Source organism: Thamnophis elegans, chromosome 2 (genome assembly GCF_009769535.1).
Source record: "Thamnophis elegans isolate rThaEle1 chromosome 2, rThaEle1.pri, whole genome shotgun sequence".
In the NCBI taxonomy this organism is placed as follows: domain Eukaryota; kingdom Metazoa; phylum Chordata; class Lepidosauria; order Squamata; family Colubridae; genus Thamnophis; species Thamnophis elegans.
Window position 1 is genome coordinate 165882681 of NC_045542.1, and position 72089 is coordinate 165954769.

At 42.8% G+C, this 72089-nt stretch overlaps 1 protein-coding gene across 1 annotated transcript; it reads right to left on the reverse strand.

Annotated features, from left to right (window-relative positions):
• Positions 1-22733: 22733 nt before the first annotated feature.
• On the reverse strand, positions 22734-39354 carry LOC116502531 (vomeronasal type-2 receptor 26-like). The gene is made up of 3 exons (XM_032208412.1): positions 38962-39354; positions 26770-26896; positions 22734-23638 (listed from the first exon to the last, which is right to left on the reverse strand). The coding sequence occupies exons 1-3, from the start codon at positions 39352-39354 to the stop codon at positions 22734-22736; spliced, it is 1425 nt and encodes a 474-aa protein (XP_032064303.1).
• Positions 39355-72089: the final 32735 nt, after the last annotated feature.

Below are 72089 nucleotides of genomic sequence, written 5' to 3' on the forward strand. Positions count from 1 at the left end.
CGGGACGCATACTTTACTGCGTCCAGAGTGGCGTATGCTGAGAACTGCGTTGCCACTAGCATCTTGGATATGTCCTGCAGCAGGCGAACCTCTGAGGCCGGAGTCCTGTCCCTCAGCTGCTCCAACCATAGGACCGTGGACCTGTTAAAGAAGGAAGTGGAGACGGCCGCCCTGATGGCCCAGGTGATAGCCTGGAACGTCTTGCGCAGGACGATGTCTGCCTTCTTGTCCTCAGGCTTGAGGCAGTTGGCAGTGTCACCTGCAACAACCGTTGAAGCTGAAGCCAGGGTGGCCACCGGATTGTCCACTTCAGGAACCTGGAGAGCTTGGGCAAAGGCCTGATTAAGATTGTAAAATTTTCTCTCATTTCCCCCTGGGGTGGGGAAAGACCCTGGCTTTACCCACTGTGACTTGAGCACTTCCATGAACATATCTGGCGTGGGGATCTCCTCCTTAGTCACCGGGGGCCTATGAAAAGGACCCATTTTCTTCTTACTCTTACCCTTGCCAGAAGACTCAGCTACCGGCTTAGGATCCAGAGGGGGATCCAGATCCACTGTGGCAGCTGCCTTGCGAAGCAAGGAACTGAATAAGGATGGGGGAAAGAGGACCGCTATGGTGGAATCATCCTCTACCTGGGGATCCTCATCCTCTGAGAACCCCACATCCTTCAATTCTCCCTCCTCCAAGTCGGAAGCCTCGCTAGCCGTGGATGGGGAGGGAGACCTAGCTTCCCTGGCTGCTGAAGTGATGGGGCGTTCCTGAGGCCCCCTGGGAGGCTCCTGCAGGGCCCTGCTCCTGGAGCTCTGAGGCTGCTGGCCTAAGCTAGAGGCCATAACCTGGGCTAGAGCCCTGGCTAGCATGTCCTGGAAGCTGTTGGAGAGATCAGGCAGGGCAGGCTGGAGCTCAGGAGGCTGGGGGTATTCCCTGGGATCAGGGGATAGGGGAGCCAAGCGGGGCCTGGCTGGACTGTTGGCCCTGTGCCCAAAGGGGTCCACTCTTGACTCCGCTGGGGGAGCAGGCGAAAGGGGGGGGGCGATAGGGAGCTGTGCCCTCTGTGGGAGCCTCTTGGTGAAGCTGGAGATGCTGCCCGGGCCTCAACCCGGGCTGGAGGCCTGCGGGGAGATCGTGATCTGGAGGGGGAAGGGCTGATGGTCACCCTGAACTCCCTGGTCGAGGCCCTGGTCACCCTGACCTCCTTCCTGGGGGCCGCCTTCTTGGGGGCCCTGGCCTTGTCCCTCCTCACTGGGGATCTCCCCCTGGGAACCGATGAAGCGCCCCTGGAGGTCCCCTCGTCCAGGTCCACACCCCCTGGGGCTCTGGGCCTGGCATCTCTGCTTCTAGTCACCTCCGCCATTACTTACAGTTAGGTGCTCACAAAACCTCCTCCTCCTTGCAGCCGGCTGTGAGGGCGGATTCTTTCCCCCGAGGCTCGAGTCCACTCTTCTGTTCCTCTGCCGCTGGACTGTGGCCTCAGTTGCCGGCAGGCACAGACTGGGAATACCGCCCGGATCACCGGTGGGGTAGAGCCTAAACGAAGCCTCTTCCGGCTTCACTGGTGCCCTTTTGAGCGCTTTTGGCGTCCGTAGGGAACGCTGATCATGCACTCAGTTCACGTGCTCCAAAATGGCGATTGGACCTAAGATGGCAACCGCCGACCTGCGGTCCGATCTCCTGTTGCTGGGGATCGTAGGGCTGATCTCCTGTTTTGGGGGATCGTAGGGCCGATCTCCAGGGATTCCCGGGCCTCGCAGGTCCTTCTTCTGCTTTCCAGAGGCCTCGCAGCCGCTCCGATCATCCCTGCTGAGCGGAGGCTTCCTCCCCCTCTTACGCAACCAGCCAGTCGCACGGGGCGTGGGCGCACACACTGGGCAGCGACAAGGCTTTCCCCAGCGGCGCGGAGCACAGTAGAGGAGAGGTGAGAATCTTCTAAGGTGTGAATTAATTCCTTTGATGCTAAGGTAATCGCTGCTAAGGATCCTGTAAGAAAAAAACTCCTAAGTCTTCGAAGAGAAGGGAGAGTCAGAGTAACACTCCTTTCAGGCCGCAGACTGAGGTTAATCTGGGGAAGTCAGAGGAGGACTGTAGGTGTGGCTTCAAAAGATTACCTCAGTCTCCTATAGGAAAGAGGGCTGGGTTAATACCCATCTGTTACTCCTCCCACACCTTCTCTTCGGAAACTGTGTTAGCATTAACCATCCTGACATGCTGTCGTACTCTTGAAATAAAAGTGACTGCTGAGTTTCTAGAACTATAATGATATGAGGTAGAGGTGAAGTCATGAGGACATGTCCCTCAGAAAGGGTAAGTCAGGAATCTTTTGCTTCAGAACCTGTGAGTTGTGTGAGGGAATTTCTGAGGTCCAGCTAGGTATCCAAGACAATGTTTTTTCTGCTGAAGAACTACAATTAGGTAACAGCAACTGACTTGGAAGAACAAACCCATATTTGTTACTAGTTAAATTTGGAGCTCATTTTCTTCCCAGAATGACAGAAATAGCTAACAATCAAGATAAATAATTGCATTCAGGGGGGTTTTAAATGAAGTGCCTTCTTACAAGCCATAGTCCAAATCTAAGCAACATTTCCTTTCAATTTGTCCCTCATTTTTTCAAATATCAGGAAAGGCTTTTCTTTGAATCAAAATCATATTTCAGTGTTTCAGTTTTCTGGATTAGGATGTTATCACACAGCAATTGAGTCATTTTGACTCCATGTTAAAAAGAAAACAATCTTGGATCTCCTTCATAAGAGCAGAAGGCCAATATCATTATCGCAGTGGGATGAAAGATTGGAATAGATAACTCTAGCCAGGACTGAGTTTCTTAGAAACTTCTTCCCCTACCCATCTATGGGACACTTGGCCCAACCAGGACAAGGTGAATCCAAGTTCCAAAGCTTATTTCCAAAGAGAACAAAAGGACATCTCTCCAGTCTTGTTTCATCAAATTCAGTCTAAACCTGAATTCAGGCACTGGTCAATCAATTTGCCTTCTTGTTTGCTATTTGAAGACAAGGAAGAAGTGGATCACAATCCCTAGAACTTGAGGGATTGGCCCTCTCTTACCATTTTCATGCAGCTTCTATATTTCAGCACTGAGCCAGGGTGCTCAGTCTGATGAAATGGGTCAGAACCTTTTGGAAAATAGAGAAAAGACACCAATATTTCTCCTACCCCATGGTGCAATTTTAGCCATGACAGACGATCTTCATTGATAATAAGTCTCTGCTTTTCAACAGTCAACAGTTTTTTCCCACGGCCGTGCTCACGAGACACCCAGGTTGAGATTCTCAGATCAGCCTTTAAATCTCCGTTTTGGTCAAAGTACACTTTGAATTCAGAAAGATTGCAAAACTCATTCTTCTCCAGAAAAGGATGGAACTACAATGGGAACATCCAGGCATTTGAAAAGTATTGAACCTGGTAAATTAGCCCTTTGTTCTCATTTATCTCTTTCTTTTACAGAAACAGGATAACTTGCAAATATCCTTACTTGGTAGAACAGGTTTAACCATTATCCTCAAAAATGAAAAAGAATGGTTCAATAAAATTTGTCAATCATATATTGACAAAATGTGTTTTCAGAACAATATGATTGATAAAATGTGTTAATTATAACAAACCTTCTAAAGCGGGTCATAAATAAATCGCAGAATGAAAAGAAATATTTATAAATTCCTTGAAAACAATAAGTGCTTCTCACAAAGCATGGATTTATCAAGAAAGTGAACAGGCAGACCACCTTATAAATATATCCGGATGAGTTAATTATACTTTATAACTACATTAAGAGAATATTGCCTGTGTGTCTGTCTCTCTGCCATCATCATCATCATCATCATCATCATCATCATCAAATTTATATGCTGCTCATCTTGTGGTGCAAGGCCACCATGCATGTCTGGAGGTACAAATGTCCCACCTACTCTTTCTACAATCTGAGAATTTTGGCTGGATCCTACCTGAGTTGCTCTCTTTATGTAGTTATGGGCTCCCCCTGCTTTTCTGATTACACAATTTTAACAGACTGCGAAACTGCTGATGATATACTATAACTTGACTTCAGCAAAGCATGAATGAACTAATTCCTGATGTGATGATTAGGAACCTAGTTAAATGAAGTCTGAATGGTATAATAATGAAGTGGATAAAACTGACTTTAAAGTTGTATTCTTTTTAAAAGGACAACACCCAGAAAAACATTTATTACTTCCCTATAGAAAAAAGGGTATAATAAAATCCGGTAGAAAATAAAAAATACTAATATTTCATCAATAAGAGCTAAAAAACACAAGATGGAATTTAAGAGGAAAAGCAAGTACAAAGTCTTCCACATTGAAGAAGAAAAATGAAACGCAGAGCAAGGATGATGGACGCTATCAACCTTGATAAAAATATTTCTGATAATCATATCAAAATAGCAGTTGATTAAAAACCAAATCAGAGGTGGGATGTTCAGAGAAAGAAAGCAAATGCATCCATCTTTTGCCCTAAATCTTTCCAGCAATAAACTCTTCTCAATTGAGTCCTTCCTTATCATTAAGTGGCCAAAGTATTTGAGTTTCATCTTCAGGACCTGGCTTTCTAAAGTGCGATCAGGGTTGATCTCCTCTAGGACTGATGGGTTTGATTGCCTTGCAGTCCAAGGGACTCGCCGGAATCTTCTCCAGCACCATAGTTCAAAGGCCTCCATTCTTTGGCGCTCGGACTTTCTTATGGCCCAACTTTCACAGCCATACATTGCAACTGGGAAAACCATAGCCTTGACTACACACACACTTTTTTGCTGCTTTTTAGTAACCTGTTTAGATTTACCATAGCTTTTCTCCCCAGGAGCAAGTGTCTTTTAATTTCTTCGCTGCAGTTCCCATCTGTGCTGATCTTGGAGCCCAGGAAAATAAAATCTATCACTACCTCCATTTCTTCTCCATCTATTTACCAGGAATTGAGAGGGCCAGATGCCAGGATCTTACTTTTCTTAATGTTTCAAATTTTGCACTCTGCTTCACCCGCATCAAGAGGCTCGTTAGTTTCTCTTGACTTTCTGCCATTAGAATGGTATCATCTGCATATCTAAGGTTGTTGATATTTCTCCTGACAATCTTAATTCCAATTTTTGATTCATCTAGCCCCATCCTTCTCATGATGTGCTCTGCATATAAGTTAAATAGGCACAGTGACAGCATACAGCCTAGCCGGACACTTTTCCCAATTTTGAATTAATCAGTGGTTCCGTGTTCAGGTCTCACTGTTGTTCTTGACCCATAGAAAGGTTTCTCAAGAGACAAATAAGATGGTCTGGTTTCAGTGAACCAGATTTGGTGGGGGTCATGTGACTAAGTGTGCATGAGTGACATCAAGCTGGCCATGCCCACTCAGTCACATGCCCCACATTCTAGCCACACCCACCAAAACAATTGTAAAAAAAATTGAAACCCACCCCTGGCATAAGCAATTACATTTCCCAAACGTTTTGTAGTCTTGTTAAACACAAGTAGGTTGATACGGTTCCCTTCCTTCTCCTTTTTATTTCTTCTCAAAATGAACTAAGATTAATGGATCCTTGTCAGGACTCCATACCTGCCATGGCTGCAGCTTTGGTGCCCCCAAACTCCCCTTGGTCTCCTTCCTTCTCCTCCTGGATATGGAGGAATATGCAGCATTCAAGGCATGGGCCAGAGTCTTAATGACACTGTAGCAATGGTGGAAATTCAACACTGTTTCTTTTCTCTGTTGGATCTCCAGTGGTGATTTCTCAGTGCATCTTTTCCGGCCTTTGACAGAGAATACATCCTTTGAAAAAGAGCAGAGAAATGACTGATGTCCTAAGGGTGGTTCCACAAAGAAAGTGCTTTTATAGGAATCCTTCATTGGCTCCTTTTTTCTCTCAAAATCAACAAGCCAGATACTATTCACATATCTGAGAGCTCTGTGCTCCCACAATGGGAATACTGATTTGAGTGTTGTGATCCAGATTTTCTTTTCAATGGGTCCGGGCAAACCTGTAAGTATAATATGAAAAGGAAAAATTCTGTCCAAAACAGCACCAAATTCTATGAAATGAATATAGACATTTACTTGTCTCCACTTAGCGAGAGCATCTCCATGGGGTGCTGTAAGATGAGTTGTTGAGAATTGTTGTGATATAACAACACAAATGCCATTCTTGTCAAGCAAAGGAGCAAAAGTCCTCATGAAATTATCTCCATTGTCTGTGTCTGGAGCAAAGAGACCAACAAGGGTCCATCTGAAATGGAGGAGCACTTGGACAATTCCTGAGTAAAGGACCTCTTTTGGCGGGTAAAAACTGTGATAAAAGGGCAATTGAATTTTATCATGCAGCAAATCTGAAAGATATTCAAAATTGATCTGAAAACACAATGAACAATGCTGTGTTACTTTTGGAGTCAGATCACTTCCCAAATGACTTCAAAGAAATACAATTTCATGAACTTATTAGAATAGTTTATTGTTGATTAGCCATTAACACATATAAAAATAAAGAATGAAAATATGTAACATTAACAAGACTGCATATAATCAGAATATAAAAGAAAAAAGTGAAAAGAATAAGAAATGATTTCTCTATCACCCATACATCTCCGATCCACATATCCATTTGTGCACTGAAATATTTGGTTCTATCACTGCTTTGATCTTTACCTCCTAATCACTGTGCTTCCTGATGCATATAATGACCATGATGAAAGGCAGTTCTTCAGTTCCAAAGAGATCTATTACATACCCACCCACCACTCCATTCAGTTTACCTATAGGAAAGTAGACATACAAACCTGAGGGAGTTTGTAGGTGTCTCCCAATGTTGACATCTGCGTGGAGATGTCATAAGTAGCTTCATCCACAAGAGTCAAAATGTTGTCCTTCCTTCCACAGCTGTAGTTGGGAACATTGGCTTCTCCAGTAGACAGCATGTCCATCAAGGCATCTGAAGTCAAAAGTGTGTTCAAATAGTTGTCATGGATGTTGTAGCCAAGGGTGAGATTGTGCAGAAGCCGAGGAGTCTTGTTGACCTCTTGAATATTAAAAATGTTGCGTAGTAGTCTATACTTATCAAAAGGTAAACTAAGATAAAATGTTCATGTTATTGCCATCATTAAGAGAAAAAGCAAATTATGTTTTTCAATTTACTGTTCTTTGCCTGCACAAACCTTATCAGTCTTAAGCCAATGACGATCCAAAAATTACCCATCAGCATTTCTTTTTATGAGTGTTGGGGAGAGGAGATGGAGATAGCTTTCCACTAAAGTTCAGAACCACAAATCAAATTATTTGTAGCTGAACTCATTTTCAACTGACAAGTAACCAGGATTCAAAATCATTCAATCATTAGAATAGAAACTATCATAATGGAAAGAGGCTTTTTCATAAGTGACCCAGAAGAGCAATTCTAAAATATAGTCATTCTTTGTTCCTAGAAGGATGAAGCATTGAATATGAATAATGGGTTGTAAAAATATAAATATGAGCTATTCAAGGGCAAGTGCAATCCATTCAATAACTACTTTAAACCAAAGAGCGTATTGAAATATAGCTAAGGAATAGAGCAGGAAAGCTATGGAATATGGATTGTTTTCGGGGAGTTTATTTTTCTGTCCCATCTTGGATTCCAGATCTTTTTCTACAAAATGAGAGAAAAGAGGGATGTAATGGAAATCAAAACAATTCAAGAGATAAGATAGGTGCTACAATACAAGCATCAGTGAAAAAAGAAGGAAAGAATGAGAACTGCAAATAGAGGGAATGAAACTCCACCACAGTGAATGACTTACAACTCAAACTGACAACGAGGTTCCATGTTGAAAAGCAACATTGTTGTATGCAATATTTTTGTTCCAGTGTTGATGATACTAATGATATGATCCCCTGGACTGTAATAGCTCCATGCCTTTTTTTCATCCTGGTGCTTGAAATTCAGTGGGCACTTCATTCTAAGCTTTCCTGAGATTGGCTGGGACATGAGAAGCAACAGAAGCACAAACAGAAGATCCATAATTGATGGATCTAAAGAACAATATACGTTAGGTAAATTGGAAGGACCTTTATAATGTAGAAATTCTAGACTTTCTGGATTCAGACAGAGATAAACCAAGCTTCACCTGGAAAGGAGAAAAAGAACAAGTCCATACCTGTACCAAAACCAGTGCTGCCCTGTGTGTGAGGCTAAGGCATTTATCCTTTTCTAATGCAATATCCTTTCCATGTTGTTTCAGTCTGATGTTTACCTCAAAGTCAGTCCCTGGAGAAGTAGCAGAAGAGGTCCCAGTGACCAGAATTTTGAAAATTACAGTGAGAAGTAACTTCTCCTCTGTGAACCCTAGATTTCTTCTGGACTCCATTTTCAAAGGAGTAGCTGGAGAAGAGCACCTTAGAGAAAAATCCTACCCTTGGGGGCAGATCTACATTGTTGTGTAGTAGTTGTGGTCCTTTCCTGTCAGATCTTGTCCAGAAACTGATGTTGGATGACTATAGTTCAACATCCAGGGAATTGACTTCTGCTGTCCTTCAATGTAATGACTTCTCTAGTGGAAGATCATGCAGAGTGATGTAATTTGTTGACATTCTGTGTTGGTGGCACTAAACTCAACTGCTGCCTGTCTTCCAAAAGCAAGGAAGTAATCCATGTATCCTTAAACCCTTTCTAATGGCAAAAGTTGGGCCTGTTTGTGATTTTCTTTTCTATTGGGTCTATTAGGTCTATTAGGTGCTGAAGTCCTGGTTCTGCCAGTTGGTCTGGGGAACCCAGAGTGGGATGGAGCCCATTAAATGGCTCATGTGATCTGCTATTGCCTGATTTTATTCTATTTTACTATATTAATTTATTTGATATTTAATTAGTTTAATGTTTTATTGTTTTAAATGACATTTTATGTTCTGCAAGCCACCTTGAGTCGCCATGGGAGAGAGGATGGGAATATACATTTAATAAATAAATACATGACCTGTATTTGTAAGGATTTACTTGGAAAGAGATTTCTTTTTTCATCAAAGTTTTATTCTATTTTAACAAATCTAATAGAATTAACATTTATTATAATATTCCAATTAGTCCAGAATGCAGCCGCGTGAGCGATTGTGGGTGCACCAAGGTACACCCACATTACACCTATCCTCCGCGAGCTGCACTGGCTACCTATTAGTCTCCGAATCCGCTTCAAGGTGTGGTTGCTACCTATAAAGCCCTACATGGCATCGGACCTGGGTACCTGAGAGACCGCCTCCTGCCGATTACCTCTCTCAGACCAATTAGATCACACAGGTTAGGTCTCCTCTGGTTTCCATCTGCCAGCCAATGTTGGCTGGCGACTCCCCATGGGAGAGCCTTCTCTGTTGCAGCTCCGGCCCTCTGGAACGAGCTCCCTGTTGAGATCCGGACCCTTACCACCCTCCCGGCCTTCCACAAAGCCACCAAGTCCTGGCTGTTCCAGCAGGCTGGGGGGAGCTGAAAAGCATCTACCTCCACAGAAATTGTGAAAGTTGGTTTTGTTTTTAATATGTTGTCTTTGTCTCGTTCCCCCCTTTCCCTTGTCTTTTGTGAGCCACCCGGAGTCCTCTGGGAGTGGGCGGCATACAAGATAAATAAATAAATAAATAAATAAATAAATAAATAAATAAATAAATAAATAATTTTTTTCTAACAATTAATATAATAAATCCATTGTATTTTAAAATCATGGATATTTGAAGAACAGAAGAATGCATATTAATATAGACATGAGGAGGAGCCCACCAGTTGTCCTTTAATTCTTAAATCTTCTCTCAAACCCATCCTTCCACACTTTATTAAGTAGAAAGGTCCTTTATTGCCATGAGATATGCCAGAAGCAAAACAAAAAGGATAAATGACTGAATGAATCTGTTCATAATTGTAGTTTATGAAACCATTTTGAACTAGTTGGAGAGTTCTGATTTCTTCAAGTGAAGCCCAGAGATTACTTAGCTGAACTTCATATTTACTTCCATTTTCCGTGGATGCTTAGTCCAGACACATTTTCGTTGCCATTCCTTGTTTTTCTGCTTAGCCTTTGCCTCAGTGTGGAAAATTGTCATCCTGAATATGTCAAGCACAAGTGAGAAGAAGAGCCAGTTTGCTGCTATAATTGTGTTCCTTGTCCAGAGGGAACCATTTCCATTCAGGAAGGTAGTGACACCAAAAAAAATAGACCTTGAAGGAGGAGTTGGATAGAGATAGGAGTGTAGGGCAATTTGTGCAAGATTTACTACTGTGAGAGGAAATATCTCTCCAACTTTTTATTTGGGATCTCTCTTTCCACTTTTATCTTTCTATGAATGTTTGAGTTCTTTGAAACTTGAAGAATTGTCTCATGTTCTGGGAAGTCGGGGGGGGGAGGAGGAGGGGGGTTGGGGGGGAGGGAGGGAGGGGCACACACACACACAAAAATTGTACTTCAATGTCTTAATGATTGACAAATGACGAAATATTTGTGTTTTTTTTTAAAGAAATAAAATAAATATTTGTTTAAAAAAAAAGAATTGTCTCAGGTCCACCTCATGGAAGAATTATTGAAATGAGCTTTACATGGGCCTCCCCTTGTGGATTACTTGAAGTTATTACTGGTCCACCATGTGGTGCTGTATACAGTTATGAGTGCATCTTATTGCAACCATATTACCATGGGTCATGGTAGCCATTCCAGGTTACTTACGATACTAGTTTTTGGTACCAGTCATCTAGATTTTGCAAGATTAGCAGCCCCTGAATCCAATATATGAATCTGAAACTTCGATAGGCACACAATAACAGACTTGGCACTGGGTCCAGAGCACCCAACCTTCTAAAAGATTACAAATCACAAGCTCTCTACAAGTAATATAATTTCTTCCATTCCCTACTATTCTTTCAGAGCTGAAGAAGCTTCTTGGATGAAAATCGAAACATCTTCAAAAGAAAAAACAAGAAAGTCTAGTATCCTCCTGAAAAAAAAGCACCTTTGGGATTATCAGTACTGCAGGCTTAATCAGTTGGTTGAGAAGGAGCAAAGAGAAATGTTAGGCAAACCTTACCGGGAAAGTTCAGGCTATAAAAGGGTCTCCTACAGATCACTCCTCACTGGAACTCAAAAAGACTGTTGAGCATCTCCTTCCAAAAAACTGGAACTAGAAGATGAGAGAGAGGAAGCTATGATGAGGATGGAACTTGATCTGGAGTTCAACTAATTGCTGAGAAAGGGCACGTCCCAAGAAAGAGAAGGAGCACAAACGCCAGTTAGGGTACTACCCAAACCTCAGTGGTATGAAAAGACCAATTTAAAAAGAAGTGTGAAAGAGATGTTGTTGAGATATTCCTAACTAACTATGAAGATATCTGAAAAGTTGAGAGTACTCCAAAGCCCATGATATGGCTCCTTTTTGCCATCACTTGATATATTACTTAACCCAAATATTAGTTAATCTGAGTGTTTTGAGGAAAAGGAGGACAAACACAAATATTAATTATTAATTCATTTATTTCATGTTTGAGATTATTTTGGATTTTCATTTGATTAATCTTACACTTCATATTTTTATTTCATTTGGTTTTAAATAAGCCCAATAGCGAGGGAACACATGCAAAGGAAGCATACAAACCAATAATAATTGTAGGAGAAGTCCCGTTTGTTGGCTTTGACAATGGGTGTTTCTCGGTATTTAATGAATGCGATTAAAACAAGGCCTGAGGTTAGGAACAAGACTAGGGCGAAAGAGACCAATATAATGACCAGTTGTTCTTCATAGGCCAGGAAGGTTATTTGTTTGGAAATACATCGGAGTCGGTTCTCAGTTGAATATTGATCATCTGGGCAGTTGGTACATTTTTCAGTATCTGGGATAAAAGAAATTAATGTTTATTTTTTCCCTCTCAAATTTTAAGAAAACCTTGAACTCCTCTTCATTCTCTGTATTCACCTTCATCAGTGAGGGAAACCTTCTGGTTTCTTCTACTGAGGGACTAGTTACTTCGATATAGAACATAGGAAAATAAATAAAATTCCATCTCCCTGAAGTGGGTTGATGAATCAGGCCAAGTCACAAATGGACCTCACACAGAAATCTGTTTGGCAACCTCCATGCCCTTTGAAAGCAATGATTCAGTAAGGGAAATTTAGCAAATACAGATCTGACCATAGAAGGCATGACTGAAATATAGAAAGAAGAACCTGAATTGTCAGAAAGTTCAGGGTGAGTGTGGAGGCTTGGGGATGGTGAAAAATGGGCTTACCATAAATTCTGGAAAGCCAGAAATGGGCCCATTTCACCCCTCCAGAGGGCCTCTGGAGACTGGGGAGGCCATTTTGCCCCCCCAGAGGCTCAAAGAAATCCTCCAGAGCCTGAGGAAGACAAAAACACCTTCTCCTCCTGTGGTACAGAAGACCATTTAGGTCACACCCACCATAGCCACACCCACCCAGCAACCAGTCAGAAAACCCCTTGCTAAAATTTTTGAAGGCCACCACTGGAGAGGGGTACAGTAGACGGAGGTTCTGCAATGTTTGGCAACCTCTCTTGCTGAACCTTCGCATCTCTAAAACTGTCAAAAAGAGTCATAATATAAAAGGTTGTTCTTGGCTGCCAAATGGCCAGCCTCAGAGCCTCCCTACTTCGAAACAAATAAATCGAACTAAGGAAGTAAGGAAAAGGCATCACCAAATATAGGAAGGAAGAGACACCACCAAATCTGAATGTTTTCATTCTAGCAGTGGGCGCAAATAAACAAATCATCAGGTGAGAGTCATAAAAGACAGAATGACTCCTAACTGATTATTTGTTTATTTTGACAAATAGACAACATTTAAGACCCTGCCCACAGTCCAGAGGGAACAATAAAATGTGTAGCTGTCGAGAGACAAACTTGTTTCAATCTTTTCCTATTCACTTTCATGAAAATTGCCCTGGATGAATCCACTTCCTCAAGGCCTTTTCTTTTCTTTGGTAACACCCACCTTCCTGAATACAGATGGTCCCCTCCGGACAAGGAACACAGTCATAGCAGCAAAATGGCTCTCCTTCTTGCTTCTGCTTGACAAATCCAGGGTGTCATTTTTCCACACATTGGGACTGAGGCAAAGGCTAAGCAGAAAAACAAGGAATGCCAAAGAAAATATGTTAGTCAGGAATCTTTTGCGGCAGAACATTTGAGCTGTTTGAGGGAATTTCGAAGGCCCAGCTTGGTATCCAAGACAAGGTCCTTTCTGTTGACGAACTACAATTAGTTAACAGCAACTGGCTTGGAAGAACAAACTCATATTTGTTTTTACTTAAATTTGGAGCTCATCTTCTTCCCAGAATGACAGAAATAGCTAACAATCAAGATAAATAATTGCATTGAAGGGGTTTTTTTATGAAGTGCCTTCTTACAAGCCATAGTCCAAATCTAAGCAACGTTTCCTTTTAACTTGTGCCTTGTTTATTCAGATATCAGGAAAGGCTTTTCTCTGAATCAAAATCATATTTCAGTGCCTCAGTTTTCGGGTCAAGATGTTATCACTCAGCAATCAAGTGATTTTGACTCCATGTCAAAAAAATAATAATCTTGGACTTCCTTCATAAGAGCAAAAAGGTTCAATCTTCTTCCACGCTGGTATCCACACCCAGCTCCTTCCGGTCAGGTGTAAAAGTGTGGAGACAAAAGATGACCTTGGCCTTCTAGAAAAGAATGACAACAATACATTCCACAATCCTACTCCTTTCTATTCCCCCCTCCCAACTACTACACTAATGAAAAAGCCTAATGAATTAAGAGAAAGTGTGGCAGGCCAAAGATCTTAACAGGAATATAATTGCAGGCCTGACAGCCAGCTTTACTTGGGAACGTGCCGACATGGAACTCCTAATAAATGGCTGGATTTCTTTTGAAGCTTGGCTCGAAGCTCATGATTTAAATAGGGCATCCATTGGAACCATGACACTTAGACTTATATACAACTTCATAGTGCTTTTTAAAGTCCTCTCTAAGCAGTTTACAGAGTCAGCATATTGCCCCCCCAACAATCGGAGTCCTCATTTCACTGATGAGAGGTAAAAGAAGCTGGTCTTAGCCTAGAGGAAAGACAACCAGAAGAAGAACCATCTTCGTCTGTAGAAGCTGAAAACCAGAAAGAGTCTGAGAACATCTTTTCTAATGAATAAAATATTTTCATTGGAGATGGGGAGATGCAACACTCTTCCAATAACTGAAAAAGGTGCATAGAAATTTAAGATGTTTTCTCTTAAATGTATTCCAGAATGAATGAGTCTGAAATGGGGAAATGAGATGTGTCACAAGAGAGATCCTGACTGAAGGAGAAGAAAAAGAGGAGCAGTTCAGTGATTGCCGCAATGCTAAGAACAAGCACCATCAATCAACAATTTAACCACAATTCCTGAAAAGAGAAAAAGTTGGGCTAGATGACCTCAGGATCTCCTTCAAATTTATGATGTAAAATTCTATTATACTAATCACAAACTGATGCATAACGGAATCTATTTAAATGCATTTTTAATACTGGAAATGATTCTATATAATATGTGTCATCAGTGCCCACTCTTTGGAACCTTATCCCATGATTGATTAGATTGGCCAAACCTATTGGCCATTTGTAACACAAGGAGGTTGAAAAGGTTCCCCTCCTCCTTTGCACTTCTTCTCTAAAGGAACTAAGTTTGATGTTAGGACTCCGTACCTCTCATGGCTGCAATCTTAGAGCCCTCAAACTCTTTTCACTCCTTCCTTCTCCTCCTGGAAGTGGAGGAATATGCAGCATTCAAAGCAAAGCATAGAACACTGTGAATATAGTGGTGATTTTTAATCTGGGTCCTGTTCCTTTTATTCTCGCTCTTTCTGACTATTGATTCTTAGGGAAACAGTGATCCAAAACCAGATGAATGAAGCTCCATAATTCATAAGGCTGAATCAATTTTAAGAACAAAGCTCAGGAAGAGATTCTAGTGGGTAAATCTTGTAGTTAATGCACCTGGCTAGAAGGTGGGAGACTGTGGCTTTAAGTCCTGCCTTAATCATGAAAGTCTTCTGGGTGTTTTTGGGGCCAGTCACTTTCTCTCAGCCCAAAATATATATCACAGGATTATTGTTGTGACAAAAACAGGAGGAGGAATGTGTGTTAGATATGTTTATTGCCTTGAGTTATTTGTTAAAATAATAAAACAGGATAAATGTGTGTATGAATGAATGAATGAATGAATGAATGAATGAATGAATGAAGGAAGGAAGGAAGGAAGGAAGGAAGGAAGGAAGGAAGGAAGGAAGGAAAAAAGAAAGATAGATATAGGAGTATGTGAAATGTTAGAATGTTAGAATGTAACAGACACCTCACCGCACGTCACTGCCTGTTGTCTCCAGGCCTGCTTGGGAAGGTCACCCAGAGCTATGGAGTTCAGAACTACTCTTGGCTGATGTCACTTAACTTTAGTGCTGTCTGTCTTCTAACACCAATGAAGCATCCAGAACTCTTGAAACCAGCATAATGTTCAGATTAGGGCCTCTTTGTGATTTTCTTTTCTGTTAGAGCTCCAAATATGAGTTCAAAATGAGAGCCGGTTTTAAAAATGCTTCTGCCTCAAGTGACATTTCATTCCCCCCTCTGTTCTAGCCACAAACAATCTTCTCTGGAGCAGCCCCTCAAGTATTGAATGTCCTTGACAGACTTGAACACTGGGCCCTATCTAACAAAATGAAATTCAATGTAGAAAAAAGTAAAGTCTTACATTTAGGCAAGAAAAACAAAAGGACACATATAGACTGTGTGAAACCGGGCTTCATAGCAGTGACTATAAGAGGGATCTTGGAGTCTTAGTGGTCAATGAGCTAAATATGAACCAGCATTGTGCAGCGACAGCCAAAAAAGCCAATGCAATCCTTAGGTGCATTAACCGAGTGATAAAATCAAGATCAAGTGAGGTAGTAATACCACTCTATAAAGCCTTAATAAGACCACACCTAGAATACTGCATCCAGTTTTGGTCATCACAATGTAAAAAAATATGTTGAGAGTCTAGAAAAAGTGCGGAGAAGAGCAACCAAGATGATTAGAGGACTGGAGACTAAAACATATAAAGAACGGTTACAGGAATTGGCCATGGCTAGTCTAGTGAAGAGAAGAGAAGTACCAGGGTTACTTGCAGAGTTCCAATATTTGAGGGGCTGCCCCAGAAAGGAAGGGGCAAAACTGTTTTCCATGACACCTGAAGGCCAGATAAGGAATAATGGATTGAAACTGACCAAGGAGAGATTCAACTGAGAAATAAAGGGAAATTTTATGACAGTGACAACAATCAACCAATGGAACAGCTTGCCTTCAAGATTGTTGACACCTTCATCACTGGAGGCTTTCAAGAAGAGATTGGACTTCCATCTGTCAGAAATGGTGTAGGGTCTCCTGCTTCAGAAGTTGTGGGTGCTTCATCACTAGAAGTTTTTAAGAAGAGACTGCATAGCCACTTGTCTGCTTGAGCAGGGGGATGGACTAGAGGTTTTCCAAGGTCCCAGTTATCCTATCCTATCCTATCTTACGCTATCCTATTCTAAAGGAGCTTTTTCAAGAGGCAATTGTACTTTCTGGTTCATTTGGATTTTTTTCTTTGAAAATGTTTTGCTTCTCATCCAACAAGCTTCTTCAGCTCTGACTGGATGGTGCGGAATGGAAGGATTTATACTTCTTGTAGACAGCTGGTCATTTGCATTCTTTTAGCGAGTCATTAAGGCCCCCTGAAGGTTTAGCTGTGTTGTCAGAGTCATCTGAACAGTGGGCAGCCTTCTTGGAATTGTTGAAAGGACTGAGATGCTGACATGAGATAGATGAGGTCATATCCTCCATGACCTGGATGCCTGAGAATCTCCAGAGACACTATTACAGTGATAGATAACCTTTTTGTTGCCAAGTGCCCAAAGTGTGTGAATGCGCACACAATGTGCATGTGCCAAAGCACATGTGTGCACGCACAACCTCAAAATGCACATCCCCTGATGATGTAATGAATTGTTATAATATAAACGAATCCAATATCTAGAATATTTCGTTTAAAATGAAGGTATAATACTGATACTTAAATAAATGTGGTACAATGATAATAAGGCGTACAAATATATTTGACTTGATAATATGTGATTTCAGATAAATTGTAAGATGACTATGGAAAGGATGCACAAAAACTTTGTAACCAATCGACACACTGTAATTGAAGATCATTTTATGTTTTATGTTTTGTTTGTCTATGTCTGTCTAAAACTAAAAACTTTTTTTAAAAATTCACACCTCCTGTGCATGCACTCTGCCCCCATTTTTGGCTTCCAGGTAGGTATAGGAGGACTCCCAGGCCCAATAAGGGGCACAAGGGGCACAAACATGCATGTGCCCCCCCAAATGCAATGTGAGCACCCAGTGTGTATGCGCAGCAGAGACCCATAAACCAGCTGGCTGGTGAGAGTCACACACATATGAGTGATGGAGATGGTCTGGGGAGATGGCTGGCATCCCTGCAGGCAGGGCTCTGCATTCCACTTCTGGCAAACATGCCATAGGTTCATCATCATGGCACTATTCTATTCTAATTTACCTTCTGACATCCTTCATTGTATTTGTATTTGTATTTTATTTGTATTTTATTAAGATTTATAGGCCGCCCTTTTCCCTGGGGGGACTCAGGGTGGCTCACAATCATTAGGGAGGGGGTGCAACACAAGATAAACAATATGTAAACAAAATAAAGTAATAAAAACACAACTTGCATTCAACATTCAACACTCAGGTGGGGCAAATTAAAGACTTATCCCCAGGCCTGTTGGGAGAGCCAGGTCTTAAGGGCTGCGCGGAAGGCCTGGACGGTGGTGAGGGTGCGTATCTCAATGGGGAGATCGTTCCACAGGGTCGGAGCTGCAACAGAAAAGGCTCTCCTCCGTGTAGTCGCCAGTCGACATTGACTGGCGGATGGGATTCGGAAGAGGCCCAGTCTGTGCGATCTTATCGGTCGGAGGGAGGTAATCGGCAGAAGGCGGTCTCTCAAGTACTCAGATCCACTACCATGAAGGGCTTTAAAGATGGTCAACAGCACCCTGAAGCGCACCCGGAGAGCAACAGGTAGCCAGTGCAGCTCGCGGAGGATGGGTGTTATGTGGGCGAACCGCGGTGCGCCCACTATCACTCGCGCGGCCACATTCTGAACTAACGGCAGTCGCCGGATGCACTTCAAGGGCAGCCCCATGTAGAGCACATTGCAGTATTCCAGCCTAGAGATCACAAGGGCTTGAGTGACTGTTGTGAGAGCCTCCCGATTCAGGTAGGGTCGTAACTGGCGGACCAGGCGAACCTGGGCAAATGCCCCCCTGGTCACAGCCGACAGATGATGATCGAGAGTCAGCTGTGGATCCAGGAGGACTCCTAAGTTATGAACCCTATCTGAGGGGTATAAAATTTGACCCCCCAGCCTGATAGATGGAAAATTAGCCAAATTGTTGGGAGGGAAACACAACAGCCACTCGGTCTTGTCCGGGTTGAGTACCAGTTTGTTAGCACTCATCCAGTTCTTAACGGCCTCCAGACCCTGGTTCATCACATCCACCGCTTCATTGAGTTGGCACGGGGTGGACAGATACAATTGCACATTGTCCGCATATTGATGGTATTTTATCCCGTGCCTCCGAATGATCTCGCCCAGCGGTTTCATGTATATGTTAAATAGTAGGGGGGATAAGACCGAACCCTGCGGCACCCCATATTTTAGGGGCCTCAGGGACGATCTCTGCCCCCCCACCAACACCGACTGCGACCTGTCCGAGAGGTAGGAGGAGAACCACTGCAAAACAGTGCCTCCCACCCCCACCTCCCGCAGTCGTCGCAGAAGGATACCATGGTCGATGGTATCGAAAGCCGCCGAGAGGTCGAGGAGAACCAGGATGGACGCATGGCCTCCATCTCTGGCCCTCCAGAGATCATCGGTCAATGCGACCAAAGCGGTTTCTGTGCTGTAACCGGGTCTGAAGCCGGACTGGAAGGGGTCAAGGTAGCTAGCTTCATCCAAGGCCCATTGAAGCTGGAAGGCCACCACCTTCTCAACAACCTTCCAAACAAAGGGAAGGTTGGAGACAGGACGGTAGTTATTTAAAATGGCTGGATCCAAGGATGGTTTCTTCAGGAGAGGTCTCACCACCGCCGTTTTAAGTGTGGCGGGGAAGTGCCCCTCCCGAAGGGAGGCGGTTACGACCGCCTGGATCCAGCCACGTGTCACCTCACTGCTGTTGGCAACCAGTCAGGAGGTCACACGGGTCCAGAATACAGGTGGAGGCACTCACAGCTCGAATGGCCTTGTCCACATCCCCAGAGGCAACATCCTGAAACTCAACCCAGAGATGGTTTGCCAAGTAATCCTCTTGTGTCCCGGCTGGATCTGCTGCGGTGGAGTCCAAGTCCGACCGAAACCGAGCAACTTTGTCCGCTAAGAATTGGGCATAATCCTCAGCTCTACCCTGCAAGGGTTCCCCCGTATCCCTCCTATTTAGGAGGGAACAGGTTATCCTAAACAGGGCGGCTGGGCGGGACTCAGCGGACACAACCAAGGTGGCAATATGAGATCTTTTTGCTGCCCTAAGTGCCCTGATGTAATCCTTGGTGCAAGTTGTTAATAGTGCTCGGTTCGACTCGGACTTATCGGACCTCCACAAGTGCTCTAGGCGTCTCCTCCGGCGCTTCTTCTCCCGGAGCTCCTCGGTGAACCAAGGAGGTCTCCGGGATCCGCTGACCCGGAGGGGCCGTAGTGGCGCAATCCGGTCAAGAGACTCCGATGCCGCCGAGTACCAGGCAGCAGCCAGAGTCTCCGCCGAACTGTGGGCGAGAGTATCAGGAATAACCCCAAGCTCCGTCTGGAACCTCAAGGGGTCCATCAGTCGCCTGGGGCGGAACCACCTGGTCGGTTCCTCCTCCCTACGGTGGGGGTTTGGCCTCCGGAAGTCAAACCTCAGTAGGCAGTGGTCTGACCACGACAGGGGTATGGTCTCATTTCCCCTCAGACCAAGATCACACATCCACTGCTCCGAGAGAAATACGAGGTCGAGCATGTGACCCGCTGAGTGGGTTGGGCCCCGAATTACCTGGGTCAAGCCCATGGCTGTCATGGAAGCCATGAACTCCTGCGCCCCATCAGAGTGTTCACCGAGCGATGGTAGATTGAAGTCCCCCAGAACCATAAGCCTGGGGAACTCAATTGCCAGCTCGGCTACTGACTCGAGGAGCGAGGGGAGGGCTGCTGCAACGCAGTTGGGAGGCAGGTACGTTAGCAGCAGACCCACTTGACCCTTGAGGTCCAACTTCACCAGCAGAGTCTCACACCCGACAAGCTCCGGAGCAGGGACCCTACGAGGTACTAGAGACTCCCGGATAACAATAGCCACACCGCCACCCCTTCCCTGGGCTTTCGGCTGATGAAGCACCTGAAATCCTTCTGGGCACATCTCTACAAGGGGGACTCCTCCTTCTGTGCCCAGCCAGGTTTCAGTAATACATGCCAGGTCTGCCCTCTCGTCAGAAATTAAGTCCCGGACGAGGGGAGCCTTGTGAACAACAGACCTGGCATTTAGCAACAGCAGCCTGAGACCAGGGTCCTGATTACTCACGCCATCTGGCCTTGGAGTGGGACTCATAGGGCCGGAAGGAGGGATCTCTGTAATATAGCAAACCCTCCTTCCCCGGTAATGGCCAGCCCTAAAGTCCCCGCCGTATCCTCCTCTCCCTGTAGTGACCGTTATGCTCCGACCCACTCCCGTATCCCTGGTCCCCCCAGCCACCCCAATGACCCCCGCGTTCCCCAGCAGGTCCTCCGAAGCACTCATACTCATTCACTCACCCAAGCAGTCTCCACATGGTAATTAAAACACAAAATACAGCAGATAAGTCAATAAAAGTGGAACCATTCGCTCAATCACATGCGTTTCCCATGCATATCCCATACAAAGGAAGAAAGAAAAGAAAAAAAGAAAAAGAAAGAAAAGAAAAGAAGGAAGTTGCGCAATTACTTAAAAGGTGCAAATTCTGGGAAAGTCCAAAAGAAAGTCCAGAGTGGTTGAGGGAGGGGGAGGGCCTTCTTGCGAACTGTAAGTGCCCTCCACTCGTCCAATAATGGTGCTGTCTGCGGCAGCAAGTCCGAGGCAGCATCAGGCAGCGATGGGCATGGTAGATGGAGGTGCAGGTGGAAGTGCAGGTAAGAGGGCAGATGAAAATACAATCCAAAAAGTCCGAAAGCCACTCTCAAGAAGGAGTCAAGTCTCACGCAGTAAAAGGCCCTGCAATGGCGGGGGCCCAGTGGGAGAGAGAGTGCACTAACAGGAGAGGCCAGGCCGAGGGGAGAGGAAGGGGGTGCAATAATAGCAGATGGAAACGACCTCCCATTCTCTCCCAGTGCTGTCCCAGGCTGACCGCCTTCTCCCTAGGACAAAAAAGATGGATAGTCCAGTGCAACTCTAAGAACTCCTCACAGTCCTTAAGGTCGGGAAGGCGCAGCTGAAAATACCGAAAAAGCTGAGAGGTGCCACCCAAAGGCATCATACGAGGGCCGTCCAAAACGGCGACCCAGCTGTTTGCTTCTTCGGGCCCCCTGGAGTTCGTTCTCTTACAGGAGCCTCTTCCCTCACCGGCCTGAGAAAAACTGCAGTAGGAACCTGGCTGCTTTGGTGTTAGAATCCAGCTACCCAAGCCGCCGAAAAATGGAGACTCGCGTTTTCAAAACGGCCACAGCGACTAGAGAAGCAAACGTGGAGGAGAGAATAGCAGAGGGAGGGGGGGAAGTCTCTCAGCCAGCAGATGGAGAAAATCGAGGCTCTCTCAGGCCAGCCGGGTTGTAAAAGCACCCCCAAACATATTACCCAACATCTCCAGCCAAGTTGGGCTACAATGCCTTCCAGACGGCACCCGGGCAGCGTTTTCAAATGCTTCTCCGGATCAGCTGGGCCGCAGCGTCTTCCGGGCGGCCCCCAAACAGCGTCGGCGTTTTTCTTAAAAGGCAGCCTTTGAGAGCGATATCTCTCTAGTCCGCTGCCAGCACCAGACCCCCCTAGAGATCACTCGTGCCCTGGTCTCTCTCTCGTTCAGTTTTGGGGGGCAGTTTCTCCTTCTTTTGGTGTTTTTCCCGCAAAAGTGCCGGAGCGAGAAGCTCCGCAGACATATTCCTTCGCACATGCGCAGTTCAATTGCCTTTCTCAAAACCATAGTTCATCCAACCCTCCTCCCCACCCCCACAGCTTTCCTGGAGCACTAACAGGGAGATTCCCAACCAAGTACACAGAGTTTGCAGATATTGGGGGGGGTTGGAATAAATGTCTGTTTGTCTGTGATTCTGCCATTAACCTGCATCCTGGGACCAAAATTCCTTCCAAGAGGCAATACCAAATGTCATCCAGAGTCAGCCACCCCGCGACATTATTTAGATTCAAATTTGCAAATGGGATTCATATGACCATGCCAATCACCAGCTTCACCCGCCTTTTCTGTGTCCAAGAAGCAAAGCACACTGAACAAAAGTGTGGATAAATGAATGATACATTTATTTATTAATTCACATACTTTATGTTTGATTATTAGGTTGGATCTTAATTTCATTCTTCTTAAACTTCATAGTTTTAATTGTTTCAATATTAAAACACCTTAATTATGAAACAGATGCAAAGGAAGCAGATAAACCTTGTTATAACTTCAATGAATAATTAAATGTTATCAGCCTAAGAAACAAATTCACAATCAGTTTCCCACTTTTATCATTAGATGTTCCTTAGTGTTTAGATCTGGTCTCAGGATGATAATGTAGCATTTAGGAAAGAAGATGCAGCCCAGTAGACCAGCACTGGAGGCCAAGATTGAGAAGACCTGCACGACCACCATGAACTTTCCTTTAGTGCTCACATAGGTGGGCAGGAAGGAGACCCAGACACTGCAGAAAACCAGCATGCTGAAGGTGATCAGTTTGGCCTCATTGAAAGCCCCAGGCAGATTCCTGGCTAGGAAAGCTACAGTGAAGCAAATGATAGCTAGGAAACACATATAGCCAAGGACAAGATAAAACATGATGACGGAGCCTTCGTTGCACTGAAGGATGATCTCTTCTGGCTGGGTGTGCAAGTCAGAGTCAGGGAATGGGGGAGTAATACCCAGCCACATGGCACAGATAAAAACTTGGCCACCAGAACAAGAAAGGATGATGGAGTTGGCCAAGCTCTTTCCCAACCATTTTCTCACCCTGTTCCCTGGTTTTGTGGCAAGGAAGGCCAATACCACTGTGATTGTTTTGGCCAATACAGTAGATACAGATACTGAGAAGACAATGCTGAACACTGTTTGTCGGAGAACACAGGTGGCTCTTCTTGGTCGGCCAATGAAGAAAAAGGAGGACAAGAAGCAAAGCAGGAGGGAAATCAGGAGGACGAAGGAGAGGTCCCGGTTGTTGGCTTTGACAATGGGAGTTTCTAGGTATTTAATGAATATGGTTAAAACAAAACCTGTGATTAGAAACAAGACTAGAGAAAAGGAAGACAGGATGATGCCCAAATGTTCCTCGTATGACAGGAAGCTTATTCTCTTGGGGATACATTGAATTCGGTTCTCATTTGGATATTGATCATCTGGGCACTTGGTGCATTTTTCAGCATCTGAGAAAACAGAAAATAATATTTCTTTTAAAGTTTGTCCTTTCACATTTAAAGAAAGTCCTTGTTTGGATATCAGCCGATTTTAAGAGAGAGGCAAGCCATGATAAATTGTAAAAATGTGTGCAATTATCCTGGCTTCCCATCTTAAACCAAAATTTGGACACTTCACACTCCAGCAAACCTCCCAATCACATATCTATGACTATAAAAACAACAATAAATTCACCCTCTATTTGTTTGTGTGTGTCTCTATCTCTCTCCCCTCCCTTTCTCTCTCTGTCACTCTGTGTGCATATGTGTGTGTGTGTCTGTCTCTCACTTACTCACTCACTCACTAATCACTCACTCTGTGTGACTCTCACTAATCACTCTCTCTCACTAATCACTCTCTCATGTGCCTCTATCTGTATCTCTCCCTCCCTCCCTCCCCCTTTCTGCCTCTCTCTGTGTGTCTGTCTGTCTCTCTCTCTGATTCCCTCCCTCCCTCCCTCTCTCTCTCTGTGCCTCTCTCTGTCTGTCTGTCACTCTCTCTCACACACACACAGACATACACAAACTCACATACTGTGCTCACCTTGTGTTCCAATCACAGGTTAAAAGTACCTGGCAGCTGCGTTTTTCTCTTCGGGGACAGGTCGTCTTCAGAAGGACAAGGCCCCGCTGGTGGCCCTCCCGTTCCTAATCTTCTAGCTGTGGCTCCATGCCATGGAAAACATAGGTGTGTGCACGCCCAGCACAATTACAGCCCGGAGCAAGACCAAAGCCCCTCTCCCAACTGTTTCCTGCCATTACGAAGTCTCCGAGGCTGTAATTTATGGGGTGTGCGCACACACCTATGTTTTCTATGGCATGGAGCTGCGGCGAGGCTCTGCGTGGCTGACGATGACTCCCCAGCCCATCTGGGAAGACGAGGAACACAAGGGGAACGCCTTTGCTTCAGATCAGCAAAGCCTCATCCGTCTTTTTAACCAGGCGGCTGTCAAGAGAGAAGAGGACAGCACATGCCACGTGGGCAGGAGGTGAGGATTCAGCTGCTGCACAAGCCCAAGGGCACACGCTATCCTCTTCTCTCTGACAGCCACCTAGTTAAAAAGAAGGATGAGGCTCCATGGTCCAGAGCCCATCCAGGGGGAGGGGTTCCCCTCACATTCCTCATCTTCATGGATGGGCTCTGGACTTTGGAAAGAACCAGAGAGTCCATACTGGGAGACAAAAGATGGTGGGCTGGTTTGAATGTGGACGAGCGCGCAGTTTTGGGCCAGCACCTCCTTCGCTAATTCGGACAGGCAGAGAAAGAAAGGAGGCTTGTGATAAAGCACCCCTGTTATCAAGGGCGAAGGGGACAACCTTCGCCCTCGACTATTACATGCCTTCTTTCTCCACCCACCCAAACTAGCAAAGAAGGCGGGCCACTAAACTGCCCGCTCACCTCCATTCAAACCAGCCCGCCTCCTCTCTTTCGGCATGGAATCACTGGAGGGGGACGGAAAGACTCTCTCAAGACCTACTTCCTTTACCTCATAGTGCAGTTCCAGGACACGCTGGGGCAATGGGGGGGATTTCTTGCACGCCTTTAGAGAAAGAAAGAAGCATGCAAGAAAGCCCCCCATTGCCCAAACATTTGAATGAAGGAGGCTGCAGGCTCCTTTGCCCTCGGCTATGCAATTTCCTTTCATTCTCTGCTGCCTGAATGAGTGAATGAGGCAGACGGAGAATGAAAGGAGATTGCCAGGTATTCCAACCGGGTCTAAATGGCACGGTAGATTTGTGGAACCTCTTCTAGCAAACCAGATAGAATCGGCAAGAACCCACCTCTGATTCCATGACTCTAAGAGGACCCCCAAATTATGTACTATCTTTATTCAGAAGAGTGCCACTGTTAAGTAAACTCCCCGTCGGGAGAGCAAGTGCGTTCAGAGAAGCGTTGTGAGATTTCTGTTGGAGAACACACAAATCAGCATACAGAGACACTGCAGTTTAAATACACTTTTACTTTCATGGAAATAGAGGTATTAGAGTCCATCAAACAGTCCAAGTCATACGCGGATAAGACAGTCAGTCATCAATGTCTTTCAGTTAAGGGATAATCCAAATAACATAGTCCATAATCATACAAACAGTCTGGTACCCAAAGTTTGCTGGCAGTTGCAAAACACAGTAGCTCACGGCACTTTCTAACAGCCAGCTTCCAAAACACTCAGATCAGATCAGCCCAACATGTAATAAACAGAGAGCTAACAGTCATTCTGGTTCCCTCTTATGGCCGATTGAGCAAAACAGCAACCAATCACATTTTACAGTATGATTTAAAGAAGCAGGTATAGCATTGTTACATGATTTATATTTTGCCAACCCAACCATTAGATTGTATTCCTAACAGCCACCTCATCCAGACTCTGAGATGGCTTATCACTAGAACCTTTGGAGGTCAAAAACAGAAAGCCACTCCATCTTACCAGGGTTGAGTCAAAGTGTGTTCATCCCCATTGAACTATCAGGTGCTTGGTCTCCACTACAACAGCACATATGTTTGGCCATAGGTGGATTATGGATGATACCATATGTCAACCGTCCCACTGGGTTAGACAGCAAAAGAAACTCCTGGGTCATTATATTTACCAAGGGTATAACTTCACTGAATATTTCATATGGGTACAGAAGTAGAAAAGCCAGTTCTAACTATTTGCGCACACAAAGAGCATAGGAAAATAGAAGGAAATGTATTGCCACCTCTCTGTGAGCTGAATGCATCACATATAACATCTTAATCTATTTGCCTCACACAGTCTTTTTTTATAACGTTTCATTACTTTTATCTGGTTCTGTAAAAATGTTTTATAGTAGGTTTATGCCCAGAATCATGCGATGGGTGCCATGTAAATTTTATAAATAATGAAAGAAATAATTTTATGCAAACAAAGAAAAAATTAACATTAAATCATTTAATTAATGTTAATGATCAATTCTAAATGAATTCAAGAAAAAAAATCAATTTTTATCTATTTTTGCAAGAATATAGTTTCTAAAAGTGTGAAGTTGGAGTAATATATTTCCATACTAGATTTGGTGACAATTTTAAGCAATGATGAGTGATATGGATGGATCTAAGACTCTTGTTGGGAGTCGCTCACCTATCCGAGTAGAGATGGTACCCTCCGGACAAGGAATGCAGTCATAGCAGCAAACTGGCTCTCCTTTTCGAGCCTTCTTGACAAATCCAGGCTGACATTTTTCTACACATTTGGACTGAGGCAGAGACTAAGCAGAAGAAGAAGAAATGCCAAAAAATATGTTAAGACACACCAACCATGGAAAATGTAGCTTGACATGAACCAGGGTTGAATTTTAAATTTTTTTACTACTGGTTCTGTTGGTGTGGCATGTTAGGTGGGTGTGGCTTGTTGGTCATGTAATGGTGGGCATAGATTCATGGTCATGTGACTGGTTGGTGATGTGACTGGGTGGGTGTGGCCAACTGGACATCCCTCATGTCAAAGGGAGCCTTCCATGGCCTCTCCTCGCCTCAAAGGCCTCAACGAGATACAATTCCTCTGTCTATTTATTTACTACTTCTGTATATCCAAAATATATTGTTTAATCCTACGTATATATGCCATATGTGTACATACATTACATAGTATAGACTACAGGCAAACCCATAGATACATTATGTACTATATACTGTATGTGTATGTATATATACACACACACCAGAGGTGGGTTCCTACCAGTTCGCACCTATTCGGTAGAACCGGTTCGTCAAATCTACTGAACCGGTTAGAAGAGGTTCACCAGTGGACCCGGAAAGCAGGCCACATCTACAGAAGAGGTTCCAAAATTTTTTGAAACCCACCACTGGTCCTTGGATATGATTATTCTACACTATCATGCTCATATTTATAAAACTCAGTGCCTCTGTGAAAGGTAAGGATGACTACTGCGTTTGTGGTGCAATCAGAACGTTGTGTGTGTTGAAGTTGTTTTAACGCAAACCAAAGATGCCTTTTAAAAAACAAGTTTACATCATATTCTTATGCATGCCAGTGCTGTGTGTGAGGTAATTTAAGGTGGTTCTGACAAGTGTCGTCGGCATCTTCATATCCGATCACATGGGCGGCAAGCCACTCCCACAAAGGAGGCCACACCCACAGAGTAGGTTCAAACAATTTTTGAAACCCACCACTGACACACACACAAAACACATACACACAGCTCTTCAAAAACTAGACATTCTTTCTATACTGCAGTGCCTGCCATCCAGGAACAACTGTCCCATTTATTTGTACCCATTACCTGAGTTCTTATTCATGTTTATTCTTATTAATGTTATCTTGTACATGAGTGACAAACTAAATAAATCAATAAAATTAAAATAAATTTAATTAAGTCTTGATGGAAAGAATTGACAAAAGATGAAAGCATTAAGCGACGATCAGTTAATTCCTCCTCAAGGTTTTGTTAACACACTTTCCTCCATTCTTCACATATCCATGAGTTTCAAGTTTGGCGATTTAAACGTACGCAATTTTAGAAAGAGAGGCATGAATAACTCTGGCAAAGTTTTAGCTGCTTAACAACATCACAGACCCTGGTCCTTCTCTTTCAGAGGACAATATCCCTAATCTGACAACATGAATCTTGATTTGAAATCTCATTTTGCACTGGGATTTCACTGAGATGCTAATCCAGACATGACCAATTTTATTGGATCCATTCAAATCAGAGGTGGTATTCAGCAGGTTCTGACCAGTTTTGGAGAACTGGTAGTGGAAATTTTGAGTAGTTTGGAGAATCAGTAAATACCACTTCTAACTAGCCCCACCCCCTTCTATTCGCTTACTCCTGAGTCCCAGCTGATCGAGAGGAAATGGGGATTTTGCAATATCCTTTCCCTGTCATGCCCATCAAGCCATGACCACTAAACTAGTAGTAATTTGAAATAGGTCCTAGGGTTGCGGAAAAATAAAAAAATAAGTAAGCTACCTTGTTGAGCAACTTCAGCTCTGACAGGGCATCTTGGCTGATATCAAGTGTCTGTCTTTCAAATGTCCCCATTTGTTCTCTGATGAGATCCTCTTTGGGGACAATCACTAAGCTCATGATTTTGAAATCTGCTGCTATTTCTCCATTTTTGTCCAAGTACAATTTCCGGTGGGAAAGATTGCAAAACTCATTCTTCTCCAGGAAGGGGTGGAACTAGAATCAAAACATTGAGGAATTTTAAAACCTGAGACTTAGATAAATATTCCATATGACCTTTTCATATTTGATTCATTCTTCTAAAATAATCTAATTTGTAAGTATGCTTAGTGGGGAGTGCAAGTATCACTCATATCTTTGTAATTAAAAAAGAGTTCAGAAAAATTTGTTAATCATATATTGACAAAATAAATAATTGGAAAAATTGTCAACTGTAGGGAACATTGCAGGTCACAAATAAATTCAACAATTTTCCTTCCCTATGTTTCCTATTATTTACTTTTCTATTTTCTTTGTATGATATATTATAGGTGAAACTCAAAAAATTAGAATATTGTGCAAAAGTTCATTTATTTTAGTAATGCAAATTAAAACTAATATATGAGATAGACTCATTACATGCAAAGCAAGATAGTTCAAACCGTGATTTATCATAATTGCGATGATTGGCTTACAGCTCATGAAAACCCCAAATTCACAATCTCAGAAAATTAGAATATTGTGAAAAGGTGCAATATTCTAGGCTCAAAGTGTCCCACTCTAATCAGCTAATTAAGCCATAACACCTGCAAAGGGTTCTTGATCCTTTAACTGGTCTCTTAGTCTGGTTCAGTAGGAATCACAATCTGTTGACCTGACAGTTGTGCAGAAACCCATCATTGACACCCTCCATAAGGAGGGAAAGCCTCAAAAGGTAATTGCAAAAGAATTTGGATGTTCCCAAAGTGCTGTATCATTACAACTTTCATTAGAAAGTTATGTGGAAGGGAAAAGTTCCTCTTGTCAAGCTGCTCCTGAACAACAAACAACGTCAGAAGTGTTTTACCTGGGCTAAAGAAAAACAGACCTGGTCTGTTGCTCAGTGGTCCAAAGTCCTCTTTTCTGATGAGAGCAACTTTTGCATCTCATTTGGAAACCAAGTACCCAGAGTATGGAGGAAGAATGGAGAGGCACATACTGCAAGATGCTTGAAATCCAGTGTGAAGTTTCCACAGTCTGTGTTGATTTGGGGAGCCATGTCATCTGCTGGTGTTGGTCCACTGTGCTTCATTAAGTCCAGGGTCAACACAGCCATCTACCAGGAGATTTTGGAACACTTCATGCTTCCTTCTGCAGACGAGCTTTATGGGGATGCTGACTTCATTTTCCAGCAGGACTTGGCACCTGCCCACACTGCCAAAAGCACCAAACCTGGTTCAATGACCGTGGGATTACTGTGCTTGATTGGTCAGCAAACTCACCTGACCGGAACCCCATAGAGAATCTATGGAGCATTGCCAAGAGAAAGATGAGAGACATGAGACCAAATAATGCAGAAGAACTGAAGGCTGCTATTGAAGCATCCTGATCTTCCATGACACCTCAGCAGTGCCACAGGCTGATAGCTTCCATGCCATGCCGCATTGAGGCAGTAATTGCTGCAAAAGGGGCCAAAACCAAGTACTGAGTACATATGCATGCTTATACTTTTCAGAGGTCCAATATTGTTCTATGGGCACTCATTTTATTGAGTGCATGTAATATTCTAATTTTCTGAGATTGTGGATTTGGGGTTTTCATGAGCTGTAAGCCATAATCATCGCAATTATGACAAATCATGGCTTGAACTATCTTGCTTTGCATGTAATGAGTCTTATCTCATATATCAGTTTCACCTTTTAAGTTGCATTACTGAAATAAATGAACTTTTGCACGATATTCTAATTTTTTGAGTTTCACCTGTATAAACTAATAAAATGATTGTTAACATTGAAACAAGAGCGTGTAAGAACTAGCCATTTTATAGAACAAGCAAGAGCACTTAGACTTATGTACCACTTTCACAGGGCTTTACGGCCCTCTCTAAGAGGTTTACAGAGTAAGCATATTGTCCCCAACAATCTGGGCCCTCATTTTACTAAGCTTAAGATGTTTTATCTGGTATTCCAGAATGAATGAGTCCAAAATGAGGAAATGAACTTTGTCACAAGAGAGATATTGGCTGAATGAAAAGAAAAAGAGGAGCAGTTTTAGAACTCCTGTCTCCCCTTCACTAATTGCCATAATGGTAAGAATGAGCAACCATCAATCAAAGATTTAGCTCAGATTCCTGCAGAGAGAAAAAATTGGGCTAGATGACCCCAAGATCTCCTTCAAATTTATGAATGTAAAATTCTATTATGCTAATCACAGACTGATGCATAACGGAATCTATTTAAATGCATTTTTAAATATTGGAAATAATTCTATATAATATGTGTCATCAGTGCCCACTCTTTGGAAACTTATCCCATGGTTGATTAGATTGGCCAAACCTATCGGCCATTTGTAGCACAAGGAGGTTGAAAAGGTTCCCCTCCTCCTTTGCACTTCTTCTCTAAAGGAACTAAGTTTGATGTTAGGACACCATACCTCCCATGGCTGCAATCTTAGAGCCCTCAAACTCTTTTCACTCTCCTTCCTTCTCCTCCTGGATCTGGAGGAATATGCAGCATTCAAAGCATAGGCCAATGTCTTAATAACACTGTGAATATAGTATTGATTTTTAATCTGGATCCTGTTCCTTTTATTCTCACTCTCCATTGGTGCTTTCTGGGTGCACATTTTCCGACTTTTGACCGAAAAGATGTTCTTGGATAAAGAACAGTGAAAAGACTGTTCTTCAAAATCAGGGTCCAGAAACAAAATAGGTACAAATGTATTATCATTAAACCATTGTTTCTGCAGAAAAGCAAACGTCCAGATACTATGGATATGTTTGTAAAGCATGTGCTTTTTCCTGTTATATGTTCCCAAGCCTGTCATGATCCAGACTTTCCCTTCAACGGGTCTTGGCAAACCTTCAAGTGTTAAATGGAAAGGATAAATTCTTTCCCAGATGGAACTATATTCTAGGAAGTGAACCAAAACATTGACTTGTCTCCATTTGGAGAAGGCATGCCTGAAGTATGCTAAGTTGTTGGTATTTGAGAATTGTTGTGACATAACAACACAAATTCCATTCCTGACAAGCAAAGGAGTAAAAGTCCTCATGAAAGTCTCTCCATTCTCTGTGTTTGAAGCAAAGAGACCAATTAAGATCCATCTGAAGTGGAGGAGCAATTGGACAATTCCTGGATAATGGATTCCTTCTTTTGTGGACATCCGGTAGAAAAAAGGGAATTGTCTTTTGTCACTCATAGCCTCTGAAACAATCCCTGAACTGATCTGAAAAAGCAATCAAGAATGCTGTGTTATTGATTTCCAGATGGATGTGGTCTGAGAGGATTTGTTATTTTTAACAGCTCCAGATCCATCAACTGTTTGACAGTTTGATTACCTCTTCTCTGGGCATAGAAGGAGGAGGCGAGTAAGCTGTGTTTGGGCAGTGCTCCATTTAACACCCCCCCCCCAGAACATAAATCTGGGTGTGGAAGGATGGAGTCGCCTGGTAACATAGTGAATCAAGGACTTCTTCTGCCTTTTTTGCAGAATGAAGGCATACGTCCACCCTCAACTCAAGGATTGATTTATTACTGACTCCAACATGGGCAGAGCTGATACTGGAGAACTTCTAATTGTATGTATTAAGACTTTAATTCCATTTTTTAAAGAATTCCTTCTGACAAACTACTTGCTAGAAATATACAGAAAATGGTGCCAAACTGCTTTGTAGGCGGGGTCAGGCTCTGATGCCACAGATTTCTACGGAGCTCAAAACATTTAAATATCATTAAATCAGTAGTGATTTATTACTAACCTAAATAGTAATTGCTGGACAAGCTGTTTGCCTGGATTTAGTAATTGGGTGGAGAAGATTAAATGTGGAATGGCTTCTAAGTAGCAAAAGATTGCCTCTAATGCCTCGAAGAGCGCTGGTAATTCACCTGCTCCCAGAACTAAATTACAGTCACTACTCTCCCCCAAATCCCTTCCTACCCCTGTAGGAGAGCCTTTGACCCAAGAAATACTGCAAAAAGATCTAAGCATGGCCTTAGCTGAGGCCTTTAAAAATCATGCTGCTGCGATGGAAATTAAAATAAAGGAAGAGATATCTGCTGCTCATAAGGAATTGTCAGAAGAACTTATGAATTCAGTCCAGATTCGGAACCAACAAATTAGAGATGATATTTTAGAGGCTTTTAAGTGCCTATCTGGTTATGTATCTGGAATTGAAGATAAATTGGAAGATCTTAGTGATTCCAATATTAATCTGGTAACGAAAATGGATGTGGTTCAACAAAATGTTGGTGATGCAGAAAATGAAATTATAATGCTGCAGTATAGACAGATGGAATTTGCCTTAAGAATAAGACGCCTCAAAGAGAAAAATCAAAAAAATTTGAAGCAGATTTTCTCAGAAGCCTTTGATCAATTGATGGGATGGTCAGGATGGAATTTTGATTGGCAGATTGACAAGATATATCATGTTAATTCCTGGCTCGCCAGACAAAAGCAACTCCCAAGAGACATTATGGTGTATTTTGCTACAAGAGATATGTGGAATTTGATATTGCAAGATTCTTACACAACTAAGCTTTCAATTGGGGGTCAGGAGGTGACTGTTTTGAAGGAAATACCACCCAAAATGTTGAGATCGAGGAAAGACTATGTCTTCTTAGTCGATGAGCTCAAAAATCATCATCAACAGTTCAGATGGGAGGCCCCAGCTGGGCTAGCAGTTACCTACCAGGGGCAAAGATATTGTCTTAACTCAGTATGGAAGGCTCAAGATTTTTATAATAATGTACTGAAAGCTGGACACCCCCCCCTCCAGGACCTAGAGAAAGAGAACAAGAAGGAGAGGATAGACAGCAAGTTACACAAGGATCATCAAGGATGGACCAACTTCCTCTCTCAGAACTATAAGGAGTGAAGGAGCAAAGACAAACCCATGTGATTACCAGGCGAATGGAACAAGAGTTAAAAAAGCAACAAGCTTTACAACAAACACACGCTACCGTCCAAGAATTCACAGGTTTTAGCTCAGAAGCAGTGGGTGGAGCCAGGCCGAAAGCCAAATTACAGGATTTCCAGATGGCTCTTAAAAAGCTTCAGGGAGCTAAAGATGAAAACTAAGTTCTTAACCTGGAACGTTAACGGTTTAAACTCCCCACAGAAAAGGAAGAAAATAAATCATTATTTGAAAAATTTAAGAATGACATAATTTGCCTGCAAGAGACTCATATTAGATCAACTGACCAGAAATATTTGATTAATACAAGACTTGGACAACACTTTGTAGCTTCTGCTCCTGAGAAGAAAAATGGTATAGTTATTTACTTAAGAAAGGACATGAAAGCCGAATTAATTGAAGCAGACTCTCAAGGAAGATATATTGCATTAGAAATGGTATTAGAAGGGGAAAAGATACTTCTAATGGGAATATATGCTCCCAATCAACAACAAGTTAAATTTTATTAAGCACTCCATACTAAGTTAGTACATTGGGACTATAGATCTTGCATATTATTGGGTGACTGGAACGGTGTTATGGATACCAAGAAAGACAAGAAGGGTCTCCAGCAAAATATCCAAATGCGAGGAAAATTACCCAAGTCCTTTTTCGATATGATGGATGATTTCGAACTGAGAGACATCTAGCGAGAAAGGAATGCAGAAGAATATAACTTTACATTTTTTTCCAATAGACATCAATCCTTTTCTAGGATTGACTTTATACTAACAACCAATGATTTCCTTTCTAGGGTAAAGAAGATGAAGATATGTTCCAGAGCTTTATCAGATCATAATCCAGTTTGGATGGAGCTGGAATTTGGGACGCAAGCAAGAAGGACTTGGAGATTGAATGAAAACTTATTTAGATGTGAGAAAAATATTAATAAATGTAAAAAATTGTTAAGAGAATATTTTGTTTTTAATATGAATAAGGGTACATCTATGGAAATGGTTTGGGACACAAGTAAAGCGTATATGCGAGGAAATGTTGAAATGTTTATTGCATTTGTATGCCGCCCTATCCCGAGAGACTCAGGGCGGCTAGTTCTAATAAATTTAAATAGGTTACATAGACATAAACAGGGGAAAAAAGAATCGAACTAGAGGAAGAAATCAGGAAGAGAGAACAGGAGGTAATATTAAAACCAGGAGATAAGAAGATTAAAGAAGCAATTACTTTATTAAGAGAGCAATTTAATACGCTGGTGTCAGACCAGGTGGCTTCTAACTTGCTATATGCAAAACATAACACTTTTTGTAACGCAAACAAATCTGGTAGATGGTTAGCATATCTGATTAGGAAGAAACAGATATCTCGCAATATATCAAAATTACATTATAAAGGGAAGGAAGTGTATCAACAGGATGAGATTCAAAAGGTTTTTTGTGAATTTTTCACAGGATTGTACATGAATGACAAAATACAAGGTTTAGATATACATAGATACCTGGATAAAGAAAAAATGCCCATAGTTAAAGACGAGCAGAGGGAGAGATTGAATCAACCAATAACTTCGGGGGAAATTCTCCAGGTAATTAAACAGCTAAAGGTAGGGAAAGCACCGGGTACAGATGGTTTGACAGAGGCTTATTACAAAAATTTACAATTAGAAATGGTAGAACCTCTTAAGGTACTATTTAATAAGATCCAAATGGAAGGGAAGGTACCCCCATCTTGGAAGACAGCCTTCATATCCCTGATATCAAAAGAGGATCAAAATCTTAGTCAACCAAAAAATTACAGACCTATATCATTACTTAAAATAGATTATAAAATTTTTACTAAAATACTAGCGAATAGGTTAATGTTGGTTATTCAGCAATTACTTCATAATGATCAAACAGGTTTTATACAAGGGAGACAAATGAGAAGTAATGTAAGACAAATTGTTAATATACTGGAATATTTGGGAAAGAATAACCAAATCCTTGTTGCGCTTATATTTCTAGAGGCTGAGAAAACCTTTGATTGAGTGAATTGGCCATTTTTATTGAAAATAATGCAAAAAAATGCAAATAGGAGAGCACTTTTTACAATCAATTAAAGCAATATATCAGGAACAAACAGCTCAAATCATAGTCAATGGAAGCTTAACAGATCTATTTAAAATCAAGAAAGGTACAAAGCAGGGTTGTCCCCTATCCCCATTACTGTTTATCATAACTCCGGAATTATTGTTGAACAAAATACGGGGATCAGATGATTTACAGGGAATCAAGATTAGGCATCAATAATATAGAGTACGTGCTTTCGCGGATGATTTGGTTATAACATTAATCCAACCACAGGAATCTAGTAAGGTTTTAATGAATATGATTAATCAATACGGCCAAGTGTCTGGATTTAAAATAAATTTAGGGAAATCAAAGATGCTAGTTAAAAATATGAAACAAAGGGAAGAATTAGAAGGAATGACAGGATGTGAAATAGTTAAAAAGGTTAAATATCTAGGAGTCTATATTTCAACTTCAAATGGGAAACTATATAAGTATAATTATGAGCCACTATGGCGCAGCATTCAGACAGAGATGAAAAATTGGGAAAAATTACAATTATCTTTGTTGGGAAGAATAGCAGCAGTGAAAATAATTGTTCTACCTAAATTATTATTTCTTTTTCAAATGATACCAATACTTTAAAAAGATGCAAATTTGCTAGAATGGCAGAAGGGCATTAATAAATTTGTATGACAGGGAAGAAGCCAAGAATAAAACTAAAAATAATGCAAGATGTGCGTGAGAGAGGAAGTTTGAAATTACCAAATTTAAAACTATATTATGAAGCAGTAGTTTTATCGGTAATTGGTGACTGGATTAATTTAACAGATAATAGAATACTTAATATCGAAGGGCATGATTTGGTATATGGTTGGCATGCTTACTTGCTATATGACAAAAAGGTAGATAAGAACTTTAAAAGTGATATTTTAAGGAACGTTCTACTGTGGGTCTGGAAAAAATATCAATACAAACTAAATGATAAGATACCTATGTGGGCAATTCCTAGACACGCAATAGAAAACATAAATATAGTACAAAAACAGGACGTAATTACATACAGACAGCTTCTTACCTTAGAAAGAGGTGTAGTACAATTAAAACCCTTGAATGTACTAAAGGAAGAAAAGGCAATTCAAACATGGTTTCAGTATGGGCAGTTACAGGCCAGGTGGAAAAAAGATCAAAAAATCGGTTTTATGCAAGAAGAGGATAATTTATTAAAACAAATAAGAGAACAAAGTCCAATGCATAAAAAGAGACTATATAATGCATTAATAGAAGTGGATTTGGAAACAGAATTAGTTAAAACTGTATGATAAAGTGAGCACAAAATTTTGAAGAACCAATAATGTTGGATACATGGGAAAAGATTTGGGTAAGAAATGTAAAATTTACACAAGCCCAAAATTTGAGAGAAAACTTTTATAAGATGTTTTATAGATGGCATTTAGATCCTAAAAGACTGGCCTCTATGTATCTGAATTTACAACCTAAATGCTGGAGATGTGATTGTGCTGATGCTACATACTATCATATATGGTGGACTTGTAAAAAGGTTAAAGCCTTTTGGATAAAAATATGATGGATTGTACAAAATGTTCTAAAAAAAAGGATAAAGTTTACCCCTCAGTTATTTTTGTTAGGTATAATTACTGATTGTTCAGTTGTAGAGATTAACCTGATTTTGCATTTAATAACCGCAGCAAGACTGCTAGTGGTGCAATACTGGAAGAAGGAAGGAGGACATTAAAAATAACAACCTAGCAGAGATGGCTAAAATATCAGCATATCTCAAGGACCATTCCAATGAGAGATATAAATTGGAATGGAGAAGATGGATTGACTATACTCAAAATAAATAAATATGGGACTAAGAAATTCCAGATAGCTTACGACTGAAGAAACAAGGAATGATATAATCTGTTTAGAGCTAGCCTAGCAAAGAGGAGTTAAAGCTCAAATAAAAGATGATATTAACTTTAAAAAAAAATTATTTTACAATATCTTTGTTAAAGATTTATACCCTGTATTGGTTCTGGGAAGTCAGGGGGAAGGTTGGGGGGTGGGGTTTGGGTGGGGAGAGTAGGGGGAGAGAAGTAAACATTTGTAAAAGTTTTTTTTCAAAATTTTCAATAAAAAAAATAGAATGCTGTGTTATTCTTGGGATCAAATCAAGTCCAAAAAACACGATTTTAATAAATCCAACTTGGTTCTCATGAATACATTAGAATAGTTGATTGTTGATTAGTTCTTAGCTTTATATATGTAAATATCAGTCAGATATTTATTGAATAGTTCAGTTGGAAGAAAAGTCTCACTGGCACCTTCAGACTTTTGTGATGAATTTCAGCAGATTAGGGTAAAAATAGTTGATACGTTGGCTAATGTAATTTTTTGAATAAACTGGTTATTTAATGCTACTGATCACTATGCATCCATACATATGTTTTTACTAAATGTACTTAAGATGTCTTAAGTATACTTAGTAAAAAATGTACTTAAGACTCTGAATAAAGGTAGTACATAATTTGGAGTTCCTCTTACACTCATGGGTACTGCTGAATGAGCAGGTGGCAACCATGGGTAGAGGGCCTTCACAGGGATTCTTCTGGTGTACCTACTGTGCTTCTTTCTCTACTGGGAAGCCTTGCTCATTCTTTAGCCTCCTTCAGGCTAAATGGGGTGCAAAAATGAATTTTCCATCACTGCTGCATCTTTCTTTTTACAGATGTCCCATTGATTGGACACAGAGGCTCTCCTCACATTCACACATGCGCAATAGAAACCCACAAACAATGGAGATGGTACCATGACAAGATATGTCTGCCTTGATCCTTGTCTACTCCCCATTATGATCTTACTCACTGGTCACAACACTTTCAACGGCCAAAGGAGTTCTTCAAATCCATAGAGGATATGGTTGGATGTACCACTAACTAACCACCTTCCCTCTCATTTTACAAATTACAAATCACATATATCCTGTTTACCTGAAAATAAGACCTCCCCAGATAATAAGCCCAATCAGCTTTTGTGCACATGCGCCAAAATAAGCCCTCCCCTGAAAATAAGCCCTCCCAAAAACATTGCAACACAGCAGCAGCCATGAGATCACCACACTCACTGCCTCCTGCATCTCAAGTACTTATTTTGGGGGTCAAAGGAAAATAAGACCCTGTCTTATTTTCAGGAAACATGGTACAAACCTGCGGGATTTTGTAGAAGCCTACTAATGTTGACATCTGGATTGAAACATCCCAGTCAGCTCCATCAATAAGGGCCAAAATATTGTCCTTCTTTCCACAGCTGAAGTTGGGAACATTGGCTTCTCCAGTAGAGAGTATGTTCAGTAAGGCATGTGAAGTGCCAAGGGTGCTCAAATAGTTGTCATGGATGTGATAGCCAAGTGTGAGATTGTGCAGGAAATGGGGGTTCTTGTTGACCACTTGAATGGTGAATATGTAGCGTAGGATTTTTGAAACATCAGTAAGACCCCTGTGTTTAAAAATGTACATTTTATCATTATGATCATTATCATCTTCATTTTTGACATTTTCATCATCAAAGAAACTACAAAATACTTTCTTAAAACATTTCATCCTCTTTGTTTCCACAAGACTATTGAGTCTTAAACAAACAGTGATCCAAAACCAGATGAATGAAGCTCCATAATTCATAAGGCTGAATCAATTTTAAGAACAAAGCTCAGGAAGACATTCTAGTGGGTAAATCTAATAGTTAATGCACCTGGCTAGAAAGTGGGAGACTGTGGCTTTAAATCCTGCCTTAATCATGAAAGTCTTCTAGATGTTTTGGGGTCAGTCATTCTCTCTCAGCTGAACATACATCACAGGATTATTGTTGTTAGAAAAACGGGAGGAGGAAAGTTGTTAGATACGTTTGTTGCCTTGAGTTATTTGTAAAAATAATAAAACAGGATATAAATAAATAAATGTCTGAATGAATGAATGAATGAACGAACAAACAAACAAACAAACGAACGAACAAATGAACAAATGAACAAATGAACAAATGAATGAATAAAAATGTAGGACTCCGTGAAATGTTAGAATTTAACAGACTGAATAGACAATAAAAGACTGAATGACTTACAACTTAGTTTGAATAGAAGGAGCCACGTCAAAAGGCAATATTATCTCCTCTTTTATTGCAGCAGAGGAAACAATGCCAATCATATGGTCTCCTGGCCTATAAAAGCTCCATGGCATGTTTTCATTTTGGTGCTCCAAACTAATCAGGCAATTCGTTCTAAGCTTCCCAGAGACTCCCTGGGACAACAGAAGCATCAGAAGCATCAGAAGCAAAAGCAAGAGATCCATAATTCATACAGAGGAATCAACCCCCTTCCCATTTCTAAGCAAGAAAAACAGAAAGTGTTAGAAGAATTTAAAGCAGTCTCACAAAATGAGAATCCCAGCAGCTTTCAGGATTCAGAAAAAGGCAAACCGAGGTTCCCCTGGAAATGAGAGAAACATACATTTGAGAGCACAATCTCTGCTTGTCTTTAAACTGATGCTGCATAGTATGTGATTTGAATCATTTCTCCTTTTCTGATGCAATATCCTTTACATTTTGTTTCTGTCTCAATGTTTACATCACAAGCAGTCACTGGAGACATAGCAGAAGAGGCCTCAAAGATCAAGATGGTGATAATTAAAGTGAGAACAACTTCTCTGGAGAGTCTGAAGTTCTTCCATGGTTCCATGCACAGAACGTCAGAGGAGAAAAACATATTGAAGAAAAATCACAGATACACTTGGGGAAGGGAGAATGTTTGGCAGCGATGAAGTCCGTCTTGTTAGGACATGTCAAGATAGTGATGCTGGAGGAAGAAACTTCAGCACTAAGGGAATTGACTTTTGCTGTTCTTCAGGATGGCCTGTTGTCTCCAGGACTGCTTGGGAAGGTCACCCAGAGATAAGGCGTTCAGAACTACTCTTGGCTGATGTCACTTAACTTTAGTGCTGTCTGTCTTCTAACACCAATGAAGCATTCAGAACTCTTGAAAACAGCATAATGTTCAGATTAGGGCCTGTTTGTGATCTTCTTTACTGTTCTAGCCACATCCAACACTTGAGGGGCTGTCCCAGAGAAAAGGGGGTCATCCTTGACAGACTTGAACACTGAGCCCTATCTTGATTAGATTAGATTAGATTTATTTGGTTTGTATGCCGCCCTATTCCCGAGAGACTCAGGGTGACTAACAATAAAAGGGGAAGGGGTACAAAAATAAAAAATAGAAAACAGCAATTTAATTTTACTACTTTGGGTGATGTCACTTAACTTTAATGCTGTCTGTCTTCTAACACCAATGAAGCATTCAGGACTCTTGAAACCAGCATAATGTTCAGATTAGGACCTGTTTGTGATTTTCTTTTCTGTTAGAGCTCCAAATATGAGTTCAAAATGAGAGCCGGTTTTAAATTGCTTCTCCCCCCCCTCCGTTCTAGCTACATCCAATACTTGAGGGGCTGCCCCAAAGAAGAGGGGGTCATCCTTGACAGACTTGAACACTGGGCCCTATCTAACAAAATGAAATCCAATGTAGAAAAAAGTAAAGTCTTACACATATAGACTGTGTGAAACCAGGCTTCATAGCAGTGACTGTGAGGGGGATTGAAAGCTCCAGGCAGATTCCTGGCTAGGAAAGCTACGGTGAAGCAAATGATAGCTAGGGAACACATATATTGTAGCCAAGGACAAGATAAAACATGATGACAGAGCCTTCATTGCACTGAAGGATGATCTCTCCTGGCTGGGTGTGCAAGTCAGAGTCAGGGAATGGGGGAGAAATACCCAGCCACATGGCACAGATGAAAACTTGGTCACCAGAACAAGAAAGGATGATGGAGTTGGCCAAGCTCTTTCCCAACCATTTTCTCACCCTGTTCCCTGGTTTTGTGGCAAGGAAGGCCAATACCACTGTGATTGCTTTAGCCAATACAATAGACACAATGCTGAACATTGTTAGTCGGAGAACACAGGTGGCTCTTCTTGGTCGGCCAATGAAGAAAAAGGAGGACAAGAAGCAAAGCAGGAGGGAAACCAGGAGGGCGAAGGAGAGTCCCGGTTGTTGGCTTTGACAATGGGAGTTTCTAGGTATTTAATGAATATGGTTAAAACAAAACCTGTGAACCTCCCCCTTTCTGTCTCTCTCTGTGTGCCTGTCTCTCGCTCTCTGATTCCCTCTCTCTCTCTGTGCCTTCTCTGTCTGTCTGTCTGTCTGTCTCTCACTCACTCACTCACTCACTCACTCACACACATATGCGCGCACACACATACTGTGGTCACCTTGTGTTCCAATCACAGAGTAAAAGTACCTGGCAGCAGTGTTTTTCTCTTTGGGGACAGGTCCTCTTCAGAAGGACAAGGCCCCACTGGTCACCCTCCCATTCCTCATCTTCCAGCTGTGGCTCCACGCCATGGAAAACATAGGTACATAGTGGCTCAATTTATTTGGCAAGGCAAGAAAGCACAAATTAAAGCCCAAACCTTACAAAAACGTAAAGAAATGGGACATAATGCAGCAATTATGACATGGATGAAGGATTGGGTGATGTTGAGTAGAAGGCGCCTATTGGCTATAGAGGGACATGATCTCCCCCAGGGATGGCATGCCTCCCTCTGGCAAGAAAGAGATACCCCCCCATAGGTACTTCATGGGACATTATATTCAGAAGATTTTGATGGGGATGTGGGAAAAGATGAGGAAAAAGTACTATCTTAGGGTTCCGTGCTGGTTGGCACCATTGGAGGCCTTAACACATCCCAGTGTATTTAATTGGACAAGAAACATAACATATAAAGACATTATGACAGAAGATGGCAACATGAAAACAAAGATGGAAGTAGAGCAGCAGGGCAGGAATCTGGAATGGTGGGAATATTTGCAGATTAGAAATAGGTTTAAAAGCGATAAGGTATGGTTTGGGATCTACCCAAATCCTCAGGGGCTAGATAAGATTTTGTTTGGCAGAGATAAGAAAATGTTATCGAAGATTTATCAATTTTTGACCTGTCAAGATACTAAAGAAGAGATGAATAAAAGCCTTCTAATAACATGGGAGAGAAACTTTGGCTATGAGATTGAAATGGGCAAATGATGGGATCTATGGAGTAAGACTATTAAACGTACAATATCTACAGCATTTAAATAAAACATATACAAGATGGTTTATAGATGGCACTTCCCCCCAACGAGGTTAGCCAAAATGTTTCCTGGGTTATCTCCACTGTGTTGGAAATGTGGAAGAAGGGATGGCATATTCTACCATATTTGGTGGTCTTGTACTGAGGCCACGAAATACTGGAGAAGGATTCAAAAATGGCTAAAAGAGGTTACCGGAGCAAGCATGGAATTGAAACCCGAGAATTTTTTACTAAGCATAAAACCAAAAAACATGAGTAAATCTATATGGCATTTGAGCCTACATATAATTGTGGCCACAAGAATAACCTATGCGCAATTTTGGAAATCTACTACCATACCATCAGAAGATGCCATAATTAAAAAGATTTATGAATGTGCAGAAATGGATAGAATGACAGGTTGGCTGAGGGACAAAGGAAAAACGGAACATTATCTTAGCTGGAACCTATGGTATATGTGGGCGACAAGGAGAACAGCAGGGACTTAAAACCGGGAAAGTTAAATAGCAGTTGTTAACGATGGGAACTAAAAGTGAACATGGGTATTGTAATAGATTCCTGAACTTTGTAATGAGAAGATGCTGCTTAAAGACTAAACAACAAGGAAGGGAAAAAAAGTTGGGCTGTGAATGACTGTCACCGTGGGGAGAGGAGGGGGGTTGTATGTTTAAAATTGTATTTGTTTTTGTATGTCTTATTCTTTAAAAAATTGTACAACCAATAAAGATTATTTTTTTTAAAAAAAGAGAACATAGGTACGTGCATGCCCAGCACAATTACAGCCCGGAACAGGACCAAAGCCCCTCTCCCAATTGCTTCCCGCCATTACAAAGTCTCTGAAGCTGTAATTTACGGGGTGTGCGCACACACCTATGTTTTCTATGGGTGGAGCTGCGATGAGGCTCTGTGTGGCTGGCTATGACTCCGCAGCCCATCCAGGAAGATAAGGAGTGCAAGGGGAACCCCTCCCCCATGGATGGGCTCCGGACCAGCGAACCCTCATCCTTCTTTTTAACCAGGTGGCTGTCAAGAGAGAAGCCAAAGAACAGGAGGTGAGGATTCAGCTGCTGCACAAGCCCAAGGGCACGCACTGTCCTCTTCTCTCTAACAGCCACCTGGTTAAAAAGAAGGATGAGGCTCCATGGTCCAGAGCCCATCCAGGGGGAGGGGTCCCCCTCGCATTCCTGATCTTCCTGGATGGGCTCCAGACTTTTGAAAGAATCTCCCCCTCCAGAGAGCCCATACTGGGAGACAAAAGGGGGTGGGCTGGTTTGAATGTGGATGAGCAGGCAGTTTGGGGCCAGCACGTCCTTCACTAATTTGGACAGGCAGAGAAAGAAAGGATAGTTGTTGGTTTTTTTTTTAGTTTTATTTGTCATTTATAGGCCGCCCTTTTCCCTGAGGGGACTCAGGGCGGCTTACAATTCGTGGGAGGGAGTGCAAGACAAAACATAAAATATGTGAATAAAATAAAATAAAACAGTAAAACACAACATTCATTCAGCATTCGGGTGGGGCGGATTAGGATCTTATCCCCAGGCCTGACGGGATAGCCAGATCTTAAGGGCTGTGCGGAAGGTCTGGACGGTGGTGGATGTTTGTGGTGAAGCACCCCTAGCATCAAGGGCGAAGGGAGCACCTTCACCCTCAACTATTACATGCCTTCTTTCTCCACCCACCCAAACTAGCAAAGAAGGCGGGCCATTAAACTGCCCACTCGCCTGCATTCAAACCAGCCCACCTCCTCTTTATTGGCATGGGTTCTCTGGAGGGGGAGGAAAAGTCTCTCCCAAGACCTACTTCCCTTATCTCGCAGTGCAGTTCCGAGACATGTTTGGAGAAAGAAAGAAGCATGCAAGAAAGCCCCCCAGTGCCCAAACGTTTGAATGAAGGAGGCTGCCCTCGGCTATGCAATCTCCTTTCGTTCTCTGCTGCCTGAATGAGTGGATGAGGCAGACGGAGAATGAAAGGAGATCGCCAAGCATTCCAACCGGGTCTAAATGGCACAGTAGATTTGTGGAACCTCTTCTGCTGAACCGGTTAGACCCAGCAGGAACCCACCTCTGATTCCAGGACTCTTAGAAAATTCTGTACTACCTTTGTTCAGAAGTGTGCCACTGTTAGGTAAGCTCCCGGTCGGGAGAGCGAGTGCGTTCAGAGAAGCATTGTGAGATTTATGTTGGAGAATACACAAACCAGCATACAGAGACGCTGCAGTTTAAAGAGGCTTTTACTTTCATGGAAATAGAGACATCAGAGTCCATCAAACAGTCCAAGTCATACACAGATAAGACAGTCTGTCATCAATGTTTTTCAGTTAAGAGATAATCCAAATAACATAGTCCATAATCAGACAAACAGTCTGGTACTCAAAGTTTGCTAGCAGTTGCAAAACTTACAATAGCTCACGGCACTTTCTAACCGCCAGCTTCCAAAACACTCAGATCAGATCAGTCCAGCATCTAACAAACAGAGCTAACAGTCATTCTGGCTCCCTCTTATGGCCGATTGAAGAAAGCAGCAACCAAACACATTTTACAGTATGATTTAAAGAAACAGGTTTAGCATTGTTACATGATTTATGTATTGCCAACCCAACCATTAGATTATATTCCTAACATTCTCCCCTTTGGGAAGGACAATATATAAATCTTACAATCTTAATCCTTATTCCTCACAATAATGTTTGTGTTTCATAGTACCTTGGGCTTTGGTAAAGTGGTCTGCAATGCTATCTTCAGACATGCAATACTCCAGTGAAACTAATTTACCATTCACACTTTGCCTTACATTAAGATATCTTATATCAGTGTGTTTTGACCTAGTTTTTACAGCAAGATTTGATGCCATCTGAACTACTGCTTGATTGAACAACAATAGGCTCTCATATGTCAATCCCCATATCAAGTAGGAGTTGTTTATAGCAAACCAAGTCCGTACATAATAATGACAGACATGAGAATTCAACCTCCATAGCTGATAGACTTAAATGTTTTTGTCTAATAGACCACCACCTAGTGAATGGCAATTCACCGGTTGTTGTATTTACCACATTATTTAAAACATGGTTACTACACATCATAGCTTCACCCACAGTGTTTCTGGCAAACATGAATCAGCTATCATAGTTCGAGCCATGGACTGTAATGTTTGCCCCCTTCATTCTACAAACAAGTTATGTTGTGGCCTATAAGGAGAGAAGAGTTTGTGCTCAATTCCAGCTGTTCTTAACATTGTTTGGAATTTATCATTGGAAAACTCCATCCCATTATCAGTAACTACAGTAATAACCTTGGCTTTCATCTTTCTCTCCACAAACCTCAGCCAATTAAAAAAATTCTGAAATGTTTCTGTTTTTCATTAAGTAATAGAAACCGTATCATGAATAATGATCCATGATACTCAAAACATAACAGGCACCTCACAAACTGGGTTTCTTAGGTCCTATTATATCAGCAAAAACAACCTCCAGAGGTTCCTTTGTTTTAAAACCATTCAGACTGTTTGCTGGAGTAACTTTGCTCTTCTCCTAATTGCAAACATTGGAGTTTAAATATTTACTGCATGGTTTTAATTTTATCCCTTCTGCCAACTTAACAGTTTGTTGCAGCATCTTAAAATTAATGTGCCCCATGTGTCTATGTAGTAAATGTATGCATTCGTCATGGGGTATAACATTATGATAAGCTGTGTTAGCCATCTTATCCGGTTATCCGGTATAACATACAAACCGTTTTTTAAAGTAGCAGTAGCCCTGTTACCCTCCTTTTCAATGATACAGATATTTCCCCTAAAGGTTACCACATAGCCAATGTTAACCAATGCCCTAACTGATAGTAAGTTGAATTTCAGGTTAGGTACATATAACATTGGTAACTGCTCATTTAGGAATGAACAATATGCATTACCTTCACAAGACGCCTTCACCTTCCATCCATTTGCCAAGAACACTTGTTCCTTGCTTGTGGTCATTTTTACAAACCTTTTTTATCTTTAGCAATGCACTGTGATGCTCCACTATCAACAACCCACAAATCATGGTTTACTGGTGCATTGCTAGACATAACCAAAGTAGACATAGTTAAGTTTACATTAGCATTTTTTCTAGCTCTTCCGGCATTCTGTTGTTTTCCCTTTTTATAGAACCTAGCTTTATGTCCCTTAGCCCCACAATAATAACATGTTTGAACAGTATAGGCAGTAGAATGTGATTCCTCATGTTGTGGTGGTTTCTCTCTCAGTTGGTCCCTCTCCATCCTTCATCTTGACTCTTCCAACAGTCGTGTAGTAATGTCAGTTAATGTTAGTTCATTCCGGGTTAGGACTTCAAGAGAAGATACAAAAACATCATAACTCTCATCCAGGGAGGAGAGTATGATATAAACTTAATATAGCTCAGAAAAAAATAGTTCTTTTTCATGTAGCTTCTGAAAAACCCCTTTCATAAAGTTTAAATGAGCTAACATATCTCCACCTTTCAGAAGACGTGCCCTAAACAGTTTGCGTGTATATGTACAACTACAGTGTCACGCACATAAATGCTCTTCAAGTTATCCCAACATCTTGCAGCAGAATTTTCTCCACAAATATGTACTAATTGTTGGTCATTCAGTGTTAGACCAATAATACACAATGCCCGTTCGTTGCATCGCTGAAAATCTGCTACCTTCTTGGCATCATCATCATTATCTGGATTCCAGGCAGTTACATCCAGTGGATTCTGTAGAACATCCCATAAACCTTCCCGCCGCAGGAGTAGACTGCATTTCATAGACCAGGAAACATAGTTTGTTCCATCCAACCGGGTTATCATCAATAGGCTTGTTGATGGGTCGCTCGCCATCTTCTCCAGGATAGTAACAATCACTACAATAAACAGATATCTGGATACGTATTGCGTATCAACACCAACTCTCCTTTAGCTACGTCTGGTACACTCTGGACCCATAACCAGTGTTATGTAAGCACCTCATTGGGAGAGAGAGTATGTTCAGAGAAGCGTTGTGAGAGGTGTGTTGAAGAACACACAAACCATCATACAGAGACACTGCAGTTTAAATAGGCTTTTACTTTTGTGGAAAGAGAGGTACCAGAGTCCATCAAACAGTCCAAGTCATACAGGGATAAGACAGTCAGTCATCAATGTCTTTCAGTTAAGGGAGAATCCAAATAACATAGTCCAGTATCATATAATCAGTTCAGTACTCAAAGTTTGCTAGCAGTTGCAAAACTTACAATAGCTCAGGCACTTTCTAACAGCCAGCTTCCAATACAACTCAGATCAGATCAGCCCACCATCTAACAAACAGAGAGCTAACGGTCATTCTGGCTCCCTCTTATGGCCGATTGACGAAAATAGCAACCAATCAGATTTTACAGTATGATTTAAAGAAACAAGTACAACATTGTTACATGATTTATATATTGCCAACCCAACCATTAGATTATATTCCTAACAGCATCCATGGACCATACAGAAATCCCTACTAAATATAAGCATTGCTGTAAATATAGATACGGAATACTGGAACTGTGTAGAATGATCCCTTCAAAATCCGTGCTCTCTTTTCTGAACTTTCTCCTCATCTCTCTTGTTTTAGCTTCATCTTCTCCTGTAAAATTTGCAGCTTTACAATAACTCCTTGGATGGATTATATCTGGGTGAGACTGGAGAACTGGCTGCTGATCTTCAGTTGGGCCCAGTTTCTCAATCAGTCAGTTATCCGGGCAAAATTTGAATGACCTTTGCTATTCAAAGAGTTCTCACAACATGAAAAAGCTACAGGTTCTTCCTATTTCAGTCATAAACTGAGCCTCTCCTAGAAATGGAGCAAAGAAAAATGTTAAGCAAATCTTGTCAGGAAAGCTCAGGATATAAAAGTGTCTCCTACAGGACACTCCTCACAGGAAGTCAAAAAGATTGTTGAGCATCTCCTCCAAGAAACTAGAATTAGAAGCTGAGAGAGAGAGGAAGCCATGATGAGGATGGAACTTGATCTGGATTTCAACTAATTGCTGAGAAAGGGAACATCCTAAGAAGGAGAAGGAGCACCAACACCAGTGAGGGCACTACCCAAACCTCAGTGGTGTGAAAAGACCAATTCAAAAAGAACCGTGAAAGAGATGATGTTGAGATATTCCTAACTAACTTTGAAGATGTCTGCAAAGCTGAGAGTAATGCAAAGCGCTGGATATGGCTCCTATTTGCCTTCTGTTGATATATTGCTTAACCCAAATATTAGTTAATCTGAGTGTTCTGAGGAGAAGGAGGAAAAACACAAATATTAATTATAATCTTATACTTCATATTTTTATTTCATTTGGTTTTAAATAAGCCCAATTGCGAGGGAACACATGAAAAGGAAACATACAAACCAATAATAATTGCAATAAGAAATTAAATGATATACATCTAAGAAACAATTTCATTATCAGTTTCCTATTTTTATCACTAAATGTTCCTTAGTGTTTAGCTCAGGATGCAGGAAGATAATATAGCACTTGGGGAAGAAGATGCAGCCCAGAATCCCAGCACCAGAGGCCAAGATAGAGAAGACCTGCACAGCCACCATGTATTTCCCTTTGGTACTCAGGTAGGTGGGCAGGAAGGAGATCCAGACACTGCAGAAGACCAGCATGCTGAAGGTGATCAGCTTGGCTTCATTGAAGGCTCCTGGTAGGTTCCTGGCCAGGAAAGCCACAGTGAAGCAAACAGCAGCTAGGAAACCCATGTAGCCAAGGACAACATAAAACATGGTGACAGAACCTTCATTGCATTGAAGGATGATCTCTCCAGGCTGGGAGTGCAGATCAGAATCAGGGAAAGGGGGAGAAACTCCCAGCCAAAGGGCACAAATGAAAAACTGAACACCAGAACAACAAAGAATGATGGAATTGGCCAAGCTCTTCTTCAGCCATCTATTCACGCGATCTCCTGGTTTTGTTGCCAGGAAGGCCAATACCACTGTGATTGTTTTGGCCAACATAGAAGACACGGCTACTGAGAAGAGAATGCTGAAAACTGTTTGTCGGAGAAGACAGGTAGCTTTTCTTGGCTCTCCAATGAAGAGAAGAGGAGACAAGAAGCAAAGCAAAAGGGAGATAAGGAGGATGTAGGAGAGGTCCCGGTTGTTGGCTTTGACAATGGGTGTTTCTCGGTATTGAATGAATGTGATTAAAACAAAACTTGTGGTTAGGAACAAGACTAGGGCAAAAGAGATCAATATAATGGTCAGATGTTCCTCATAGGCCAGGAAGGTGATGAGCTTAGAGATACACCGGAGTCTGTTCTCAGTTGAATATTTATCATCTGGGCAGTTGGTACATTTTTCAGTATCTGGGATAACAGGAAATAATGTTTATTTTTTCCTCTCAAATTTCAAGAAAACCTTGAATCCCTCTTCATTCTCTGTATTCACCTTCATGAGTGAGAGAAATGTTCTGGTTTCTTCTATTGAGGGACTAGTTACTTCGATATGGAACATAGAAAAAGAAATAAAATTCCATCTCCCTGAAGTTGGTTGATGAATCAGGCCAGGTCACAAATGGACCTCACACAGAAATCTGTTTGGCAACCTCCATGCCCTCTGAAACCAATGATTCAGTAAGGGAAATTTAGCAAATACAGATTTACCATAGAAGGCATGACTGAAATACAGCAAGAAGAACCTGAATTGTCAGAAATTGTCATTTTGTAAGAGCGGCAGGGGTGGGCTATGGGGCGGTTCGCAGGGATTCATGAGAACCTCTAGATAAGATTCTGTGCAGTTCGGAAAACCCCCAAATCCCATACTGGCTAGCTCCATCCACCCCACCCACATCACCCACATCACCCACCCCATACCCTCCCTTCCCAAGAGTCCCCATGTTTAGGATGCAGGTAAGTGCAGGGTGGTTGTGGAGGCTCAGGGAGAGTGAAAAACAGGCTTATTGGAAATTGGGGAAGACAGAAATGGGCCCATTTTTGGCCTCCAGAGGGCCTCCAGAGCCTGGGGAGTGCAACCCCCCCCCTTCCATGGTGCAGGAGGCCAACTAGGTCATACCCACCATGGCCACACCCACCCAGCAACCAGGCAGGGAACCCTTTGCTAAAACCTTTTAAGCCCATGGCTGAATTGGGGTACAGTTGACGGTTGGCAACTTCTCTTGCTGAAACTTCACATGTCTAAAACAGTCAAAAAGAGTCATAATACAAAAGGTTTTCCCTGGCTGCCAAATAGCCACCCTCCGAGCCTCCCTACTTCGAAACAAATAAATCGAACTAAGCAAGTAAGGAATTTCTTCATAATGGGAATAATCATTACACAGAAGATAACTGAAACGTGCACACAAAAGCCACAATTGGAATTGTCTGGATCACTTCAGCTGCGTGGCATTTATTTTAGCAATAGCAATAGGAATAGCAGTTAGATTTATATACCGCTTCATTGGGCTTTCAGCCCTCTCTAAGCGGTTTACAGATTCAGCATATCGCCCCCAAAATCTGGGTCCTCATTTTACCCACCTCAGAAGGATGGAAGGCTGAGTCAACCCTGAGCCAGTGAGATTTGAACCGCTGAACTGCTGAACTAGCAGTCAGCTGAAGTGGCCTGCCGTACTGCACTCTACCCTCTGAGCCACCTCGGCTCTTTTGTATGTACAATATAGTTCGTGGATTTTCCCATCCATCTGTGGCAGGAGTGTCCAACTGTCGGCCCAGGGGCGGGATGCATCACACGAAGATCACACCCACCCCAACTGCACAAAGGAAAAAATGTTCTGACAGCTCACAATTCATCACCTGACATGATCAAGTTTGACACCCGTGATCTATGGCTATCTTTCCTTTTTGATCCAGATGGGCAGAAATAAAAAATGACGTGGTTTTTGATCTATTTACTATTCCACCATAGACTTTATGCAGAAAATGTTTCCATTGTTCCTATTCCAAGCATTATTTGTCCCCTGAATGGCTAAACAAGATGCTCAGAGGAAAGGACCCAGAAGATCTTCCCCAAACAGAAGATTGAAACAACCTTTTCTCTTGACATCTACACAATTGATCACTCAATCTATACTGTGGCCAGGGTCTTAAATGCTGTTTATTTGTGAAAATAAAGAAATAATCAGTTGAGAGTCATCAAAGACAGAATGACACCCAGTTGATTATTTGTTTATTTTAACAAACAGGCAACATTTAAGGCCCTGCCCACAGTCCAGAGGGAACAATAAATTATGTAGCTGTCGAGAGACAAGGTTGTTTCAATCTTCTCTTATTCACTTTTATGAAAATTGCCTTGGATGAATCCACTTCCTCAAGGCCTTCTCTTTTCTTTGGTGACACCCACCTTCCTGAATAGAGATGGTCCCCTCCGGACAAGGAACACAGTCATAGCAGCAAAATGGCTCTCCTTCTCGCTTCTGCTTGACAAATCCAGGATCGCATTTTTCCACACATTTGGACTCAGGCAAAGGCTAAGCAGAAAAATAAGGAATGCCAAAGAAAATGTATTAGCATTAACCATCCTGACATGCTCTCGTACTCTTGAAATAAAAGTGACTCCTGAGTTTCTAGAACTATAATGATATGAGGTAGAGGTGAAGTCATGAGGACATGTCCCTCAGAAAGGGTAAATCAGGAATCTTTTGCTTCAGAATCTGTGAGTTGTGAGTTGTCCACACATTTGGACTCAGGCAAAGGCTAAGCAGAAAAACAAGGAATGCCAAAGAAAATGGCAGTTGGACTTACCTGAACTGCATGTTTAGAAGAAAGGCATGGGAGGAGTAACAGATGGGTATTTACCCAGCCCTCTTGCTTATAGGAGGCTGAGGTAATCTTTTGAAGCCACACCTACGGTCCTCCTCTGACTTCCCCAGATTAACCGATGGATCGTAGCAGAATCTGAAAGGAAGGACAAACAAGAACAGCCAACACATATCCTTCCTAACCGCTATAGCTGAACCTGGACTCGCTCAGGCCCCCCTAGGCACGGGGCGCCCAGAATGGGAGGGAAGTGACTCCTCCCACGCCTTTCTTCTAAACATGCAGTATAGGTAAGTCCAACTGCCAGTTTTCGAAGAGAAGGCGTGGGAGGAGTAACAGATGGGACATACCAAAGCTAGATGTCCTGGGAGGGATTAGATGGGCCTGAGCCCCCTGGAGAATCCAGGACTCCCTGCAGTACCCTCCTGCCGAAGGCTGCCTCTGCGGAGGCGGAGGCGTCAAGTCTGTAATGCTTAATAAAGGGAGAAGGGAGGCCCAGGCGGCTGCCCGGCAGATCTCCTCTATGGGGGCCTGGGTGGACCAGGCTGCTGAGGTGGCTGCACTTCTGGTGGAATGTGTTGTGATGCCCTCTGGAACCTGGAGTCCTCGTGCCCTTTAGGCCTGAGAGATCGCTGCTCTAATCCATCTGCTGATGGTGGCCGGAGAGACCTTAGCTCCCCGGGAGGAAGGTTGGTAAGACACGAAGAGGGCCTCCGAACGCCTAAGGGGGCCGTGTACTTCAGCTATATGCGCAAGGCCCTTCTGACATCCAGCCAAGTTGTGCCAGGATTTCTCCCTCTCACCGGAGGGATGGGGACAGAAGTCTGGGAGAATAACTTCTAGAGCACTGTGAAAGGGGGAGTTAACCTTGGGCATGAAGGCGGGGTCATGCCTGAGGATGACCTGGTTATCTAAGAAGGTACAGAGGTCCGCCCTGCTGGAGAGGGCGTTGATCTCAGAAACCCTCCTGGCCGAGGTGATGGCAACCAGGAAGATGACCTTGAGGATTATAAGCTGAATGGAAACCTCCCTCAGAGACTCAAACAGTGCTTCTGAGAGGGCCTGAAGTACCGTGGGAAGGTCCCAGGTGGGGAATCGATGGACCACTGAGGGTTTCAGATTCGCCGCCCCCTTAAGAAAGCGCTTTAACACCGAATGCTGGGACAAAGGAGGAGCGTTCACCCCCCCCTAGAACTGTGGATAGAGCGGAGACCTGTCGCCTAAGGGTACTAGTGGCTAGACCCTTCTCATGCCCTTCCTGGAGGAAGTCCAGGACCTGTGGAACCGAGGCTGCAGCTGGGCGGAGACCTTTAGCTCAGCACCAGTCCGCGAAGGCCACCCAGGAGGCGTTGTAGATGCGTGTGTGGTGGACTGCCTCCTGGATGCCTCTACTGTCCTGATGACACTCTCAGAAAATTGGGCCTCCCTTAATTGTTCCCGCTCAATCGCCAGACGGTCAGATGAAGCCACTCTGGGTCCGGATGCTCCAGAGACCCCTGGTGCAGAGCCACCTCCCCCGCTGGGATCCTCCAGTGGGGAGCTGTGGACAGATCCACGAGGTCTGCCAGCCAGGGGCAGTGAGGCCAGAAGGGAGCCACCATTATCATCTCTGCTCCCTCTGCCACCACCCTCCTCAGGACCCCGGGAATGAGGGGAAGGGGGGGAAAGGCGTAGAGAAGACCTGGTGGCCAACTGCATCGAAGGGCATCCGTGTCCATGGCTCCCCTGGTTGGAAACCTCGATACGAACTCTGGCAGCTGGGCGTTCTGCGGGGTCGCAAAGAGGTCCACTGTCGGATGTCCAAACCTCTTGCAGATCTGACGGAAGATTGAGGGGTGGAGTTGCCACTCTCTGTTGTCTACTGTCTCCCTGCTGAGCCAGTCTTCCTGATGATTGTCTATTCCAGATATGTGCTCGGCTCTGATTGAATATAGGTGTCTCTCTGCCCAGTTCCCCAGTCACAGAGCTTCGTCGCGAAGGGCCTTGGAATGGGTGGTGCCCTGTCTGTTCACATCGGCCTTGGCCGCTACGTTGTCAGTCAGGACTAGGATGTGTTGTCCGGATACCATGTCCTTGAAGTGGTGAAGAGCCAGATGGATTGCTCTGAGCTCCAACCAGTTGATGTTGTTTCGTAGATCTGTTGGAGTCCAGCGGCCCTGGGTGATCTGGTTCTCCAGGTGAGCCCCCCAGCCGAAGAGACTTGCGTCTGTGGTGAGGGTCCTTCTCGTCGGTTCTCTGAAGAGGCATCCCCTGCTCAAGGCTGGAGACAGCCACCAACGGAGGGATAGCAGCACCTGGGGTGACACTCTGATCCTGAAGGTAGCATCGCTCATCTCGGCTCTCTGGTGAGACAGTAGGAACCACTGAAGCTCCCTGGCATGTAGTCGAGCCCACGGCACGATCTCTATGCATGAGATGAACTTCCCCAGGAGCCTGGAAAGAAGAACTACAGGGACAGAGCATAACTTGTGAACCTCATGGATCATCTTAATGATGCTGTCCTTGCGATTTTGTGACAGAAAAACCTCCCCAGACACTGAACCGATAATGGACCCTAGGTGAAGGAGCCTGGTGGATGGTACCAGGTGACTCTTCTCCAAGTTGATGGAGAAGCCCAGGGCCCTAAGGGTGTCGATGGTGATTCTCAGGTTCCGTTCAGCTGAGTCTGGCGACCTGGCTAAGACGAGGATGTCATCAAAATAACAGAACAAGCGGACTGGGAGGGAGCGTAGGTGACCTGCAGCTGCTGCTAGCACCTTGGTGAATGTCCTGGGGGCTGAGGCCAACCCAAAGGGAAGGGCCCTGTATTGGAAGTGGTTCCCCTCATGTGAGAACCTGAGGAATTTACGGTGTTCCGGGGCGATCCTGATGTGTAGGTATGCCTCTGTGAGGTCGATAGAGGCTAGGAAATCGCCCAGCCGGATGCCCTCCAGGATGGATTTCAGGGAGGACATCTTAAATTTGCGGTATACCACCCTGGAATTCAGGAGTTTAAGATCCAGAATGGCTCTCCATCCCCCTGAGTTCTTGAGAACTAAGAAGAGGTTCGAATAGAACCCGGAGCCCTCCTCCCCCTCTGGGACTCTTTCAATGGCCCTCATGTCTAGTAGATGTTTAATGGCCTTGGCCTTAAGGGCCCGCTTGGTCGGGTCTGTGGAGGAGGCGAAGGTGCGGAACCTACTGGGGGGGAGAGAACGAAACTCCAGATGTAGCCCGAGCCTTACAGTCTGGAGTACCCACTCATCTGAGGCATCCGAGAACAGGGAGAGGCGACCGCCGGTGGGGTGATCTGGGGCCGGATCACTTGAATCTGCGGAAGGGGCGACCGCCTCCTCCTCGAAAGGGCCATTTGCCCTGCTGCTGGCCCCTGAATCTGTCTCTCTGGAATTGTCTATCCCCTTGTCTATGGAACCTGGGGTTCTGGTACCTCTGGTTCTGGTTGTCCCTGTCGGGTGGTCTGTACGGGGTCCTCCTAGGGTATGGCGTGTGGCAGAAGTCCGATCGTCTGGTTGTTGTTGGTAGAATTTTCCGCTTGTTTTTATCCTCCACAAGGATAGGGTCCAACGCCATCCCAAATAGCTTCTCCCCGGTGTAATCTGCCCCTGTTAGGTGCCACTTCATCCAGGATTCCGCCTGCCAGTGGCATAACCAGAGTAGGCGCCTAGAAGCAACTGAAGAAGACATAGCGTGGGGCGCATACTTTACCGCGTCCAGAGTGGCGTCCGCTGAGAACTGCGTTGCTGCTAGCATCTTGGATATGTCCTGCAGCAGGCGAACCTCTGAGACCGGAGTCCTGTCCCTCAGCTGCTCCAACCATAGGACCGTGGACCTGTTAAAGAAGGAAGCAGAGACGGCCGCCCTGATGGCCCAGGTGATATCCTGGAACGTCTTGCGCAGGACAATGTCTGCCTTCTTGTCCTCAGGCTTGAGGCAGTTGGCAGTGTCATCTGCAACAACTGTTGAAGCTGAAGCCAGGGTGGCCACCGGATTGTCCACTTCAGGAACCTGGAGAGCTTGGGCAAAGGCCTGAGTAAGACTGTAAAATTTTCTCTCATTTCCCCCTGGGGTGGGGAAAGACCCTGGCTTTACAAACTGCGACTTGAGCACCTCCATGAACATCTCTCGTGTGGGGATCTCCTCTTTAGTAACGGGGGGCCTATGAAAAGGACGCTTTTTCTTCTTACTCTTAACCTTGCCAGAAGACTCAGCTACCGGCTTAGGATCCGGAGGGGGATCCAGATTCGCTGTGGCAGCTGCCTTGCGAAGCAAGGAACTGAATAAGGACAGGGGAAAGAGGCCCGCTACGGTGGAATCATCCTCTACCTGGGGATCCTCATCCTCTGAGAACCCCACATCCTTCAATTCTCCCTCCTCTAGGTCAGAAGCCTCGCTAGCCATGGATGGGGAAGGAGACCTAGCTTCCCTAGCCGCTGAAGTGCTGGGGCATTCTTGAGGCCCCTGGGAGGCTCCTGCGGGGCCCTGCTCCTGGAGCTCTGAGGCTGCTGGCCTAAGGTAGAGGCCATAACCTGGGCTAGAGCCCTGGCTAGCATGTCCTGGAAGCTGTTGGAGAGATCAGGCAGGGCAGGCTGCAGCTCAGGAGGCTGGGAGTATTCCCTGGGATCAGGGGATAGAGGAGACAAGCAGGGCCTGGCTGGACTGTTGGCCCTGTGCCCAAAGGGGTCCGCTCTTGACTCCACTGGAGGAGCAGGCGAAAGGGGGGGGGGCGATAGAGAGCTGTGCCCTCTGTGGGAGACTCTTGGTGAAGCTGGAGATGCTGCCCGGGCCTCAACCCGGGCTAGAGCCCTGCGGGGAGATCGTGATCTGGAGGGGGAAGGGCTGATGATCGACCTGAACTCCCTGGTTGAGGCCCTGGTCGCCCTGGCCTCCTTCCTGGGGGCTGCCTTCTTGGGGACCCTGGCCTTGTCCCTCCTCACTGGGGATCTCCCCTTGGGAACTGGTGAAGCACCCCTGGAGGTCCCCTCATCCAGGTCCACACCCCCTGGGGCTCTGGGCCTGGCATCCCTGCTTCTAGTTGCCTCCGCCATTACTTAAGTTAGGTGCTCACCAAACCTCCTCCTCCTTGCAGCCAGCTTTGAGGGCGGATTCTTTCCCACGAGGCTCGAGTCCGCTCTTCTGTTCCTCTGCCACTGGACTGCGGCCTCAGTTGCCGGCAGGCACAGCCTGGGACTACCCCCCGGATCACCGGCGGGGTAGAGCCTAAACGAAGCCTCTTCCGGCTTCACTGGTGCCCTTTTGAGTGCTTTTGGTGTCTGTAGGGAACGCTGATCACGTGCTCAGCTCATGTGCTCCAAAATGGAGACTGGACCTAAGATGGCGACCACCAACCTGCGGTCCGATCTCCTGTTGCTGGGGATCGCAGGGCCAATCTCCTGTTTTGGGGGATCGTAGGGCCAATCTCCAGGGATTCCCAGGCCTCGCAGGTCCTTCTTCTGCTTTCCAGAGGCCTCGCAGCCGCTCCCATCATCCCTGCTGAGCGGAGGCTTCCTCCTCCTCTTACGCGACCAGCCGGTCGCACGGGGCATGCGCGCACACACTGGGCAGCAACAAGGCTTTCCCCAGTGGCGCGGAGCACAGTAGAGGAGAGGTGAGAATCTTCTAAGGTGTGAATTAATTCCTTTGATGCTAAGGTAATCGCTGCTAAGGATCCTGTAAGAAAAAAACTCCTAAGTCTTCGAAGAGAAGGGAGAGTCAGAGTAACACTCCTTTCAGGCCGCAGACTGAGGTTAATCTGGGAAAGTCAGAGGAGGACCATAGGTGTGGCTTCAAAAGATTACCTCAGTCTCCTATAGGCAAGAGGGCTGGGTTAATACCCATCTGTTACTCCTCCCACGCCTTCTCTTCAGAAACTGTGTTAGCATTAACCATCCTGACATGCTGTCGTACTCTTGAAATAAAAGTGACTGCTGAGCTTCTAGAACTATAATGATATGAGGTAGAGGTGAAGTCATGAGGACATGTCCCTCAGAAAGGGTAAATCAGGAATCTTTTGCTTCAGAACCTGTGAGTTGTGTGAGGGAATTTCTGAGGTCTAGCTAGGTATCCAAGACAATGTTTTTTCTGCTGAAGAACTACAATTAGGTAACAGCAACTGACTTGGAAGAACAAACCCATATTTGTTACTAGTTAAATTTGGAGCTCATTTTCTTCCCAGAATGACAGAAATAGCTAACAATCAAGATAAATAATTGTATTCAGGGGGTTTTAAATGAAGTGCCTTCTTACAAGCCATAGTCCAAATCTAAGCAACATTTCATTTCAATTTGTCCCTCATTTGTTCAAATATAAGGAAAGGCTTTTCTTTGAGTCAAAATCATATTTCAGAGTTTCAGTTTTCTGGATTAGGATGTTATCACTCAGCAATTGAGTCATTTTGACTCCATGTTAAAAAGAAAACAATCTTGGATCTCCTTCATAAGAGCAGAAGGCCAATTTCATTATCGCAGTGGGATGAAAGATTGGAATAGATAACTCTAGCCAGGTCTGAGTTTCTTAGAAACTTCTTGCCCAACCCTTCTATGGGACACTTGGCCCAACCAGGACAAGGTGAATCCAAGTTCCCAAGCTTATTTCCAAAGGGAACAAAAGGACATCTCTCCAGTCTTGATTCATCAAATTCAGTCTAAACCTGAATTCAGGCAGGGTCAGAAATGGGTCAGAAATTTTTGGAAAATAGAGAAAAGACACCAATATTTCTCCTACCCCATTGTGCAATTTTAGCCATGACAGACGATCTTCATTGATAATAAGTCTCTGCTTTTCAACAGTCAACAGTTTTTTCCCATGGTCGTGCTCACGAGACACCCAGGTTGAGATTCTCAGATCAGCCTTTAAATCTCCATTTTGGTCAAAGTACACTTTGAATTCAGAAAGATTGCAAAACTCATTCTTCTCCAGAAAAGGATGGAACTAGAATGGGAACATCCAGGCATTTGAAAAGTATTGAACCTGGTAAATTAGCCCTTTGTTCTCATTTATCTCTTTCTTTTACAGAAAGAGGATAACTTGCAAATATCCTTACCTGGTAGAACAGGTTTAACCATTATCCTCAAAAATGAAAAAAAATGGTTCAATAAAATTTGTCAATCATATATTGACAAAATGTGTTTTCAGAACAATATAATTGATAAAAAGTTTTAATTCTAACAAACTTTCTAAAGCGGGTCATAAATAAACCGCAGAATGAAAATAAATATTTATAAATTCCTTGAAAACAAAAAGTGCTTCTCACAAAGCATGGATTTATCAAGAAAGTGAACAGGCGGACCACCTTATAAATATATCCGGATGAGTTAATTATACTTTATAACTACATTAAGAGAATATTGCCTGTGTGTCTGTCTGTGTCTCTGTCATCATCATCATCATCATCATCATCATCATCATCATCATCATTAAATTTATATGCTGCTCATCTTGTGGTGCAAGGCCACCATGCATGTCTGGAGGTACAAATGTCCCACCTACTCTTTCTACAATCTGAGAATTTTGGGTGGATCCTACCTGAGTTGCTCTCTTTATGTAGTTATGGGCTCCCCCTGCTTTTCTGATTACACAATTTTAACGGACTGCAGAACTGCTGATGATATACTATAACTTGACTTCAGCAAAGCATGAATGAACTAATTCCTGATGTGATGATTAGGAACCTAGTTAAATGAAGTCTGAATGGTATAATAATGAAGTGGATAAAACTGACTTTAAAGTTGTATTCTTTTTAAAAAGACAACACCTAGAAAAACATTTATGACTTCCCTATAGAAAAAAGGGTATAATAAAATCCGGTAGAAAATAAAAAATACTAATATTTCATCAATAAGAGCTAAAAAACACCAGATGGAATTTAAGAGGAAGAGCAAGTTCAAAGTCTTCCACATTGAAGAAGAAAAATGAAACGCAGAGCAAGGATGATGGACGCTATCAACCTTGATAAAAATATTTCTGATAATCATATCAAAATAGTAGTTGATTAAAAACCAAATCAGAAGTGGGATGTTCAGAGAAAGAAAGCAAATGCATCCATCTTTTGCCCTAAATCTTTCCAGCAATAAACTCTTCTCAATTGAGTCCTTCCTTATCATTAAGTGGCCAAAGTATTTGAGTTTCATCTTCAGGGCCTGGCTTTCTAAAGTGCGGTCAGGGTTGATCTCCTCTAGGACTGACGGGTTTGATTGCCTTGCAGTCCACGGGACTCGCCGGAATCTTCTCCAGCACCATAGTTCAAAGGCCTCCATTCTTTGGCGCTCAGCCTTTCTTATGGCCCAACTTTCACAGCCATACATTGCAACTGGGAAAACCATAGCCTTGACTACACACACACTTTTTTGCTGCTTTTTAGTAACCTGTTTAGATTTACCATAGCTTTTCTCCCCAGGAGCAAGTGTCTTTTAATTTCTTCGTTGCAGTTCCCATCTGTGCTGATCTTGGAGCCCAGGAAAATAAAATCTATCACTACCTCCATTTCTTCTCCATCTATTTACCAGGAATTGAGAGGGCCAGGTGCCAGGATCTTAGTTTTCTTAATGTTTCAAATCTTGCACTCTCCTTCACCCACATCAAGAGTCTCTTTAGTTCCTCTAGACTTTCTGCCATTACAGTGGTATCATCTGCATATCTAAGGTTGTTGATATTTCTCCCGATAATCTTAATTCCAATTTTTGATTCATCTAGCCCCGCCCTTCTCATGATGTGCTCTGCATATAAGTTAAATAGGCACAGTGACAGCATACAGCCTTGCCGGACACCTTTCCCAATTTTGAATTAATCAGTGGTTCGGGGTTCAGGTCTCACTGTTGCTTCTTGACCCATAGAAAGGTTTCTCAAGAGACAAATAAGATGGTATGGTTTCAGTGAACCAGATTTGGTGGGGGTCATATGACGAAGTGTGCATGAGTGACATCAAGCTGGCCATGTCCACTCAGTCACATGCCCCACATTCTAGCCACACCCACCAAAACAATTGTAAAAAAAATTGAAACCCACCCCTGGCATAAGCAATTACATTTCCCAAACATTTTGTAGTCTTGTTAAACACAAGTAGGTTGATACGGTTCCCTTCCTTCTCCTTTTTATTTCTTCTCAAAATGAATTAAGATTAATGGATCCTTGTCAGGACTCCATACCTGCCACGGCTGCAGCCTTGGTCCCCCCAAACTCCCCTTGGTCTCCTTCCTTCTCCTCCTGGATATGGAGGAATATGCAGCATTCAAGGCATGGGCCACAGTCTTAATGACACTGTAGCAATGGTGGAAATTAAACACTATTTCTTTTCTCTGTTGGCTCTCCAGTGGTGATTTCTCAGTGCATCGTTTCCGACCTTTGACAGACAATTCATGCTTTGAAAAAGAGCAGAGAAATGACTGATGCCCTAATGGTGGTTCCACAAAGAAAATGCTTTTATAGGCATCCTTTATTGGCTCTTTTTTTCTCTCAAAATCAACAAGCCAGATACTATTCACATATCTGAGAGCTCTGTGCTCCGACAATGGAAATACTGATTTGAGTGTTGTGATCCAGATTTTCTTTTCAATGGGTCCGGGCAAACCTGTAAGTATAATATGAAAAGGAAAAATTCTGTCCAAAACAGCACCAAATTCTATAAAATGAATATAGACATTGACTTGTCTCCACTTAGAGAGAGCATCTCCATGGGGTGCTGTAATTTGAGTTGTTGAGAATTGTTGTGATATAACAACACAAATGCCATTCTTGTCAAGCAAAGGAGCAAACATCCTCATGAAATTATCTCCATTGTCTGTGTCTGGAGCAAAGAGACCAACAAGGGTCCATCTGAAATGGAGGAGCACTTGGACAATTCCTGAGTAAAGGACCTCTTTTGGCGGGTAAAAACTGTGATAAAAGGGCAATTGAATTTTATCATGCAGCAAATCTGAAAGGTATTCAAAATTGATCTGAAAAAACAATGAACAATGCTGTGTTACTTTTGGAGTCAGATCACTTCCCAAATGACTTCAAAGAAATACAATTTCATGAACTTATTGGAATAGTTTATTGTTGATTACCCATTAACACATATAAAAATAAAGAATGAAAATATGTAACATTAACAAGACTGCATATAATCAGAATATAAAAGAAAAAAGTGAAAAGAATAAGAAATGATTTCTCTATCACCCATACATCTCCGATCCACATATCCATTTGTGCACTGAAATATTTGGTTCTATCACTGCTTTGATCTTTACCTCCTAATCACTGTGCTTCCTGATGCATATAATGGCCATGATGAAAGGCAGTTCTTCAGTTCCAAAGAGATCTATTCCATACTCACCCACCACTCCATTCAGTTTACCTATAGGAAAGTAGACATACAAACCTGAGGGAGTTTGTAGGTGTCTCCCAGTGTTGACATCTGGGTGGAGATGTCATAAGTAGCTTCATCCACAAGAGTCAAAATGTTGTCCTTCCTTCCACAGCTGTAGTTGGGAACATTGGCTTCTCCAGTAGACAGCATGTCCATCAAGGCATCTGAAGTCACAATTGTGTTCAAATAGTTGTCATGGATGTTGTAGCCAAGGGTGAGATTGTGCAGAAGCCGAGGAGTCTTGTTGACCTCTTGAATATTAAAAATGTTTCGTAGTAGTCTATACTTATCAAAAGGTAAACTAAGATAAAATGTTCATGTTATCGTCATCATTAAGAGAAAAAGCAAATTATGTTTTTCAATTTACTGCTCTTTGCCTGCACAAACCTTATCAGTCTTAAGCCAATGCCGATCCAAAAATTACCCATCAGCATTCCTTTTTATGAGTGTTGGGGAGAGGAGATGGAGATAGCTTTCCACTAAAGTTCAGAACCACAAATCAAATTATTCATAGCTGAACTCATTTTCAACTGACAAGTAACCAGGATTCAAAATCATTCAGTCATTAAAATAGAAACTATCATAATGGAAAGAGGCTTTTTCATATGTGACCCAGGAGAGCAATTCTAAAATATGGTCATTCTCTGTTCCTAGAAGAATAAAGCATTGAATATGAATAAGGGGTTGTAAAAATATAAATATGAGCTATTCAGGGGCAAGTGCAATCCATTTAATAACTACTTTAAACCAAAGATGGTACTGAAGTATAGCTAAGGAATAGAGCAGAAAAGCTATGGAATATGGATTGTTTTCGGGGAGTTTATTTTTCTGTCCCATCTTGGATTCCAGATCTTTTTCTACAAAATGAGAGAAAAGAGGGATGTAATGGAAATCAAAACAATTCAAGAGATAAGATAGGTGCTACAATACAAGCATCAGTGAAAAAAGGAGGAAAGAATGAGAACTGCAATAGAGGGAATGAAACTCCACCACAGTGAATGACTTACAACTCAAACTGACAACGAGGTTCCATGTTGAAAAGCAACATTGTTGTATGCAATATTTTTGTTCCAGTGTTGATGATACTAATGATATGATCTCCTGGACTGTAATAGCTCCATGCCTTTTTTTCATCCTGGTGCTTGAAATTCAGTGGGCATTTCATTCTAAGCTTTCCTGAGATTGGCTGGGACATGAGAAGCAACAGAAGCACAAGCAGAAGATCCATAATTCATGGGTCTAAATAACAATATAAGTTAGATAATTTGGAAGGATCTTTATAATGTAGAAATTCTAGACTTTATGGATTCAGACAGAGATAAACCAAGCTTCACCTGGAAAGGAAAGTACATTCAAAGACACAGTCCATACCTGTCCCAAAACCAGTGCTGCCCTGTGTGTGAGGCTGAGGCATTTATCCTTTTCTAATCCAATATCCTTTCCATGTTGTTTCAGTCTGATGTTTACCTCAAAGTCAGTCCCTGGAGAAGTAGCAGAAGAGGTCCCAGTGACCAGAATTTTGAAAATTACAGTGAGAATTAACTTCTCCTCTGTGAACCCTAGATTTCTTCTGGACTCCATTTTCAAAGGAGAAGCTGGAGAAGAGCACCTTAGAGAAAAATCCTACCCTTGGGAGGAGATCTACATTGTTGTATTCTTTTTGTGGTCTTTTCCTGTCAGGTCTTGTTCAGAAAGTGATGTTGGATGAATATAGTTCAACATCCAGGGAATTGACTTCTGCTGTCCTTCAATGTAATGACTTCTCTAGTGTAAGATCATGCAGAGTGATGTAATTTGTTGACATTCTGTGTTGGGGGCACTAAACTCAAGTGTTGCCTGTCTTCCAAAAGCAAGGAAGTAATTAATATATCCTTAAACCCTTTCTAATGGCAAAAGTTGGGCCTGTTTGTGATTTTCCTTTCTATTGGGTCTATTAGGTGCTGAAGTCCTGGTTCTGCCAGTTGGTCTGGGGAACCCAGAGTGGGATGGAGCCCATTGCATGGCTCATGTGATCTACTGTTGCTGGGGTAGGGGATGATTTCATTCTATTTTACTATATTAATTTATTTGATTTTTAATTAGTTTAATGTTTTATTGTTTTAAATGACATTTTATGTTCTGCAAGCCACCTTGAGTCGCCATGGGAGAGAGGGTGGGAACATAAATTTAATAAATAAATACATTGACATGTATTTGTAAGGATTGACTTGGAAAGAGATATCTTTCTTCATCAAAGTTTTACTCTATTTTAACAAATCTAGTAGAATTAACATTTATTATAATATTTTTTCTAACAATTAATATAATAAATCCATTGTATTTTAAAACCATGGATATTTGAAGAACAGAAGAATGCATATTAATATAGACATGAGGAGGAGCCCACCAGTTGTCCTTTAATTCTTAAATCTTCTCTCAAACCCATCCTTCCACACTTTATTAATTAGAAACGTCCTTTATTGCCATGAGATATGCCAGAAGCAAAAAAAAGAATAAATGAATGAATGAATCTGTTCATAATTGTAGTTTATGAAACCATTTTGAACTAGTTGGAGAGTTCTGATTTCTTCAAGTGAAGCCCAGAGACTACTTAGCTGAACTTCATATTTTCCTCCATTTTCTATGGATGCTTAGGCCAGAGACATTTTCTTTGCCATTCCTTGTTTTTGTCCTTAGCCTTTGCCTCAGTCCAAGTGTGTAGAAAATTGTCATCCTGCATATGTCAAGCAGAAGTGAGAAGAAGAGCCAGTTTGCTGCTACTATTGTGTTCCTTGTCCAGAGGGAACAATTTCCATTCAGGAAGGTGGGTGACACCAAAAAAAATAGACCTTGAAGGAGGGTTTGGATAGAGATAGGAGTGTAGGGCAATTTGTGCAAGATTTACTACTGCGAGAGGAAATATCTCTCCAGCTTTTTATTTGGGATCTCTCTTTCCATATTTATCTTTCTATGAATGTTTGAGTTCTTTGAAACTTGAAGAATTGTCTCAGGTCCACCTCATGGAAGAATTATTGAAATGAGCTTTACATGGGCCTCCCCTTTTGGATTACTTCAAGTTATTACTGGTCCAACATTAGGTGCTGTATACCGTTATGAGTGCACCTTATTGCAACCATATTACCATGGGTCATAGTAGCCATTCCAGGTTACTTACAATACTAGTTTTGGGTACCAGTCATCTAGATTTTGTGAGATTAGCAGCCCCTGAATCCAATATATGAATCTGAAACTTCGATAGGCACACAATAACAGACTTGGCACTGGGTCCAGAGCACCCAACCTTCTAAAAGATTACAAATCACAAGCTCTCTACAAGTAATATAATTTCTTCCATTCCCTACTATTCTTTCAGAGCTGAAGAAGCTTCTTGGATGAAAATCGAAACATCTTCAAAAGAAAAAACAAGAAAGTCTAGTATCCTTCTGGGAAAAAAGCACCTTTGAGATTATCAGTACTGCAGGCTTAATCAGTTGGTTGAGAAGGAGCAAAGAGAAATGTTAGGCAAACCTTCCCAGGAAAGTTCAGGCTATAAAAGGGTCTCCTATAGGACACTCCTCACTGGAACTCAAAAAGACTGTTGAGCATCTCCTTCCAAGAAACTGGAACTTGAAGCTGAGAGAGAGGAAGCTATGATGAGGATGGAACTTGATCTGGAGTTCAACTAATTGCTGAGAAAGGGCACATCCCAAGAAAGAGAAGGAGCACAAATGCCAGTTAGGGTACTACCCAAACCTCAGTGGTATGAAAAGACCAATTCAAAAAGAACTGTGAAAGAGATGTTGTTGAGATATTCCTAACTAACTTTGAAGATATCTGAAAAGCTGAGAGTACTACAAAGCCCATGATATGGCTCACATTTGCCATCTCTTGTTATATTACTTAACCCAAATATTAGTTAATCTGAGTGTTCTGACGAAAAGGAGGACAAACACAAATATTAATTATTCATTCATTTATTTCATGTTTGAGATTATTTTGGATTTTCATTTGATTAATCTTATACTTCATATTTTTATTTCATTTAGTTTTAAATAAGCCCAATAGCAAGGGAACACATGCAAAGGAAGCATACAAACCAATAATAATTGCAATAAGAAATGAAACGATATGAAACTAAGAAACAATTTCATTTTCAGTTTCCTATTTTTATCACTAAATGTTCCTTAGTGTTTAGCTCTGGTCGCAGGAGTATAATATAGCACTTGGGGAAGAAGATGCAGCCCAGAAGCCCAGCACCAGAGGCCAAGATAGAGAAGACCTACACAGCCATCATGTATTTCCCTTTGGTACTCAGGTAGGTGTGCAGGAAAGAGATCCAGACACTGCAGAAGACAAACATGCTGAAGATGATCAGCTTGGCTTCATTGAAAGCCCCAGGCAGGTTTCTGGCCAGGAAAGCCACTGTGAAGCAAACAGCAGCTAGGAAACCCATGTAGCCAAGGACAACATAAAACATGGTGACAGAACCTTCATTGCATTGAAGGATGATCTCTCCAGGCTGGGAATGCAGGTCAGAGTCAGGGAATGCGGGAGAAACTCCCAGCCAAAGGAGTTGCTGAAAAAGGTGCATAGAAATTTAAGATGTTTTCTCTTAAATGTATTCTCTGTATTCACCTTCATCAGTGAGGGAAACCTTCTGGTTTCTTCTACTGAGGGACTTGTTACTTCGATATAGAACATAGGAAAATAAATAAAATTCCATCTCCCTGAAGTTGGTTGATGAATCAGGCCAAGTCACAAATGGACTTCACACAGAAATCTGTTTGGCAACCCCCATGCCCTCTGAAAGCAATGATTCAGTAAGGGAAATTTAGCAAATACAGATCTGACCATAGAAGGCATGACTGAAATATAGAAAGAGGAACCTGAATTGTCAGAACTTGTCATTTTGGGAGAGGGGCAGGGGTGGGATACTGGAGGTTTACAGGGGTTCAGGAGATCCTCTAGCTAAGATTCTCTTCAGTTCAGAGAACTGGCCCCACTCACCCACTCTGCCCATACCCTCCCCTCCCAACAGTTCACATGCAGCCTGTTTTGGATGCAGGTAAGTTCAGGGTGAGTGTGGAGTGTGGAGGCTTGGGGACGGTGAAAAATGGGCTTACCATAAATTCTGGAAAGCCAGAAACGGGCCTATTTCACCCCTCCAGAGGGCCTCTGGAGACTGGGGAGGCCATTTTGCCCTCCCAGAGGCTCATGGAAATCCTCCAGAATCTGGGGAAGGGAAAAACACCTTCCCCTCCTGTGGTACAGAAGACCATCTAGGTCATACCCACCATAGCCACACCCACCCAGCAACCGGTCAGAAAACCCCTTGCTAAAATTTTTGAAGGCCACTGCTGGAGAGGGGTACAGTTGATGGAGTTTCTGCAATGTTTGGCAACCTCTCTTGCTGAACCTTCGCATCTCTAAAACTGTCAAAAAGAGTCATAATATAAAAGGTTGTTCTTGGCTGCCAAATGACCAGCCTCAGAGCCTCCCTACTTCGAAACAAATAAATCGAACTAAGGAAGTAAGGAAAAGGCATCACCAAGTATAGGAAGGAAGAGGCACCACCAAATCTGAATGTTTTCATTCTAGCAGTGGGCGCAAATAAACAAATAATCAGTTGAGTGTCATAAAAGACAGAATCCTAACTGATTATTTGTTTATTTTGACAAATAGGCAACATTTAAGACCACAGTCCAGAGGGAACAATAAAATGTGTAGCTGTCGAGAGACAAACTTGTTTCAATCTTATCTTATTCACTTTCATGAAAATTGCCCTGGATGAATCCACTTCCTCAAGGCCTTTTCTTTTCTTTGGTAACACCCACGTTCCTGAATACAGATGGTCCCCTCCGGACAAGGAACACAGTCATAGCAACAAAATGGCTCTCCTTCTTGCTTCTGCTTGACAAATCCAGGGTGTCATTTTTCCACACATTGGGATTGAGGCAAAGGCTAAGGAGAAAAACAAGGAATGCCAAAGAAAATATGTTAGTCAGGAATGTTTTGCGGCAGAACATTTGAGCTGTTTGAGGGAATTTCGAAGGCCCAGCTTGGTATCCAAGACAAGGTCCTTTCTGTTGACGAACTACAATTAATTAACAGCAACTGGCTTGGAAGAACACATTCATATTTGTTTTTACTTAAATTTGGAGCTCATTTTCTTCCCAGAATGATAGAAATAGCTAACAATCAAGATAAATAATTGCATTGAAGGGGTTTTTAAATGAAGTGCCTTCTTACAAGCCATAGTCCAAATCTAAGCAACGTTTCCTTTTAACTTTTGCCTTGTTTATTCAGATATCAGGAAAGGCTTTTCTCTGAGTCAAAATCATATTTCAGTGCCTCAGTTTTCGGTTCAAGATGTTATCACTCAGCAGTCAAGTGATTTTGACTCCATGTCAAAAAAATAATAATCTTGGACTTCTTTCATAAGAGCAAAAAGCCTATTACATTATCCCAGTAGGATGAAAGATTTGAAGAGATAACTCTAGCCAGGTCTGGGTTTCTTAGAAATTCTATGGAACACTGGTCCCAACCAGGATAAGGTGAATCCAAGTTCCCAAGCTTATTTCCAATTGAAACAAAAGGACCTCTCTCTAGTCTTGGTTCAACTTCATCAAATTCAGTCTAAACCTGAATTCAGGCACTGGTCAACCAATTTGTCTTTTTGTTTGCTATTTGAAGACAAGGAGTAAGTGGGTTACAATCCCTAGAACTTAAGGGATTGGCTCTCTCTTACAATTTTCATAGAGCTTCTCCGTTTCCACACTGAGCCAGGTGCTCAGCCTGATGAAACGGGTCGGAACCTTTTGGAAAATAGAGAAAAGACAACCCAGAGGGTCTTTTCTCTTTTCCTCCTCCAAGGCCTCCCCCTTGGTAGGACTCTTCGTCACTTTAAGTTGGGGATTTTCTTCCAGAGGTTGTTTTCCCTTTTCCTCCTCTGAGGCCTCCCCCTTGGTAGGACTCTTCGTCACCTTAAGTTGGGGATCCTCTTCCAGAGGTTGGTTGCCCTTTTCCTCCTCCGAGGCCTCCCCCTTGGTAGGACTCTTCATCAACTTAAGTTGGGGATCCTCTTCCAGAGGTTGGTTGCCCTTTTCCTCCTCCATGGCCTCCCCCTTGGTAGGACTCTTCGTCACCTTAAGTTGGGGGTCCTCTTCCAGAGGTTGGTTGCCCTTTTCCTCCTCCAATGCCTCCCCCTTAGTTGGACTCTTCATCACCTTAACTTGGGGGGTCCTCTTCTAGAGGTTGTTGGCCCAGATGACTCTTTTGTGGTGGCATCTGGGGCCTTCTCTTTACTGCCGTGGCGGTTGGTGCACATGTTTGTGGCAATGGGGATGGAGCCAAGCACTCTGACACTTTGTGGCCAAGTTGACAGCATAGGTGGCATTTTATTGGCCCCCACGAGGAAAGGAACCTAGTTACAACTCTAAACTTAGGAACAACCTCATCACATTTTTCCACCATCCATTCTGTAGCTTACCCCCTGTTAATCCCTTCTTCCATTGTTGAGAATCTTTCTCTGTAGGAAGGTTGGGTAAGAACCTGTTGGGGCATTGCAGGGGAGACTGGAACCAGTGGGGAGGTCATTCCCTCAGTTGGCCACTGCCCAGTTATCTGCCATGGTGCCATCTGCTGAGGAAGGGCTGGTACCAATTGGAATCCCTTCCATCCATGACCTGGGATTAAGACCCATTCTGAGATTGCCTGATACACAGGTTGCAGTTCAACCAATGATGGCTGGCTAGGGGGGGTTATGTGCCAAGGGCCCCTCTGCTGTCTTGGAGGATTTCTGGCCCAAGGGCCCTCTGCTGGCTTGGAGGGCTTTCCCATGTTGATGGCCCAGGAGGTGCCCATTGGCATCTTATCCATCCATACGCTGGGAAGAAAGCCCAATTTAGTGGTGCTTCATTCACTAGCTGCAGCCCAATTTCCACTGGCTGGCAAGTGAAAGATGCTGACCAAATCCCTTCTTGCTGGCTGGGTTGAAAAATCCCATCTTGATAGGGATTCTGTCTTCAACTCCGTTGCAGGGTATTGGCTCATTTCATTCATCCCTGTTTGGAAGGAGTCAAAAATCTCCACTCCAGGATTTTTTCCAAGCCTTGGCTGGGGGGAAGGAGGGGGAGAATGCACTCACGTTTAGTTGTCCAAAATGGTCTGGGATCTCCATTCACAGGATCTTCTGGCCATCCTTTAGTCGCATTGAGAATAAGCTTCTTCATTCCCCTTCTTTTCATCCCCCACAGGCTGGGCTTCTTGCCAGCAGCAATAAATTTTAAAAGAGAAACTCCTTCACCTTTGAAGATTTGAAGAGAAGCGTCTCATCACAGCTTCTTATCTCCAAAGCTTTCTCATAATTGTTTGCTTATATTTTACGCTTAGCGGGTCAGTCAGCGGTGGGAATCAGAGCCCTCACCGATCCCCGTGAGGGGGAGGATGCTGGTGATTTATTTTGAAGACAGAATTGGGATAAAGTATCATGTAGAATTAAATCAGAGTCCAAGGCAAAATGATCCTTAAAGTTCCAATATTTTCATTGGAGATGGGGAGATACAACACTCTTCCATTAACTGAAAAAGGTGCATAGAAATTTAAGATGTTTTCTCTTAAATGTATTCCAGAATGAATGAGTCTGAAATGGGGAAATGAGCTATGTCACAAGAGAGATCCTGGCTGAAAGAGAAGAAAAAGAGGAGTAGTTTTCCCCCCTTCACTGATTGCCGTAATGCTAAGAACAAGCAACCATCAATGAACGATTTAACCCCAATTCCTGCAAAGAGAAAAAGTTGGGCTAGATGACCTCAGGATCTCCTTCAAATTTATGATGTAAAATTCTATTATACTAATCACAAACTGATGCATAATGGAATCTATTTAAATGCTTTAATAGTAGAAATGATTCTATATAATATGTGTCATCAGTGCCCACTCTTTGGAACCTTATCCCATGATTGATTAGATTGGTCAAACCTATTGGCCATTTGTAGCACAAGAGGTTGAAAAGGTTCCCCTCCTCCTTTGCACTTCTTCTCTAAAGGAACTAAGTTTGATGTTAGGACTCCGTACCTCTCATGGCTGCAATCTTAGACCAC

Bases quoted from the DNA above. Each gene is read 5' to 3' on its own strand.
- LOC116502531 (XM_032208412.1), bottom strand. From the start codon at position 39,354: ATGAAATGTTTTAAGAAAGTATTTTGTAGTTTCTTTGATGATGAAAAT. The intron at 26,897-38,961 runs GTTTGTACCATG...TCTTCTGCTTAG, and splicing joins GCTTCTACAAAATCCCGCAG to TCTCTGCCTCAGTCCAAATG. The intron at 23,639-26,769 runs GTGAGCGACTCC...CTGTTTTCTCAG, and splicing joins TACCATCTCTACTCGGATAG to ATGCTGAAAAATGCACCAAG.